At 43.7% G+C, this 60,948-nt stretch overlaps 1 protein-coding gene across 1 annotated transcript; it reads right to left on the bottom strand.

Moving 5' to 3' along the window:
* Positions 1-923: 923 nt before the first annotated feature.
* On the bottom strand, positions 924-55,880 carry LOC104057774 (inverted formin 2). The gene is given in 15 exon segments (XM_054067166.1): positions 924-974; positions 1,559-1,666; positions 1,769-1,839; positions 4,431-4,534; positions 5,406-5,488; positions 6,101-6,203; positions 25,324-25,385; positions 25,474-25,619; positions 26,843-27,126; positions 27,385-27,500; positions 28,053-28,163; positions 29,971-30,110; positions 31,500-31,631; positions 31,634-31,883; positions 55,603-55,880. Coding segments are annotated over 14 exon segments (1,746 nt in total). The 5' UTR covers positions 31,869-31,883; positions 55,603-55,880.
* Between the last annotated feature and the right edge of the window lie 5,068 nt (positions 55,881-60,948).

Below are 60,948 nucleotides of genomic sequence, written 5' to 3'. Positions count from 1 at the left end.
CAGGCAACAAAAGCATTTCCATTATCACACAACACCAAATGAAATTCATGTTTCAAAACAACATCTAACTTAAATTTTGCATAGACAACTCACGAAAGTAAAAATACTTGCTGTTGTATCACTGAATAAAAAGGCTTTTTTATATTTAATTACTTAGCAACTGCTTAACAATGTCAGTCTGTCTCCGGCTTTACATGTTATCCCCACTTCTAAAAATAAGTAAAATTAAAACACTGAAGGTTTCTATGCATTCATAACAGGATTTAAAAATATTATGTTATGCTGAATGCTATTAAATATAGAATCTTATTAGTGTAATTTAAAATATCGCCATATGTTTTTCCCATTCTGAACAAAAAAAAGCTGATGTTAGACTCGTGAGGCTTTTGTTAGGCACATAGAGGAAAATCTGCAGAAGTGGATTTCTTTCTTTCTACCCACATATATTGGAAACCTATGCTGCTACTCAGCTCAGGACTTCCGAGGTCCCCTGATTTCTAGTAAATTGCCCAGTCACTCCCTCCTTACACCAGTTCTGCAGATGTGCCTCCTGAAAGACTTGCACATGAGCATGACTGATGAAGTTCAGGGAAGGTATGTTTCTAATGCAATATATGGAAGAAGAATCTGGTCCTTGAAAATGAGCAAGTTCACTGTGTACACAGTTTTACTTCTGTGTAGCAGTGGAGAATCTGATAGTAAAAATCCCACTGAGCTCCACATAACAAGTACTAACCATATTGATTCATAAATCTTGAAATTGTTTGATGTTAGAAGAGAACGTCTCCTACAGCGGAGAAGTCTTGTGACCTTATTACACCACCATAAAATGACTCAGCTCCTTATTGGGTTTAAAGAAGTTGGTAATCTGAATGTGGCAAAACCAAATGAAAATGTCCTACCCCACCACCTTGGAAACAAAATCAAGATCTCTGGGAAGCTGCCACAGATTTGTATGGGTTTTTTTCAGCCTCCTAAAATTGAATTGAAAAACGGTTACCTTACACAGTCAGTCAAAGAGTAAGAAAGACTTTCACCTGGACAACATCAGGACTGAAAAACTAACACCTCAGTTATAAGCATAGGGGTAAATTTAGTCTTGTTTGTTGTTTCTCTCATGTTGGCACGCACAGGGAGTTAAAAAGAAAGCAAAAAGCTCTTTTAACTGCTCAGGCTTACATCCTATGTGCTGCCACAGCACATGAGCTGACCTGAGATTTCGTCTTCATAGTGCTAAAATTAATTTCATTTGACAGCTGCATGTGGGAGATATGTCAACGTCAGAGAGCAATTGGAGAAGAAGAGAAAGAAAACTGCAAGCAGACATGTTAAGTGAACTTGAGAGAGGAAGCCTAGTGTTAATTCTCTAAACACAACCATGTATGGATTTGAACCAATCTGCACAGAGAGCAGTGGAAAAATTTTCATCGTATTTTGGGTACAGAGGCTCACCGTCCTGACAGATGGAGTGGATGCTACTGAGGGTAAAGCCCCTAGATTTCTGTGGAAAGAATATTTGAGAGTAATACAAACAAGAATAATTTCAGTTGTGTTGTACCTCCAAAATATGGTGAAGCAGAGTAATGTGACTTTGGTCTGCTTTTGTTTCAGTTAGTCTGAGCAAGGCGTTAATTTTAAAACCTTCAGCATCTCCAGTGTGATGCCCCTAGAAGATACAGTAAAAAGTTTCTTCCTTCAGTTCTGAGTCTTGAATTTGTATTCTTGCTGTGTTTAGAAATACAGCAATTAAAGAAATCTGTTTACTTACATAGTTCAGAAATTTTCCCACTTTAAGACTCAATTGGCAGAAAACTGGCAGATGATGACTGTTAAGAAGTGCTGAAGAATAAAAAGAGAGACATTTTCAATAAATTACATAGTCTGAGATAGGCTTTTCCTTAGCTTTTACAGTAAAGATAACAAAATTCTCATCCAAGATTATGTCAAGCCATTGTTATGGATTTGGAAATATACCAGTACAGAAATAAATCACCTGAATGGAAGTGGAATGAGTAAGTTTCTGTTGAGGTCTCTTCTCTACAAATACAGAATCATAGAATTATTAGTTAGGGTTGGAAGGGACCTTAAAGATCATCTAGTTCCAAACACCCTGCCATGGGCAGGGACACCTCCCACTAAATCAGGCTTCCCAAGGCCCCATCCAACCTGGCCTTGAATACCTCCAGGGATAGGGCATCCGCAGCTTCCCTGGGCAACCTGTGCCACTGCCTCACCACTCTTATAGTGAAGAAATTCTTCCTAATGTCTAGTCTATATCTGCCCCTCTCCAGTTTATACCCATTCTTCTTCGTCTTATCACCACAAGCCTTTATGAATAGCCCCTCTCCAGCTTTCCTGTAGGCCCCCTTCAAGGACCGTAAGGTCACTATGAGATCTCTGACCCTTCTTTTCTCCAGGCTGAACAATGCCAACTCTCTCAGCCTGTCCTCATATAGAAGGTGCTCCAGCCCTCTGATCATCTTTGTAGCCCTCCTCTGGACCCATTCCAATGGCTCCATATCCTTATGTTGAGGGTTCCAGAACTGGACACAGTATTCCAGGTGAGGTCTCACAAGAGAGGAATAGAGGGGCAGAATCACTTCCCTCGACCTGCTGGCCATGCTGCTTTTGATGCAGCCCAGGACACAGTTGGCCTTCTGGGCTGTGAGCGCACATTGCTGGCTCATGTCAAGCTTCTCATCGACCAGCACCCCCAAGTCCTTCTCTGCAGGGCTGCTCTCAAGCATGTCATCCCCCATCATGTACTGAAAATGGGGATTGCCCCAATCCAGGTGCAGTACCTTACACTTGGCCTTGTTGAATCTCATGAGGTTCTCAGAGCCCACTTCTCCAGTCTGTCCAGGTCCATCTGGATGACATCCCGTCCTTCCAGTGCGGCAGCTACACCGCTCAGCTTGGTGTCATCCACAAACTTGCTGAGGGTGCACTCAATCTCACCGTCAGTATCATTGTTAACAATATTGAACAGCAGTGGTTCCAGTATGGACCCCTGAGGGAGACCACTCGTCACAGATCTCCATCTGGACTTTGAGCCATTGACCACTACTCTTTGAATAGGACCATCCAACTAGTTTCTTATCCACCATACCGTCCACCCATCAAATCCATATCTCTCCAATTTAGAGAGAAGGATGTTCTGTGGGACTGTGTCAAAAGCTTTACAGAACTCTAGATAGATCACATCTGCTGGTTTACCCTTGTACACTGCTGCGGTTACCTCATCATAGAAAGCCACCAAGTTGGTCAGACAGGATTTGCCCCTGGTGAAGCCATGCTGGCTGCCATTAATCACCTCCCTGTCCTCCCTGTGCTTTAGCATAACTTCTGGGAGAATCTGTTCCACGATCTTCCCAGGCACAGAGGTGAGGCTGACAATAGATATGAGGGTGACGATATATGGAAAACTAGTTTTCCTGTCAACTTTGGAGCATAGATGTCATCCCTGTAGCCGGTCATGAGGCAGAACAGCATATGAGAAAGCATATAAACTTGTGAAAGTCAACAACCCCCATTTCCCAGCACACGTTATTCTAGGTTAAGAAAAGCAAAGGGCTTTTTGCCTTTTTATCAGTGTTAGTGAGAATGATAACCAAAAGCTTTGCCTTTTTGCAGTAAAATCTAAGGTAAGATTAAAGTTCTTGGCAGAAGTAGAACAGAAACCCTGACCCATGGAATGGGGATGCAGAGGGGACAGGGATTACACAGTGGGACTGCAGAGTGCTGTTGAGTGCAACACAGTAAAGAGTAACTGTAGCATGGACATCAGACAGCCAGGTACAGGCAAGTTTTATGTGCAAACATAAACGAAAGTTTTGCAATTTGACTATTCAACAGGAGGTCAATGACTCTACAAAATGATTGAACTTAAGATCCAAGAGCAACTTCATGGAAGAGCTGACTTAAAACCAAGGCTAATTTTGTGTGGAGGGAGTTCCTGAAACACTGGTGAATATCATCAGGGACATCAGTTTTGGAAGTCAAACGATGTTTTGTAATGTCACTGTGTCCTAATCTGCCACAGAGATAGCCTAGACTGCAACCAGCACGCACTAGAGGAAAAAACGGAACTGATATGTTATTAAAATCTCTGCTGTATGGAAAAATTTAACCTATATTCTTACATAATCTGGCACAGACTTAAAGGAAATTACCTTCCCTGCAGAACCACTGATAGGAGAGACATCTGTGTTATTCGTGTTGACAGAAATTCTACTTCAGAGCAGGACAGCACAAACTGTAATTCTTCAGAACAAGTTCTAGAAGTGGGAATTTGCACAATCATTTTGATATTTTCTATAAATTCAGCAATTAAAAGGGTAATTTTGATTAAATTATAGCATACGCTACCACTGATTCTATTCAAGGAGAAAAGAGGCTTCCTGTGACTGAGCCTGTGCTGATGTACTTACTTTCGCAGGCTGTCCTGATGGCTTGTGCTTTTGGCCACAGACACTCCAGCAGAATTTTTGTTTCCTCAAAACTCAGCATACATTCAATCCACAACTGGTAGATAAAAGGGATCAGTGGAAAAAAACCCCCATCAAACACCACAAAACCAAACCCCACAGGCCTGATTAACTGGCTTGTGTTCAGTAAGAGAATCACCCATTTTAGGCAAAGTGCAGTACCATCATTGTTATGTTCTCTTTTATGCCCTGACACAACAACTGGATTGTAAATAAATCAAACACTTAGCAATTTCCAAAGATGTCCTAGAAACTATTATCATCTCCGCTTTCAGAAAGCAATGTTGTGCTGACATCTGGCAGTGACTCCCTTGCATAATGAGGCCATATTTTTTACAATTCCTGGGCAGCACTAGCCAAGACTTTTGTTCTTCCTTCTAACTTTCCAAACAGAAATTTGAAATATTTTTGCAGTTATGCCCTTTATTGCTATGAATTATGACATATCACCATGCTTTTATGAACACCATGAAGACTTCTCTGTGTGCACCTCATCTGACTTGGTAAAAATGAGAGAGATGGAGAAAGCACAGGCACTGCTGCAATTCACTTGCGAGTCTGTGGTAGACCAGAATCTCTAAACCAGGGGTGGAGTGAATCAGCAGCCTGGTGGCAGGTTCCATCTGCAACTTCATGCCTTACAGATAGTAACTGTACAATAGCCAAGAGTTTTCTCACTAACTTAATACTGAAGTTAGTTTAATAGTAGTTTGCCAAAGGTATCTGAAAGTCTGTTTGGCCTTTGGGAAGGAAAGGTTTCTGAAACCAGCTCTACAAATAGCAGTCAGATGATTTATCCTGAAGGCTGAATATCAGGAACAACCCTCTAGCACAGGAAACAGAGACCTCAATTCTTACAGACAAATCTTATAAGAACCACTCTTATGGGTAGAAGACCAAGAAAATTTTGCTTACCTAGGAACTTCCAAGAGGTGGAGATAAAAGTGATTGGCATTTGCTAGTTCTGATTTTTCTCCTTTGCAAGATTTCAAGCTGTTTATCTAACGCGGAATAAAACAGTAAAATATCCATACAAATATTTCTGGTTCACAGTCACTTTATTGACTTTTCTGAAACTGCTGTGTGCGAAGGCACTGTGACAGATGAACAATATGTTGTGTACATGAACTGGCTTGCAAGGGCAAACACTTGGGTTTCATTCTGACTGGAAGGTCACCTCCATTTGTACAGCACCTTGTATGATGAATCCCTGATCTACAGGCAGGGCATGAGCAAACTGCAATGCGTCCAAGTCTAGCAGCCCCTTTAAAAAGGTGGGTCCTTTCTCCTCGCAGAAAACTGTTCTGAAAGGTACTTTATTCACCCTAAGTTCACAAATTTTAATGTACCTCATCCATCTAATTAAAATAATGGGAATAGAGAGCAACAGTTGGTCTACAGCTGCATTGAGTCTCCCAGTATGCTGTTGCCTAATCTTTGTGTGAAGGGGCCACACTGGTGCTAGGACTGACTTCCCACCGGTCTGCCTTGGAAGGTCATTCATTGAGATGGTGTGGGAGGATGGTCATAGCTTCTTACTTCAGCAGTGTAAATGTTTCAGCTTGAGCACAAAATACTCTGAACTTCTTCAGAATAACACACTTAATAGATACCCCAGGGTCTTCAGGCAGCAGTTTAAGTAGCTGCTTCAGTAACTCAACATCCAACTTGGAGCTATCTCCTTTCTGAATCAGGACAGCAATCTCTTCATTAGAGCTGTAGGAAAGAGAGAGATGCTGTGGAGCAACAGCATAGGCAGTAGTTACATGTCAAACAGAAGAGACTCCAATCTCTCAGCCAGCACTGTAGAAGTAAATGAAGTAATTCTTACTATACTTGCCTCCCATCGTGTTTTGGATCTTAGTCCTCAGAAGTACAGTGGGGATATGAAAAGTAAAGGATTTGTTTAAGCCTAAAGCAATATTCCTCATAATTCAGATGTGCTTCCTGGGCTTTTGTTCATCTTTATACAACCAACCTGGAAGGCCTTGCTTTTACTGTGGATGTTCAGTGTCACTGAGAAGAGATTTACTTTTTAATTTCTCCACTGCTTCCAGCAAAGCCAAGGCTAAAACCAATGGCTTTTTACCTACCAAGAAGTATTTGTAAATACCCCAGAAAGTTATAACCAAAATACTTCCTTGAAACTTTAGTAGGCAACATGTCTTTAAAATGAGCCCATACTGCTCTGGTTTGGGCTTTGGAGGGTTTGGCTTCCTGTAGCCACCAATACTCATAGATCTAAGACCCAACCGCAGAGCAGCCTCATCCCTCATGAGTGCAAGTGGGGCTCAACTCTTTGATCCTACAGTCCCTAGCTGCTCTCAGGAGAGCACAGCTGCTGCCCAGAGAGTAATGCGGAAAGAGGAAACAGCAACTGGATTAGGCCACGCACAGCTCTTCCCCACCGAGAAGCAGGTTGCAATGGAAAAAGGCTAGAGTGAAAAATCCCTCTGACTGATTCTGATTCATTCTTAACACAATGGAATTTCTAGGCTGAGTTTTTTTTGAGGCCCTTGTAACATGGGGCAGTCCACAAAGCACAGGGAGAGAGCAGAAGATCAGTTTTCCTCCTTTAGGGAGTCTAAGATTAAAGCTGTTTTGCCAAAAACTAGTACAGATTCCTTTCTTTCGCTTCCCCCTGTACCCCCTACCCAGTGAAGGCTGTGACTTGGTGAATTTCCACTTGTTTAATTATAGAAACTATTCTCTATTTCTAGAAAAACTGTGAATAAAAAATATATACAATTCTGGATCTGAATTTCTGGAGATATTGCTTTAAAATTATTTAAGTTACTTGAAACTTCCAATCAAGAATCTTCACTAGTGGGCCCTGTAAGTAATTGTTATTTATGTCAATAATAATAATAATAATAGCAAAGAAAAATATGTCTACACATGAATTTACTGCTATTGATAAATATTGTCTCTTTAGGAATTAGTGGTGTTTAGTTTTAGGTTTACCAGTTTGAGATGTGGTATTAATTGCCTGGAAAGAGACTGCCACATCTCGTTAGTTAAAAATAAAAAAGTTGACTTCTTGCTAAAGAAAGCAGCTGTAAAGTTTTTCTGCTAAATTTCTTTTGTGTGATATCAAAATAAATGCATATATACATCAAATAAACAGTTCAGATGGTAGTTTTCAAATCTTACCACTTAAACTGCTTCAGAATTGTATTCAGAAGGAGGCTTTTCCTTGGACCTATAAATGTGATGTCAAAAGAAAAAGAAACAAAAGCAGTCAACTAGAAACACATTTACCTTGACTGTAACAGAAATTTTAGAGCTTTTGTTTGTTTGTTTGTTGGGCCAAATTCACCCTTCTCTAGTAATAATATTATAGAAGATTGACAGCAATAAATAGTGCTTAAGCTTTTCACTGTCAAGAATTTTGCCAAGCTCTACAAAAAGTGAGTAGTCCAAGTACCTCTTTTGATGTCTTTATTTTTGGCCCAGTTTTCTTCTTAGGTGGGACACAGAAAAGCAGCTCCAAACTTTCGTAGTCAGGCTCTACAAGCTCGTTGCTGCTGCCTGGCATCACAGCTCACATAGAGCAGCTTTCTGGAAGAGAAGAACGCTTCAAGATGGGCCGCAAAGGTAGAGGAGCACTTCAAAGGCAGTGTGATTTGTGGAAGGAAAAACACTTTAGAGGGTGAATGAAATACAGTGCTCATTAGTCAGGGACAAATGTTAATTATTTAAGGGTGGCAGCTTCCATAGACAACATCCCAGAGGTCTGGAGGCTAATTAAACCTGGAAAACTACTTCCGCGTTCGATTTACTGAACTGAAGGCAGCAAGTGAACTTAATGGGCTACTCCAAATATTTTTTGCTATTGCCAACCAAACATTGTTACAATTGTGGTTCCTAAATCACAAGGGGATGTTGCATCTAATTAGGTAAATGTCTTTCTTTGCAAAAGATAAGGACTCACAAGCCCAGCATTATTACCAGAAGCATTAGGAGTCATGGGAAAAACACACTGCAGTTCAAAATGTGAGCTTGTCTACAACACTGGAATCTTTAACAGAGGAGCTCACCTCACAAAGAAGTTGTGACAATGGCACTGAAGGCACTGGGGCTGAATCTGAATTTGTATCTCTGCCCAAGAAAGCAGGCTGTGGCTCGCACTAGATTTTACATGCATGGTTATGTATTTTAACATAGCAGCAAGTTCTTACCCTTGATATCTTCCTTTCTTGGTGATAAGCATAATGGAAAACAACTGAGATCTCTGTTTTGGGATGTGAATATTAAAGGCTGCAGTATAAATGGAAACATGTTTGCAGACTCCTTGCTGAAACTGAACAGGGCTTGCAAACCCTCTGGCAGACCACACCTTAACCACAGACCTTAGTGTTATTTTATCTGTGGAAAAGAAACCCCACAAATCACATGGCTGTGGTCAATACTAAATGAAGTTAGAGGATACATCCTACTCTGATAGTACGTGTTCCCCAGCTCTACTGGAACAAGGTTTCAGCTTTGGGTCATCGGTGATGTATCTGTGGCTGTGTAAGAAAAGAAAAAGTAAAAGCTCCACCTGAGATGACACTGACCAGTGATGTGCCAGGAGCTCATTAGGAAGAACCACAGAGCACAACTGTTCAATAAATCTTCCCACTCAACACATTCAGAGTGTTTTTTCAAATCTTATTTACTGCAGACTCATAACATCACTTTGACAAGTAACTACTAGAGCCTGAGAGGATAAGAAAAGATAGCTTTAGCCACCACAAAGTCTCAGCTCAGAGCTTTTCCCACTATTTCCTCCATTTATTGGCAAATTCCTTGCTTTCCATACTTATTTGTGATTACTATGTTTTTTTGTAGGACTGAGAGTGAGCAATGGGATCACCTTTGTTACCTGACTTATTAAGGTCTAGCCCTCCAATGTGAGCACCGTTGTTTGGTTGTGAAGTAAATGAACCGATCAGCCCACTGTTACAAACAAGCACATACATCTCACCACAACAGACGGAAGCTTCTGCCAGTGAAATACCTTCGTCTTCAGAGTTGGTGTCTCCTTAGGGTGGAACTTCTCCCCATAACCACAAGTAAGATTATTACACTCAGGATTACTGCATGGCCAGGGAGATGGAACCAATTGGGCATTTGTGCCAGGCATGGGAAGAGGCGGAGGAGGCACCTCACTCCCAGGTGGTAGAGGAGGAACAGCTGGCAGCAGTGGTAGCAGAGCTGGCATGGCAGACTGTCCTTGAGAGGATGAGGAAACACCTTGCTGGGAAGGTGACATGTTCCCTGGACATTGCTGCAGCTTGCTGGAAAGGCCAGTTATTGTAGAAAGGCTTAGGTCTGCACTAGGTTTCTCCTCTTCCAAGTCCATATCAACTTCAGTGCATTTGTTCGCTTTTTGAATAGATCTTCTGGACATTGCTTTGTGGTGATTTGGGCATTGCAGGTTCTCCGTGGCTCGGCCAGGTCCCATTTTCCTGCTCCACAAGACAACAAGGAGATGCATAGACTAGCAGAGTTCCCCACAACTCCTGGCTACTGCCAGCTCCCACAGCAAAACAGAGAAGTAACGCTGACCTTCCCATTAAAATAAAAGGCAGAAACATTTCTAAGTGCTTTATAAGTGACATTTCACAGTGGTTTCAGCTGTGCAAGTCAGGAGCAAAGCAGTACTGCTGGACATAAGGCTCTTTTTTGACTTCTCTCAATCTTTGTAATTTCTTGTTGTAATATGTAAAGAAAGTAAGAGCAAATGCTGTCAGCACAGTAAATCTCTACCTGGTTGCTTTGTTCTCCTTGTTGTTCAGCCATACTGTGGGATTTTTCTTCTAAAGGGATAAATGGATGCCTGCTATGGAAGCTTCTACAGATACTCTACAGACAGGACTTCTGAGACAATAAGAACACAGTCATTTGTTCCTGAGAAACCACAATACCACAAAGGTGGGATTTTGGGAGAAACTCTCAGAATAGCCTAATAAATTAAGTAAGCTACAGCTGAGAAGGACTTGGGCTGAGCTGCTTATAGAACTGTGACCACATAGGGAAATGATTGGTAAGCATTAAAATTAGTAATATGGTCTTTGCTGGTTAACCGAATTTTCATCTAGGACAAAACTTTACATTTGCCCTGAGACTACACAGTTTCAGTTAGAGCCTTATGCAGGAGACTATGCAGAAGCCCCCATCTTCTACCTATGCCCAATTTTAAACACGGAAGTGGACTTACTAAAGTCAGCAGAAGTACTTGCTACCTCAGGATGTGGTTTTGTTTGCTGGACTGAGCAAATCTTTCTTTTGCAAACACTTGTATCGCTTTGTGGATGAATAGTGTCCTGGGACGCTTAATCTCAGTAGCTGTGGTTGTTTTGTGATTTCACTCTTTAGCTAAATTCTATAGCAATGTTCATCAACAAGGGTAGAAATAGCACGTTAAACAAGGAGAGATGAGCAAACTATCAGTACTTCAGAAATAACAGTTGATGCAGCCTTTTTAGGGAGTGTGCGTAGACGAGAACAAAGACCCATGTCATCCCAGCCCTTACACAAGTCTGTAACTAAACGTACATTAGTAGTATCAGCAGCTTTAATGTAGAGAACTAGATTGGGTACTTCAATTTTTATGTTTAGTGCAGGATCAGAGACTTAATCGGCGCGTACACTATGTTTATTTTCCTGAAGGACTTCATTAATACATATGAATGACCATCTTCCTCCTGACACAGCAATTTTGACTAATAGCTTACACAGTCAAACTCTTTAAAGGAGCTGCATTAAAACCTACTACTGATGCATCTCCGATCTATAGTATGCCTCTAAAGTGTCTCCTATAATTTGAAAGTTTGTCTTTGAAACCTAGCGCTTTGTACTGATGATAGCATCCAGCTCTTACAACAGCCTCAGTAAAATTGTGAACCAATATATTCATGGCAAAAAAAAGGCAACAAAACTTTTGATTTGTTTTTAATCTTAATTTAGTAAGAACTACTTACATTAAAAACATTAAGTGTTAAATCAAGCAGAAAATAATGCTTGATTTACATACAAAATTGAAACTGTTAAAATAGCTAAGCCAAAGGCCTATAATAGAAGATGAGTATTAACTGTATTTGCTGTTTGCTTGAATGAATTTGTTGTTGGTTTCCATAAATATTTTTTTTTTTTGCACAAATAAGCACTAACACTTTCCCAAAGGTAAAGCAGGCTTACATTTAATTTATGTAAACCTCTTAATGTATCCCCTTTAGGACTTCACAATCTTTGTGCTAAACTTGTACAGATGTCTGTAATCACCCTATTAGGACAAGTGAGGGATTCAGGATTCTGAAAGAGCCTAATGAGAAATAAGCCTATTTCTGCCAGAAATATTGGGAGTAAAATGAGCTGATTAAAAAAGAAATCTTATTAGAAACAATCACATTAAAATTTTATTACTTGTTTATTTTAATTAAAGTATTGGGGGAATCGGTGAATGACTATTAATTAGGAAGCTCATATTTTCTTAATCAGAATGCTCTTCTAAATCACTGCAGGGTTTGTGTGAAGGAAAGTCTTGTTTTTAAAAATCCTCATAATCAAGGAATGCTACACAAGAAATTTCTAATATGCTTTGAATGATAAATAAGCTTATAATAATGTACCTCCAAAGATTATACTTCTGAGACTGTGTCAGAGAAATCCATGCTCTTAGGAAGATTAAGTCTTTGGTCTAACTTCAAGGTGGCTGTAACATACATTGCTGATATTGTTCAAATGATCTTGTGAGTGTATTTAAAAAGGAAAATATCTGCATAGAATTTCTCTTTAGGAACTGCAAAAATCCACCTCTGGGAAATATATACATATATACAGACACATCTCAATGCAAGCAGGCAAGGACTAGCATGCTGCAGAAAGCTCAGTAATTGGCCTGCCCCATCCAGGCAGAGCAGGGCAGAGAACAGAGGTTGACTGATTACAGCAGCCCAACTCTGATTATCCAGTTGAAATCAATTAACTTGCAATTAATTCCAAAGCTGTTTTCACTGCTCTCTGCCTTTTGTGTTATTGGAAAAGCTGGTGATGGTTGAGGGATGCCATAATACAGGGTTTCATGTTCATTTCCTTACTTATATGTAGACTTATTTATTAGCCCAAAAGATAAGTTTTATTTTGATGGCATAGGTTTTAAATTTTTAAGTTAGATCCAAAAAAAATTTTCTCTTCATTTTTTCATTTCTAGTGTTGCTGATGGGCTGATACGGTGTTATGTTATTTTGCAAAATGATTTTCTTTGTGGCTGGACATTCATTTATTGGTCATTATTATGCTGGAAATGGGGATTACAACAAATGCTTCAGAAAACCTCTTATTTCCCCTTGTGTGATATTTCTAGACAGGTTTTTCTTGGGTGGGGGGGGAAGTTATTTAAACAGTGCATCCCATATGCTCTCAAGGTAACCATCAGAAGTGTAAGCCCAAGATTCAATATCTGCAATACAAGATATTTTTAGTAGTAAGAAGATGTCCTGCTTCTCAAATGGCTTGGAGTGAGAGCTAGAGGAGTATAACCCTACCAGGGAGAAGGTTAGTAACTTGGATATGCAGGCAGTCTGTACTTAACTAGTACAGAGCTATTGTTCATTACCTCACAACAGGTTACACTTACTATGATCCTACTTTAATTAAGAGGCTCCCTGTGTGATGTTTTTACTAGTGACTTTTCAACAGGGGTAATTTATTCTTGATCTTTATGATTCTTGCAAGAATAAAAGTAAGAAGTTGAAGAAATTAGAGATCTTAATCCTTTCTTGTGTAAGCAATCTTGTGGTTACAAGGGTCACCCCTTTTCTTTCAAATATGTTCGTAGGGTTTTTCATGGGTTTTCTGCAATTTGGGTTCAGAGAGCTCTTAGAGGAGTGGTGTTTCTCTGAAAGTTACCCTCTTCCTTTTGTTTTGGCTTTAATAAGGTTGCAAGCTTGTTGTGATGTCAGAAAAGAAGAATGTTTTCTGTTCTTTTTCTGCTAATTACTAACAATATTTGTTTTCTGGCATTTTTCATCAACAGTTTCCAAGTGTTTCAAAAGATCTTATTGGCTCCATTTTACACATAGGGAAACTGAGGCATGGGGAATTGGCTTGCCCATAGCCACTCATGAACCCAAGTCCATGGCATTTCACTTCAGTGTACTGGCAGCCAAAAATGTTTTTAGTCTTTGCAATCTAGCAAGTTACCCACCTCTCTCTATTAAGATACAGCTACTGCTGTGCTTCCATTTTCTCGTATAAAAAAAGCTGGAAGCAATTGAAAACAAAGCAAAAGAGCTCAGTTTTCATGCTGTAACTGCCTCTGCTGCTGGCTGGAGCACGGTTGTGAAGTCTATATGCTTAATGCCCATGGGCTCAGTCCTAGTGATGGAGTTAATGCAAAAACCCTGGGAACTGGCTGCACTTTTTGGAAGCTGATGGGAATGCAGGAGCCTTGGGATCTGCTGCAGATGGGCGAGCAGCAGCAGCTGTGGGTAGCATACGTCAGGGGACACAGCTGCTAGTGCCTCTTGGCCATTCTCTGTGCCCTGTGGCACTGCAATGAGGCAGTTCAACCAAGGAGCCATGTGAAGGTGTATATAGAGTACCGGGACGGGGAATGAAGGGTAGGAGGCTGGGAGAAGGTGGGCTTTAGTACTAACTGAGGGCTTTGGAGAGAGTAGGGTTGAACTCTTCAAAATGGAAAGGAATGTTGGACTTTAATTGGGGCTTGTATAGCTGGAGATGTTAGTGAAAAGATATAATAGCTTTAATCTTTGGATGTTAGGCTTGAGATAGGTCATGGTCAAGCTCCCGTTCAGTGGACTATCACCACCGCTATAGGTCAGGTCACTTATGGTTTTGTCTAACTGAGCTGTGAAAACCTTAAAGAATGGAAATTACAACATACAGCAAAGTGTACAGGAAAAGTCTGTTGGCCTCAAAGGATCCTTCCTGGAAATTGCGTGCTAATGGGGGTTTCATTTATATTACAAAACTGAGCTGCGTTTTTCAAAGGATCAGAGGAGCAGACGTAGATCTGTTAACACTTTTTGCCTATGCTCCCTCTTCTTCTTGGGCAAAGTCTATCTCTGTAGTAGCTCTGACTTTCTCCATATATTCTGATTGATGGGTTTGGTAATTAATTGTCACCAGTTCATGACTAAACTCATTGCAGATTATGTTGTATGAAGCTGTACTAAGCAAACACATCAGGTTCTGAGTACACAGAGCAGGGCAAACCAACCATAACTGTGATGTAGGTGTCATCAGCAAAGACTGCTGATCCTAGAAAAAACCTCCTTTGATGGGCTGGGACTGTATTTAAATTGACTTGATAGGAGCTGACTGCCACAGAGTGATTCTTCATCTTCTGACTTTGAGTAACGTAAGCTGAGTCTGCTTATTGTCTCCATTAGGGAAGAACAGAGTTCCTGCTAATTCCTACCAACACATGGCTCTGTATAAACCATCACACAGAGTTCTTGCGAGTTGTTCATGCCACAGCAAAGAGAGCATTAGAGAGTCCCTAATGTGAACGAAGTGCTAGCACAGCATGGGTGAAGGAGTTAGTTACACTTACAGTGCTAAATATGCTAATTAACACCGCAGAGATTAAATTCTTCACTAGTATTTAAAGACTGGTACCTGCATTAAGGAGTTGGAAACATTTTTCTTTACTACGGATCTGCATCACTATAGCAAATCCTGCAAACAACTCAGTTGTTCTGCAAGTTATTCTGCAAGTCACTGTGCAGTAATTGCCAACACCCAACAAGGTCCCATCACTATCACTGCCCCATTTCTAACTCTCTATAGTCAAGCTTCTAGACATGGCAAAGCTGTTTTTCATATCCTGCCCATGGCTTGATTGGTCAGGTGACCAAACAAACTGTGGTTTGTGATGAAGTTGGCTCATGACTGAATTTCCTTTCAGATACATTAGGTGGATATAACCCCATGACTAACGCTCACCCATATTTCATGGCTATGGCTATTACTACATAGATAGACTGAGTGGGCTAGGATTGGGCTGACTTTTAGTATTGGGAAACTTGTATGTTGTACTCAGTTGACCACTGTGTACAGAAAGCCAGAATTACAAAGCTGTAGTACCAGGCTTTATGTTTAGACAGAATTAAGACTGGTTAATTTTGCTGAAACAAGCTTATACATTTTGCTTTTATTTCAATTTGTCCTCTCTCTTTCTAACCAGAATGGAAGGTAATTCTCAGCCCTCTCTGCTCCACTGAATGTAGGAGAGGACCGAACAGTACATTCAAACTGAAAGATACTGGCATAACTTTGGATCACAGAGATTTCACTGCTTGAGTGCAGTGCAATGCTGTGGTGGTGCTTGTGTACTAGGTCTAGCTCCATTTATTCATCACTTTTTCTTTGAAAGAAAACAACAGATAATTATTACTAAGCATATACAACAGTGATGTGCTTAGATGCTTTATGAACTATGTGGAAAATGTAGGACTTTGGTGGACAAATTCTGGTGAATCATAGGCCCTCCCCATCCCCACAAGAGAAAGGAAACTTGTCAAGTGCTTATTTTATTCTAAACTTTGCAATATTTTCAGTGTTGAAATTAAAAAAAAATTAAACCCTGAAAACCCTTTTAATTAAACATATCTGAATTCTGATGTCAAATACTTGGCAAAGACTTCTGCTGATTTCTTCCATAGCTTCACTTTATCATATAGCCAATGCTTAATTAAGGAGTACACAGTTATTTGGCACTTAGAAACTTGTTATATTTCCAAGTTGGTTTACATGATTGACTCCATGTGCAGTCTCTGTAATATACCACAAGAATTCTTTTTTTGAGGTCCAAACTCACTGTTAGCTTAAATGATCAGAGACTTGTTGAAATATCTTCAAGTGACATTGTTTTCACCAACAATTAATTTGGCCTTGCAACCACAGGAGGATCTGAATCACAAATCAGAATGGAAATCTGAATCACAAATGGAGCAGAACTACCCATCCCAGTTTAACATCTTTAACCTGCTCTGATTCTGTCCCCCTGTTCTTAAATAATCACTGTAATGTAAGCAGAGCTGCTCTGGAGTAATACACTATAAACGATGTGCTTCAGCCTGTGTATTGGGTTGTGATTGTGTAGGTAATTTAATATAGTTTTCACTGATGACTACAAAGAACAAAGAACGACCAGTGGCTCAGAATAACCCATTTCTCCATAAACTCTTGAGGTCAGTGGGAAGATAATGCCAAATGCTGTTTCTTTATAGGCCAAGGTAAGAACACAGAGTGATAAAACCTCTGGCTGTGTGAAAAGAGCTGCACTCTCTAGCTGGAAATGGGGGTATGTGAAAGACCTAGGGGAAGGAGCGGACACCTGCTGCAGCATCTGAAGAGAGCGTATCAGAGCCTGCGGGGCATCAGCAGGTAAAGTTCTCTAGGTAACACCCAGAAAGCCTGTTTGTTCCTGAGTCTTGAATCTCCAAATGATGTTGTTGCTATTGATAAAACAGCAGGGTTGGGAGGAGGAGGCTGGAAGGCTCTGGATGGAAACACAGAGGTTGCAAAGCTGCTGGGTAAACGTGTTTGGCACTCAGATTTTTCTAGCTTGGGTCTAATGTGAGAGCAGAGAAGCTCAATTAATGGGAGTGAAAAAGGACTGATGCTTTGGGTGATGTGCTCTGAGACTGGGAAAGAGGAAGAAAAAGGGGAAACCTGTAAATGTGATAGAGAGAGTCCTGTAAGTCAAACCTGGGGTGGCTTGGTGGTTTATTTGGTTCTGCCAGAAGTGGTGGGGCTCTGCCTGCTTCTGCCAGTCAGGAATGGGACTTCAGCTTCAACTTCAGCTGTGCTGCTCTACAGGGACTCCTGAACTGAAGCTGTCCATGGGTCTGTTCTCAGCTGATGTTTGCTTTTGTTAACTGATTCTCAATATGCTCGTAACAATCCTTTGGTTAAAATAAACCAGTGATTTAATTCTTGGTTTAACTTCTAAATTACTCCAGCAAAGTTTTCAGTATTACAAGTCCTATTAAAACAAATAAAAATAAGCTTTAGCCTGAACATCAGGCTACCCACAGTGAGTTACCATATAAAGGCATAGTTCTTAAATGCACCCAGCTCTTCCACTTGATTCATGTTTCAGCACAGTACCACACCACAGATTCAACAAATGTGGATAATTTTAAATGGACAGCTATTTACAGTTCTATGATACAGTGTTATTACAAAACCTCAAGATATAAAGCTCTGAATTTTGAAAACACAATACTGCACATTCCCAGTTTTAAAGCAAAAGTAGCATGAATCTACACCTTCTGCATCTCGAACACAAAGGCTTTTGAGTGGAAGCAATGGACAACAGCATTCAAACTCAGAGATTTATTGAAGGATGAGCTGAAAATGTGTCTAATAGAGCAGACTGGAAAACCCCGTTCTGTTGCTTTAGTAAGAGGAACTGAGTCCCTGTTTCTCCAAAAGTTGGTGTTCACGTCCATGCATGTGAGATGACTACTGATGTGCTTCAATTTCATTGTATGCAAGCATCATGTAGGAACCAGACACTGTTTATATGGCCATACACTTACTAAAATACAGATGTTTTTCCTTTTTTTACTTTTTTTTTTCGCTGTAACCACTTTCCCTTGCTTTATGATTGAGAGTAAAAATATATTTGTGTGATCTAGGTCTTGGACCTGCTCCAATATAAATCTTCAGTGGGCAATGAGAAGAGGGAGCATCGTGCTTCCACCTGTGATGGTACAGCCACTGCTTAATTTATACCCTTAATTTAGTTGAGGCACTGCTATTTTTAAAAATTCTCTGAGGGCTAAATGCTGCAGTCCTCTCTTGGGCCACACTCAGCTGTTGCTTCAAGAGGAACTTGGCTTAAGAGCTGGCTGGAAGACTTGGCTTCCAGGACAGTGGCCAAGAGGTCTGATCTTTTCACACTGCCACGTGCAGAACTGTCCCCGGTCCCTGTGAGCGCTTGCTGTAAGGCATGGGGCGAAGTCTCCAGGGAGGCTCTCCGGGTCTTGGTCAGGGGAATGGAAGGCTGCACGAGGAAAAGCATTGAGTCCTGGTGGGGCAGAAGGGACTGTGGTGGCGTTTTGGCAATGCAGTCTTCTGAGAAGCTAGTAGCACTCTGGAGATGTGTGAGTGGTTTGCTGGGTCTCTGTTATTTCCTCTGCCTTGCCGTGGCACCTGCAGGAGGAGGGGGAAATTCAAAGTATTTGCAACTATAAAACAACAATGTTGTGGGTTTGCATGTGTGTCTAACAGTTGGGGTGCTACCAGGGAAACCAGTTTCATATTCCTCAGATAACCTAAAACCAAGTAGAACTAAATTTTTAGGTACTTAAAAAAAAAAATCACGTTTCCAGAACCGATCCTGATATTCAAGAGTTCGGGCAACTTTCAGGACTGTCAGAAGGATGGGATGGCACACTGTCATTTTTAAGAGCCTGTCCCACACAATAACCAAAGCAAACACTATTTCTAGTAACAGACATGAAGGCCATATAAGATGAGCATTAGCTTGATTAAATTCTTGTGGTCCATTTGAAAACCGCTCACAGACAATACTGAGTCTGCTAAAGGGGAGGTGAAGCTCTGAAACCCTGCATTCTCTTTGCAGGGGGAGGCTGATGTCCCACTGTGCCATGTGCAGAACATAGCTGCTGGCAGGAAGTGCTGTGTCCCTTCTTGCTCCTTCCCTCCCTCCTCACCAGGCTGCAGTCTTTGTGCACTGACCTATGCTCCTGGTTTGGTTTGTTCTTTTATTTTCTAGGGAATAAATCAAGTAGATTTGTAAGCAAGGAAATTGCCAAAGCCTGTTTGCTTATGGACTTGTGCTTTCAAGACTTTTGTTTCCCCTAACATTTCCAAGACATGTAAAGATGGGAGAGGAAAACGGGGATTGCAGGTTTCAAAGTGCAGCTCATCTCTCCCCTCCTGGCACCGCTGCCAGGCACTGCATTTCAAGGATGCACTGAAACTCCTGCCTGACTTGGTCACTTCATATAGGTACCATTTGTCCATGTGTTCCTCTATTGCTTTCCCACATCTTCTAAGGAGAAATCAAAGCTGTCTGTGTCTCTGTTTTTTTTCTAACACAACTTCCTTTTAAGCCTGTGTACTGAAATCCCTGTGCTTACAACATACATAATCTGAATTATGCTTAAGTCATGGTTTCAGCTGGCCCCCTCCTGGTGCAACACTACCACTGGTCCTGACATATTTCTTACCTGTGTCTTGCTGCTACTATTTTCTGCTCTCACTGCAAATCTTCATTAGGATTTTTAAATCAAGAGAGCTACTTCCCCTTTCCACTTGATGTGATCCTACGGTACAGCATGGAAAGGGCCAAAAGAAGGGGAGGAGTAATTATGATAACAACTACCCAATTTATAGCTACTTTTCTCTTGCTATCAATGATGCTCCAGGTGCAGGAACAAAAGCAACCCTGTGTGGAAATCCTGCAGAGATTCCTCTCTTATACCACCCCAGGGCCCAGGAAGGGGCCAGGGCCACCGGGCTGCACAGGAGAAGGGCTCCCAGCTGGTAGTCCTGGTCACTGGGGATGCTGAAAAAATACATTCCTTTCAGGAAATGAAACAGAAAGAGATTTGACATTATTGATTCAGTTCATAGGAAATGCTCAACAGCATGGAAAGGACAATGCGTAACTATGCAATTCCAGTACAGTGGGTCTTTCGATTGTTTCTTTTTCTTGCTTTTCTTTCCAGTTGCTGTAAAACCAAGCAAAGTTTTGCAAACGAAAGTCTCATCCTAAAACTCCCTAAGTTTTCTTTTGAGGGACAATTCTACTTTGCCAGTATCAATGAAGGATGCAGGGAACTTGGTACATAGTTTCACTATAAATTGGGTTTACCTGTATTATCTTTTGAGGGAACAAAAGCCAGATTAGAGCCCTCCCCTTGGTTCCCTCTTCCCAGAAAGCTGCATGAATGCACACAAGAAGCATGCACAGCTTGTTTGCTCCGATGGACTCGTTTGTGAGCAACTCTGGAAATGAATTTGGCTTTGAGTTTGAGCTGGTATCTTGCCCCAACCAGCATTTCTTCCCAGGTTTAGTGTTTTAGTCCCTTTTCCATAAACCTATATTCAAACGGCGCTATAGGAAATGGCTACCTGCAAGCAAACCAACCATTGCTCTTCACAGGAGATAAGTACTGAAATTGCATTGTTACGGTTTTGGAGAAAATAACGGGATCAAAGCAAGGACTTTGTTTATTGCATGAAGCTGGATTCATTTGGTTAGAATAATGACTTTTAATTACCTGCAGGGAAGGTTTGGCTGCTGCTGACACAGAGGACAGATGTGTGGGCTGCGACCCTGTGTTGAGGGAAGATTAGCACTGACTCCACTCATCATAAGATCAAGACATTGGAGAGTAAAATTCAGACTAACAAATTTATTTTACCTGTGTTTGTGATTAGATACAAAGACAAAAAGCTTAGCTGATATGCTGAATATTGATTAGGTCTGTAAAGTGTTTTGATGTGGTTAATTCACATCAAAACACTTTTGTGGGTTTCCATACCTCATTGTACCACACAACCTTTTTTTGTTTTATTATCTCCAGCATCAGTTTCAACCTCTCTTTTTAAACAAAAGAGAAACACTAAATATAGCTGATCATGGCAAGGCAAATTTAACAACAGGGAGCTTTTTATGATGAGAACCTTATCTAGCAGCAGTGATTCCTAAGATGCCATCCCTGCATACCCAGGGAGCCTTTTGAGTTCCTTAAGCCAGATATACTAATTTTGGGTGTCAGGAAAGCATCACCATGGCTGGGAGTGTGGGGTGCTCCTGCTGCTGCAGCTCCTCCTGCTGCCTCTGGGAAGCAAGTTTGTGAACCACTGCTCCAGGGAAACCACTTCTTGTTTGTGGCTTGTTTTTTGACTAGGGGAAAGTGGCATGTTTAGGAATATAAATAACTACAGCCCCAGGGCATGCCAACATTACAAGGGTAAATCTGTGGAGGGTGGCTCCAGGGTTCAGGAGAAAACCTAAAGTACCCCTGGGGCAGGCTGTCAAGTTACTGCAGGCAAAGTGCCCTTGCAATGAGGCTTTAGGAGAGGAAAACCAAACAATCCCACAGCAGTGTTCATGTTGCTGGTTTTATGTGTTTATGAGTAGCTGAGAGGGGAGATCACTGATTAAGTACCCGGTATTAAATGCTCTTAATCACTGCTCTGGAGTCTAATGGAGCTCTTGTTTGCACATAACTGTGCCTTGTAGCAGTCTTTAGAACGCTTCACAGATGTGCTTATTGCCATCATAACTGTATATGTGTAATGGGCTTTTTAATTATTGATTCATCATTATATCTTCCTAAACTACTTATACATGTTAAGAGAACAAACTGTGCTTGTGTTTTTCTTTTCAAATCTCTGGTTTTAAAAAATAATTGCTTGATGAAACAGTGTGGCTCTAGGGGCATTGGACCTCCAAGTGAGCAAGAACATATATAGACAAATATATGAGGAAGCCTCCCCAGTTTAACTCAGTTCCCAATAGCTATGTATGAAATACACTACCTGAGTAGCTTTTGCTGTGCCTCTTCTTCTTCGTCCATTCTCCAGATGGCCTCTGCTTTTCCCTGTGAGTGTGAGCTTGTCCTGGTGGGAGTATTGCCGAACAAGAGGAGTCGCTGTCTGGCAACTCCAAGAAGGACTTCTCTTGAGAGTTGTCCAACAGCAAATCTGTACCGGAGTCTTCATTTTCCTTTACTATGTCTTTCAATTCTTCCTGATGAGCCTCATCACAGGGAGCAGGCTGACTGCTGCCAGGTTCAACTCTGGTCTCACTTGGCTGTGTTTCTGGCTCCTGCAAAAGCCTGTAGCTCTCTAAGCCATCAGCTGGACATTTCTTGTCCTGGCTTTCTGAGATGGACCCATTGAGTTGGTCTTGCAGAGCAATGCCTGAACTGCTGCTCACAAAACTTATCCCTGTATCTATCTTAGCAGCAGAGAAGGCAATGAAGCCACCCTTCATGCTTGGCTGGAGGCTTGCCCAGCTGTCTGCCTGCTCCATCCTGACATCTGGCGTGGGCTGACTGGCCCTGCCAGCTCCCACCAAGCTTACTGAGTCCGTCTGGGACTTTGGTGGCAAATTTCCTCCAGCAGTGGTTTTGGATAACACCTGTTTTGAAGCTGGGGCACTTGTAACATCTCCACCCATCTCCTTCAGGGCAGTGGTTGAGGGGCAAGTGCTTTCTGAGGGATGACCATTGCTGTTCTGCTTGGTCTTATCATCCGTCTGCTTTCCTACTACTTGTGGATCCATAATGCTCTTTCCTTTAAACAAAAAAAAATACAATCAGCCACAGCTGCAGAGTTGCATCCAGGATTAACCAAGGTGTTTCTGTCACTGGGGGAGGATACAAGCAAGGCTTGCCTGTGGAGGGTGAACTCACACTAAAGGAACCATGCAGAGGGAGGACCATTTTACCCTCCCTGTACTTCCCCTCCTTATACCCACCGTGGTCACGCCATTTGGATTCAAAGGCTCTACCTCAGTCAAGTCCCTGTTTTCAGCAGGTGTTCATGTGTCTTTGCTGCCAACCAGCTTATTTCCATGGAAGCCCCTCGACTTGCAAGGATGCCTGAAAGCCTGTGGCAGGAAAAGGGAATCCACCTTTTCTTAAGGACTGCTTTAGACTCCCAACTGTAGACTAAGACAGAATGTAGCAGTCTCCAAGACAGTGACAAGCTGTGCTACTGAGACTTGATAACATGAAGAGGACTCATGTGGGGATGACACCAGTGCTCCCTCAGCGTGGTACTGTGGCTGACCCGTGGGCTGTGCCTCTCAGAGGGTTTATCAGCATGGGTAGAAGGCCACGCTGTTCCAAAACGCTGCTAATTCCAGGGCAGACCTGGCTGGAACAGCTCAGGGCTCTCTGCTCCTCTTCTCCACAGCACTGTCTGCAAAGCATCCTTAAATAAAATGACCCAAATGCAAACATAGAGGATTTTTGCTTGTGTGCTTGGCTCAGGCTCAGGGGCAGATGGAAATGAATAGCTGCAGGTACAGTTGGGTCTGTGTCCTTACCAGACTGGCTCTCCTCCTGGCTCTCCGCAGGTGAAGTTTTAGGAAGTGCATCTGTCTCATGTCTGTTCTTTGTCTTTCTCAGCGTGAACCCTTTCCTTATGTCGGCCAGCAGCGCATCGATGACACACACCTCCTCCTGCTTCACAACCCCCTTCTTAACTGTGATGGAGAGACATGAGTGTTATACCTGCTCATGAGGTGGAGGAGAAGGACACCTTGCAGTGATGCTATTGCATGGGGCAGGTACTTGATACAAGCAACCACTGGGCAAAAGCAAGGCACCAATGCCAGGTCTGGAAGCAGCCATGCTCTTTGCCCCTGAAGCAATCTATCCGGCTGAGGCCAAAGGATCTACCCAAAAGCCTGTGTGCTACAGGCTGGCACCAGTGCCACTGGCTCTGCCTGTCCTTGTGCCTGGTTATAACAAGATCTTGAAAGACTTCTTGTTGGTGGGGGCCTTTTTTTGGGGGGCAATGGGCAGAGAGATGGAAGGAAAATTATCCTGATTTTTCTTTCCTCTCTGCTTCTTCCAATTGTTCTTTTCTGTTGTGCTGCCTCTCATTTTCATTCAGAGAAAGGCAAATTTAAGTTATCTGGAAGATTTTTGGGACATCAGCAATCTCTGTTAAAGAAAGACTATTGAAATGTATATGGGGATTTGGGGGAAGAAGTCAAATTTTTCTTGTTAGATTTAAAAGTTAAAACGTTATGTTTAGAAACTGAAAAAGTTAATAGAAATGTTTCATTTTTACTTTTCTTCTCTGCTGTTCAGTCAGCAAACCTAAAACTGACTTCTCTGCCCAGCTGCAACTGTGAAAAGTCAATTCTTAGTTATGGCTGTAAGACAGCTCAAAGCTTTTAGTCAGCCAGCACCTGGAAACACACAAAATAAATTACTACTACTGGTCCATTAAAGCAGGACCAGCAAAGAGCTCCTATCGACTCCATCTCTCTTTTTGAAGCCTTTTTAGATACTTACTGACTTTTCCATTTTCTCCCTTCTGTCTCTTCCCCTCTTCCTATTCCATCTGTTTCTTTCTCCTCTCTGCTTTGGCAGCTTGTTCCTTCCTGTCCTTGTTTTCCTGCAGTGATATAACAGGAGCACAAGAAGGTTGGCTAAATGTCTGCTCAAAAAACTGAAGAGGAGAAGGATGATCTGGAGATGGTTGCAAAGGAGGAAGAGAAATTCTGGCCTTATCCCATGCAACAAATACAATGGGCAAGGAGAGTAAGGGCTGTTTTGCCAAGATGGTGAGAGGCAGACCACAATCACATGCTACCGAGACACATGTCTGTGCAAGCACTCTATGCTTTCATAGAAAGTTCCAACATCTCCGCTATGGGCAGGGATACTTTCCACTAGGTCAGACTGCTCAAAGCCTCATCCAGCCTGGCCTTGAACTCTTCCACCTCACTTTCCCTAGTGAGAACCACAATAATCCAAAAGGAAAGATAGATCCCCATGATTAACTTAGAATTGGGACTTAGAATTGTCTCACAGCCTAAGTCACTGTAAGATACTGTGCCACAACTTTATCTCTGACATGGATATATACCGCCATTGCCAACATACGGGGATGCTGTATGTAAAAACAACTAAATGCTTAAACTCACTATTTTAAAGACATTGTAGGACAAACTGGGAAATTTTCACATATTTCAGTAACACAGGCCACCATAGTACATTGTTTAGAATAGACTTCATGAGGACTTTCTAGATACTATTCAAAATTCTGCTTAAAGTTTTGTCAACTGTGATGGAAATTGGCCATATCTTACCATTTAAATTGCTTCAAAAATATGTTCAAATTGAGACTTTTCTTGGAGTCCAAAAATGTGATCTTCACTAAAGAAAAAGAAGATATATCATATTAGATGAGATCTGTCTGCAGTGATCTTTATTTGGAAGAATTAGAGGGATCTTCTCACCTCCTTTGGTTCTGTCTTCACTGGTGTGGCCATTTTCTCCTTGGGGGTTGGTTGTGGAAAGGAAAACAGCTGCTCTGTGCTTGTGTAATTGAGCTCTACGGTTTCCTCACTGATGCTGCTCACTGAAGCCCACATTGAGTGACTTTCTGAGAAAAAGACCGCATGTTCAGATTGGCTACAGGGATAGCTGAAAGCTCCTTTTTAGGGCAATGTTTTTTAGGGCAATGTGAGTTGCTAGAAGCGATACTTCTCAGAAGTTGAATGAAATAAGAACAGACATATTCATCTTGGACAAATGCTAATTACCGAGGAGTGGCAAGTCCCACAGGCAGGATCCAAAGAGCCTGAAGGGTATTTAAACCTGGTGCTTTTCCCCAGGATATGCTGGTAAGGAGATGCAGCACTAGGCACACAGAGGCCATACAACCTCATCCCTCCCTATACAACTGCATTCTTCTCCAGGTAGGGAAAAGATGTCAGCATGAGAAGAGTCTCAACCATTTCCTTCCCAGTCTCATGGCTGACGTTATTTTTCCTTCCCATGGACTGGCCACAATCTGGACATTTTCTGACTTCAAACTTCCTACATTTTTCACTTTATAAGCCAGCCTTTGTATAAGGCTGGCTACTGGACTGGTTGAACTAATTTCCACTGTGCTTCCTTAAATATCTTTTTGTTTTAGAAAAACCCATCACCCAAAAGGGCCTGTAGAAATCTCTACTGAAATAAGCCCAACAATTAACTGCTCCTGTGATTGAAAACACTCCTTATTTAAGCTTCACCTATACAAACTTCCATGCAAGGATGCCTTGCTTGTCTAGGGCAAAGCTGACCTTGACTGCCCTGGATTCTTCTCACATTTCACGCTCCTATTTTGATCCACTAGGAGAGGGAAATGTGACCCAAAATTCAAAAGACAAGTCAATGATTCTCATAGCTCTCTCATTCTTTCAATGTCCTTCTTAAACTGTGATGTGATCCTTACCCGCACTCTGTACTCATGACTTTAATATACACAGATAAAAGTACAGATGAACTGGGGAATGAAAGTCTGGGGAACCCAGATCAGAACCTGTTAAGAAATCAAGCCTAAGGCACGTTACGATGGATTAGGGAAATATTTCCATCTCTCCTCCTTCTTCTAATTTCAATGGATTTTACTTAGAAACAAGCTATCCCAAATTACTGATTTAGTTGGGATGGTTATTACATTATATTACTAGTTCCAAGGTATTTTTATTTATTTAAGTTCTGCAGGTCAAATGTAATTGAAATCAGGGTAATTCTGTATCTGACAAACTCACAAAGAGAGTTTTTTCCACTGGTTCACCCTTTAAGCAGTAGTGAATTTATGCCAGAAGCACCCACCTCTTACCACATTGGTGGGCTGCTTCTGCCAGTTCAGCTTTTTCATTCTCAACGTTGGTGTCTTCACTGTCCTGTGGGGAGGCCTGCTTGAGCCAAGAGAGCAGCTGAACTGGGAAGCCACCACAGCTTCTATATGATCTCCTACTAAGCCGGGCAGGAGAGGTGGAGGGGGTGGGATGCCACCCATGCCAGGTAAAGGAGGTGGAGGGGGTGGGATACCCTCTGTGTTAGGCAATAGGGGTGGGGGTGGAGAAATACCAGGCACTAGTGGCGCTGGAGGTGTACTCATCACGGGGGGATGCAGGGGTCATGGCTGCTGTGCCAGAGGGCAGGAGTGAAGGTGGTGGGGGTGGAGGTCCTGGCACAGGAGCAGCATAGGTTAGAGGATTAGATGTCTGTCATGAAGCAGAGCAGGCTGTGATCTCAGACGACGATATCTTCTCATTGGTGGGTGGCCTTATGGGAGGTGCTGGTGCCTTGGAGGGGTTTGATGATCCTGCTGTATTCCAAGCTGCAGCACGTGCACATGGCTCTAGTTCAGCCTGGATGCCTCCATTTGCACTCCCAGACAAATGGTTTTCAGCTCGCTTTTGCTTGTTTGGATGTTTCTTGATAGACAGCAACCTCCCAATGACTTCCTCAACTGTGTTCCCTTGGACTAGAGAAACGAGTTGGAGTCAGAGAAGGGGATGGGGCCCAAACGTTGGTACATGCTATTCAACCCCTGCTAAGCAGCAGATCTGGAGCCACAAAGCCCACTCCCTGGTATCATTTTACACAGCTGCATTTTTCACTTCCAGGTAATTTCCTTCCCATGGTCCTGGTGCCTAAACACGGATTTGAGCATGCCTGCCAGTAAGACTAGCCAGCATCAGCAACAAGACACCAATAAGGACAGATTCCCACTTATTCCCATGACCCAAAGCTCAGGACTTTACCATTAAAGCAAGACTATGAATCCCAAGCCCACTGCTAAATGTGGCCAGCTCACGTTGGCATGTGCATGGCTGGGGCTGGCTACCCTGTGCAGCAGGTGTAGCTTTTTTCCAGCTTCTGTTCAGTGCTTAGCAAGTCCCATAGATCATTTGTTGGGCATTTGGGAAGGACTTTCATGGGTACCGGGTGGGATGAGGGAAAACAAAAGAAGAGTGCAAGTCTAGATGGATATGTCATTATTACTGTCATTTGCAAGTAAAAGGGTTCTGTTTACCACCGCATCCAAGGACTCCCACAGGAACAGGCTGGAGTGATGAGATGGTTCCAAGTGCAGCAGGCTCTGAAGGATGGACAGCAGCTGGACAGATACTGGAGAGCAGCTCACCTGGAAGACAAGAATCATAGAATCACAGAATAGTTAGGGTTGGAAGGGACCTTAAAGATCATCTAGTTAAAACCCCCCTGCCATGGGCAGGGACATTCCACTAAATCAGGCTGCCCAAGTCCCCATCCAGCCTAGCCTTGAACACCTACAGGGATGGGGCATCCACAACCTCCCTGGACAACCTGTTCCAGTGTCTCACCACTCTCATGGTGAAGAAATTCTTCCTAATGTCTAGTCTAAATCTGCCCCTCTCCAGTTTACACCCATTCCCCCAGTCCTATCCCCACAAGTCTTTATAAATAGCCCCTCTCCAGCTTTCCTGTAGCCCCTTCAGGTACCGGAAGGCAGCTATAGGATCTCCTCTGAGCCCTCTTTTCTCCAGGCTGAACAACCCCAACTTTCTCAGCCTATTCTCATAGGAAAGGTGCTCCAGCCCTTCGATCTTCTTTGTAGCCCTCCTCTGGACCTGTTCCAACAGCTCCATATCCTTCTTATGTTGAGGATTCCAGAACTGGACACAGTATTCCAGATGAGGCCTCACAAGAGAGGAATAGAGGGGCAGAATCACTTCCCTCGACCTGCTGGCCACGCTTCTTTTGATGCAGCCCAGATTATGGTTGGCCTTCTGGGCTGTGAGCACACATTGCCAGCTCATGTCGAGCTTCTCATTCAACTGGGGCTGTTTAGCCTAGAGAAAAGGAGGCTGATGGGAGATCTTTTTGCTCTCTACAGCTACCTAAAAGGAGGTTGTAGCGACATGGATGTTGGTCTCTTCTCCCAAGTAACAGGCGACAGGACAAGGGGAAATGGCCTCAATTTGTGCCAGGGAGGTTTAGACTGGATATTAGGAAAAATTTCTTCACCAAAAGGTTTGCCAAGCACTGGATCAGGCTGCCTACGGAAGTGAGTGGGTCACCATCCCTGGTAGATGGGTACATGTTATACTTAGGGGCATGCTTAGGTGATGAACTTGGCAGTGTTAGGTTTATGTTTGGACTCGATGATCCTAAAGGTCTTTTCCAACCTAAATGATTCTACGATTCCATGATTTCTATAATGACATTCTCATAAATCCTTTTTTGTGCATATAAAGAGTAAAAGTATCTCCAGATGGATCGTCAGAGCGGGTAGGGTCATATGGTAAATGAAGTGACCCATGGTACACGTCTCCAGCTGCATGACCCACTAAACGTCCCCCTGGAGTTACTGAAGGACAAAGGCACTTCTGGGGCATGATTCCCCTCAGTCTGAATTAGATGTCTAAAATCAGTCAGACAAAGAGAAATGGAGCCCAGACTCACCAGCTCAGATGCACACATTATGTCAGGTGTTTAGAAACATCTACCACTTTGTTGCAGGCTGTCAGATGGAATTAGAATCTTAAAACCTCTCAGTCTATCCCACAGTGCACAAGACAGAAAGATACATGTAAAAGCAGAACACCGCCACTACAGAACAGGTTGTTTGACAGAGGAACTCAGTGAAACTTTTCTTGGATCCCTTTATGTGTTCTGTTTACTGATGCACCTACCCGGCCTTGTGGCCAGTGAAACCATGGATGAGGGAACTTCTGTTTTGCTAATCTGGTAGGGCTTTTCCTGCCAGAAAGGACCTTGTGGTTGGCAGTCACCTGTCCAGACAAGTCACAGAGCAGCACCATGGACTTATGCTGACCAGGCCAAATTTCCTACAAGTTTTACCTTATCAATCCCTGCCTCTCTTACAAAAATGATGCAGAATGTCCCTCATTCCAAGCCCTTTTCTGTAGTATATGGATCTACCTGCATGAACCTGAGAAGAGCCATACCTCCTGCTGTAGCCCAACACTTGCTTTGTAATGATCCAGTGCATCCAAAGCCAAAGCATGGCCATCTGATGAGTAAACGCACAGAGCAAACAGGAGCTCAAATACTTGCTTTTTGACCATGATGTTAGTTGTGTCAAATGCTGGAGGAAAACCAAAACAATACACAAAGAGTGTATAATGGCATTAATGTTCTTAATCTCAGTGTCTTCTGCTACATGGCTTATGACCAGTGGGAGAAAAAAGACTGAAGGAGTGGAGCCTTTCCACATGAAAGATGGGAAGAGAAATATCCCAATGTATAGATTTCTCATCCCAATGGCATTATGTGATAGTAAGTTCTGATGGGAACAGTAGATGCTACAGGTATCCTATTGACATACTTGTGCTACTTGTAGTTGTTCATCTCTTCCATGTACCAGTGGCATGCTTCAACAACAGCCAAGATCTCAGCACTCTCAGTCACACATTTTAGTTCCCATTTTCACACATAGGTATTTTCTAGAACAGCAGATGAACAATTTTCCTCAATTAATGAGTTTTATTTTTAGTGCAGAAACACCCAATATGCATACCAAGCAGGCCAATTGTTCTACCCAGTCTCTATGTATTCCCTTTTTCCCCACTAATTTTTCTCTGTGAACCCTGGGAGCAGGTAGGGAGTGGATTATATCATCTTAATTTTATTTTATTAATGCACAAAGAAGATTGACTGCTGAAAATCTCAGGGTGCCCCATTTTTCACAGCACAAAAATGCCAGCTCTGTATCTCACACTGGTTAAGAAAATACAGGGTGGAGAGGAAGAAAGAGGACTTTGATACTGAAAAAGGGAGCAAGCTAGCTTTCAGACTAAATGCCTTTAAAAGAGATATTAATAAGGGTTTCTGGGCACAGCGGTGATCTCAGCACTGTTGAGCAGCACAGAAGTTATTCTACCAGCACCACGAACATTAGGTGCTGCACAAGACGTCCTAGGAGATGCCCTTACAAGTGTCATACCTAATAATGAGCAAGAAAATGAGCAGCATTAGCTACCATCTTCTAGAAGGAAGAGACTGAGCAGCACAGAAAACAGGCTCTCTTGAGTCTGAACCATGTCACCTTCCCTCCTTTTTCCAGGCTACAATTCTCCAAGTCCTTTCAGTTCTTCTCCCTCTGCCCTTAAAGCTCTGAAAGACTAAATAGCAAACGTCTACTGACAACTGAAAGGTTAAGGACTCCTCATGCCCACATATGGCTAAGGCTGGGTTTATTCCTGGCTTCTCAGTGAACTATGGAGACATTTGAGTGGAAATGAGCCCATATAAATAGTATTGAGTGGCAAAGGCAATGCTATTTCCAAGCAATATGATTTTAAAGAAGAAAATGATCTCCTTTATTAATCCGTTGTGATCAATAACTTGCAAGAAGCCTGAAGCAGGGCAGGAAGATAAGCAACAGGAAAGTGTGTGTTGTGTGTCCGTCCGTCTGTCGTCCCCCCCCCCCCGCCATGCTACATGTGATGGATGAAGCACATATACGTCTTCTCACCTTAGAAGAGTTTTCTGACGTAGCCCTCGTTGCTAACAATGTACTCAATGCCTTTGTTGGGGTTCATGACTGCTTGCACACAGTTAATGCAGGTGAGCTGAATCAAGGCATCAGAAATCCTGGCCTGTCCTCCAGGAGGAGGTCCAGCCTGCACAGTTCCAGGTACTGGACCATCCAGCCATCATCACTGTTCTCCAGCCACTTCTTCAGCCCAGAGCAGTTCACCAGCTATGGCATTTGCAAAAGATGGATGCACAGCTCTGGCTCTGTATTTTCCAGGTTAGCTTCTGACTGGTCACTGTCTTGGGGCCCTAGTTTCTCCTTCAGGGCAGCCCACTGCTTGTGGGCATCTTCTTTTTTGATTGACATTGTGAATGGTTTGTCCTGAAGGGAAAAGACAAAGTGAGACCTTTTTTTGGATTGACCAACAGCTCTCTGGCAGTCCTTGTTTTTCTCCTAGCAATCAGGATGTAAAGCTCAACTTTACAGGTCCCCAGCTCTCCAGCACGTAGGACACACACTGAAGACAGTCCTCTGCTGAAGAAACTCAATATATTGCCTCCTTAACCATATGCATTACATTCAGGCCCTGCAAACTCTGTAGAAAGACTCTTAGCACATCTGAGCCAGCAAATACAGCTTTAAAAGTAGCCAATTTGTACTAGTCAATAGCCACTACTTATTTTCATGCAGTGAAAGAATAAGTTTGAAAGAAGCATTATCAGCTCCTACCTCCTTATGCCCACTAAACCACTTTCAAATCTCACTGTGCTGGAGAGGCTGTGCACTTTTTAAACATTTGGAATATGATGGAGAAGTCATGTTGAGCATACCCGGCTCATAAGAACACCTGATTTCCCTGTTAGTTTTTGCCTCTCTTTCTTTTGACTGATGCAGAAGTTAGTTTTATAGCACTCACATAATTTCTTCCTGTGTGCTGTAATAGCAAATACGTTTGCAAAATGTGTTGCTTGTGTGTAATAATGTGACAACCCGACAGGTTGCAAGCAAAGGGACAGCAGTGTGAGGCTATGAAAACAGCGGTGCATCTTTTTGAAGACGGGGAGCATCTCTTCAAGGCCCGTTTCCCTGGAGGATGTGCCCTCTCTCAGCCATGTTGTCAGCAGCAAGGAGGTTGAGGAGCTGACCCAGCACAGAGAAACAGCAAAGCCAAGTCTAACTAACCCTTGATGCCAAATTTTATGTTTTATGCAGTATCCTAATGTTTCAGACCTCAGTGATTGTTATAACAACACAAGTACTTTTGAAAGCTGAATGCCATAATCTGAATGCCATAAGCTGAATTGTTCCCAGAAACGACAGTTGTCCAACAGAAGGTGGACGAACCTGGGGCTGGCTGCCAGATCAAAAACCAATGCTCCTCCAAACCCCTCCCCGCTGTGACATTGGGACCTCTGCTTCCCTGAGCTGGTGAGAGTGCCCAGAGCTCAAAATAACCCGAGGGCCAGTTGGCCCCCAAAACTCAGCACTTAGGAGACTGAAGGGATTATAGGGGAGTCTTGTTTTCCCTTATCAGCTCTGGCACAAGGGTTTCTAGCCCTACAACATTTATGGAAAAGACTTGAAAAATCTAAAATGAAAGTCTCTGAAAGGTTTTATTTGCCAGAGAGGAAAGATAAAGGACACACCATTTACAAGGGCTGGAAATAATCTCATTATTCTGAAGCCTGCCTTGTGATTTTTTTCAGGGGACTGCACTGTTGAGAAAGATCCTAGATGCCTTGCAGGAGCAGAACTGCATGGCTTCTGGTTTACACAAAAGTCTCATTTTGGTGGTCTATTTTGTGGTAGGCATTTAGGGCATGATATTATAGGCCTAAATGTGCCTCTTGGAAAGATGGGAAGTCCAGTGGAATATTTGTGAGAGCTCAAAATGTTTCCCTGTGGCAAGGTGTAAGGGTCAGTCAAAGGGTCGATTTCTGTCTCAACATTTCCCATCAGGTGCTAAACCACAGGGGCAGGCCTTGCAGTAGTGTCCGAAGCTGGTATGCCTTGTACCTATCAAGGTTGGTACAGGACGAATGCTTTGTACCTGTCTCTAAACCTCTACTATTGTGAAAGATCCATGAAGCAAGGCAAGACTGCAGACCTAAAGGCTCCCTGCTAATCACTATTGTGAAAGATCCATGAAGCGAAGCAGGAAAATTAACGATGGGACTTACCGCAGACCCATACCCCAACGCGGCATGCGCAAGGACAAGTTCATCCAAAGTGTAAGGTGATGATGACTACTAGCCTTCATCGGGGACCCCAAGTCGACCACCGCCGCCAGGAGCGCATGCACAAGGGGAAGAGACCTGCCTGCAAAGCCGACCGCGCCTCAGACACTCCTCTCTTGGCACGTGTGGCCTGCCAGGTGGAGTTTGGCATATCTCCGCAGGACTGAGGTGGAGCAAAGGTGGGTCGCAAGGAGGAACCAGGTGTATGGACTGGCATAAAAGACAGCTCTGGAGCAGCTGAATTTTGAAGATCTTCCCCACGTGAGATCACATCGATCGAAGACAGAGACAGAGGAATGTCTTCTGGATCGGGACCCCCAGAGACGCTGGATGTCTGTGGACCCGTGGTGGTAGCTATAAACCCTTTTTCCTTCCCTTCTCTCCCCATCCTTTCCCTTATTCTCTCTCTCTTTCTATCGCAAGCGGCTTTACGGGCGTGATTAATAAAGTTCCTGTTTGGATTGAAATTTAACTCCCTTGACTTGTTGAATTATTGCTTTGCTTTCTTTTTGCACTCTGAGATCATAGCTGAAAAGAGCCATCACGCGTCTGCTTATGAGTGGACCATGACATAAATTGGCATCACGGACAGGATCCTGATAGAGTCAGAGGGGTAAAAAGCCCTCCAAACTCATTTTTAGAGGACTCTGTTGGGATTCCGGCTGTCAGAACTTAGAGTGCAAAAAAGGGGAGTGAATTTTTATTTTAGTGACACTTGGGAAAGGGTAAGAGTGGCCGTTGGCAGCTATCTAACTTTCTCAAGTGGATTTGAGGGTTTTTTTGCTGTTGTTTCTGAGATTGTTATGAGATTGCTTTGTTTCTGAGTCAGGATAGGAAAAATGATGACTTAAAAACAATGAGAATGGGGACTCTCAGTTGGTTAATGATAGAGATTTGGTTTTTGCATTTTTGGCTAAATATGGTGCTCGACCTTCTCCTATTGGGGAAGATTAGGCTCGAGAGCATTGGAAAAATTTGCAGAGTATAATGGACCAAATTTCTCTACTGCAGAATGAGGCTAAGGTTAAGTTTTTAGTACCCGGAAAAATCAGGGCAATAGTCTGCTCTGGTTTGGGTGCCAGCTTGGTCGCAGCCATTAGAGACCTTCTTAGGCAGCGTAGTGATGAAGAGAAAATCATAGAATCCTTAGAAAACTTGGTGCACTGTCACCAAGTAACAGTTTCCAATCTGGAAAAGGAATTGGAGCACAAGGAAGAAGAAATCCGCTCCTTAAGGGTTGCTCTTGAAGTAAATCGTGTTGTCCGTACCACTAATTGACAGAACGCTAGTTCACAGGATATAGTATCATTGGGATCTGAGGAAAAGGTTACTGTCAAATTAACCCGATGTATCCGCAGAAGGAATTGGAAGAGATGTGAAAACTTGATAAAAATCCCCCTCCCTTAAGACCCTTAATCAAGACTGAATTTTCTTATCTTAATGATGAAGATACAGACCCCCACGTGACCACCAGGGAAATGCCCTATTCTGCCACTGAACTGGCAAAGTTGAAAAAGGAATACGGGCATCTTATCAAAGACTCCGAAGGAGACTGTGTGTGGCGTGTGTCTTTAACTGGGGGTGACCAAATTCAATTGAGCGAAAAGGAGGCCGAGGGTTATTGGGGCCACGGAGTTTTCTTAACAACAGGCAATTGCCAGGCTCCGTGGTCCTTAACTCAGCGTGCTGCTTACTGGGCTGGAGGGTTAAACCCTCTGGATAGGGGAGACTCCTTGGCAATAACAGGCACAGCTGACCAATTACTAGAAAGCGTACACAAAGCTGCTTGCCTACAAATGATACATGAGAGAAAATTAATCCCCGGATGTGAATCACCAATGATGTTGCCCGTTAACCCTGAAGTTATGACTCCCTTGATAAGGGGACTCCCCAAGTCACTTAAAGCCACGGGGATAAGTCTCCAGAGAACCATAGCGTCAATGGGTCCTGTGGAGAGGTTAGAGGGGTTTATGCGCAGAGGTGATAATAGCAGAAATACAGGCAGTACTGTTACAGAGTCTTATGCAAGTTCCTCTGACTTTTCAACACCAGCCCCGCTAGGTAACAGACCTTACCCTAGACCTAAAGTCTGGACATGGGGGGAGGTCGCACAAGAATTAATTGATTACAGTAGAAAACACTGTCTTGTGAAGCCTTTGGAAGAAAGATCAAGGGGCATCCAACATGTAGGAGTTAAAAAAGCACTTCCCCATCCCAGCAAAACTGCAGATGTTGCCAAAGAACAGTCACAACCTAAATTCGTTTCAGTCCGACTTCATTGGTGGCGTTTAGGGCTTAAAAAGGGAATTCCTAAGGATTTAATGGATGGTTTACCTTCACATAAATTGGGCAAACTAGTAACCCACTGGCCTGTGCTAAAACCACATTCCTTTTCTTCTGTGAAAGAAAGTGCACCCATCACGACTTCAGCCCCCTCTTTCGTTGATGGTGCAGACAAGACATCAAAGCAAACTTTTTCCCCAGAGCAGGGAAACTAGAATCTCCATTTCCTAGTGGTGGGCGGGGAAACGGAGAATGGATTTATATTTGGCAGCTCACTAAAACAGAAAAAGGAGACGTGTTAATCACAGCTATTGTGGGACCTAACCATGCACCAGTGAACTTTTCAATTGATACAGGTGCACAGATTTCTGCCCTGACGGAGGAGGATGCCAAGAGGTGTGGCATTTCTCCCTTAAGGCAAAATCTATCTGTGCTAAATGCCTTGGGATCAACAGAGATCATGAATGTCACTCTGGTAAAATTAATCCTGGCAGGGGAAGAGAGCTCGATTACTATTGTAACGGTGATTGGTAATATTCCTTTTAACTTCTTAGGGATAGATGTCCTTAAGGGAAAACAGTGGGAGGATACAGAAGGACTACTCTGGTCTTTCAGCATACCCCAACTGCACATCAGATTGTTGCAAGAAGCTCCACCACGACCGTTTAGCAAGATCACTAATGTCAAGCAGTACCCCCTTCCCTTGGGAACTAAGGAGGGTATCAAACTCGTTATGCAGGAGATGAAAGAACAGGGAGTTGTGATAAATACTCATTCTCCTTTCAACTCCCCTGTATGGCTAGTGAAAAAGCCTAACGGAAAGTGGCACCTTACAGTTGATTTTCGAAGGCTAAATGCTAATACCAACCCTCTGACTGCTGCAGTCCCAAATTTAGCAGAACTGATAACATCTATTCAAGAAAAGGCTCATCTGACTATGGCAACAATAGACGTCAAGGGCATGTTTTTTATTATCTTATTTCTCAAGACGGCCAGTTCCGGTGGAACTCCCTTCTGTGGGAAGTGTAAATATGCATGGATAGCCACCAATACCCTGGGAAAGGAACATAGGATTAATACCCGCTGGATTGTTCCATCATTTTAATTCCTTTTTGCCTGAAAAGGGCAAGTTTTTTATTTTTTGTTTTGCAGGAGAACCCCGTGGGACATTAAGGATTTCTATAAAAGAAACACGAATAAAAATTGAAGACTTAAATCTGAAAATGGCCTACAAAATTTTGATTAGGTTGTTCATACTTTTCTTCATTACACCTCCTACCTGTAACCAAAATAATATTGAATGGCCTTGGTCTCAAGCCATCATAGATAACCGTCCAAATTTGGCTGTAGTCGTACCATTCGTCTGAGTGGGTCTGGGATAAGAATGAGTGGGTTAGAACCCTACCCGGCATCATTGATGAAAAAATTCAGGTGGGATGCAGAAAAGTGGAATTTGGTTTTCAATATGAAAAGGCCTCTTTATTACAGTTTTTGGCAATTTTTAAAATTTCAATATGACATCCAAAATTCACCTTGTCATTGCAAAAGAAGTATGTCCTACTGAGGACTGTAAATGTATCAGACAAGATACTTTCATCTTGTGTTGCCGCCAGAAATTTACTGGCAACAATACTTTCGGGAACCTGAGTGACATTAATGTAGAGGTTACCAAATCCTGTAAGAAAGAACAAGTCGATTGCTGGCTCAATTTTACTATGGTTAATACTCTCTCTGTGGTGTGCAATTGGAGAGCTGACCCAGAAATTCGACCAACATTATTAGGTTTAACTCAGAAATTCAAGATGAATGTTGCAACTAAACCAAAACTTGTTGCAATACTCACACACCAAGGCAGAGATATTTCCCTTGTTCTAAACAATAAAGAAAGTTTCTCTTTTTGTCATTACTCAAGGTGATGACATTTATATAAGATGCCAATTAATGACTGAATCCCTCGCTGAGCCAGCAAACAGCTATGGTATTGGACCACATGACCTTATTCTACTCTGCAGAACCCAAAATTTGGACTGTTGGTTAAATTTCACCACAGTAAAATTTTCTCATAAGGTCATGTGTGGAAAAAATAACACCAGATATTCGGGGGAATTAATAGAAGTTTTAATACCTATGATTCCTCCTAAATTAACACTTCAACCAAGGATTTATGAGGTTGGAACATTTGTAATTGGAAACGCTAGCCAACAACAAATGTTATTTAAACCAGAATAGTCTCTCAAATGGGTTGAACTGCTGATGCAAAATAATGTCTTGGAAATTCAACCTGCCTGTTCTCCCTTTTTATGCACCTCTTATGAGGGATGGACTACTTGGTTGCATAGGTCTTCCCGGAGACGAATATCGAGAGACCTGACTGGTGTTTTGGGAACCGGACTGGGGGTTCTGAATAGCATTGATTCAGAAGTATTGTTAAATAAATTGGCTGCCACAACTTATGATTTGGCAAAAATGCAACAGGCTTTACAATCTTCCCTTTTGGCTTTGGGAACGCATCAGTGGCTGTTGTCCAACATATTACCAAAATGGAAAAAGACGAATGTAAAAGATCATGAACTAATTCTAGACACACTCAGTGTGGCCCACAGCGATATCTCTTTGGCTCTCAACTGCATCCAGGCTCAATTGTGGATGCAAACAGTGGCAGCGTCAATCATTAGAGAAAGAGAAGAAGGCATTTTTCCTACTTTATTTTCCTATTTTATCCGGAAAATAATTTGGGATAATGCCAACAATTTTGAAAAGAACCTCCAATCTTGGTGGAAGTTGGTAAATTTACCCTATGATCCTGTTAACAATGCTGTCACGGCTTATGTGCTAACCATTCACAATGCTTCTGTATCTTTGATTTATGCTGTTTATGCATTAGGCTTGAACCACAATGGGACTATACTCTATCCTTTCAAGCATAAAGCATGGGCCCAAAGGGTGAATGACAAATGGCAAATGGTAGACCTGGATTCCTGCATTGTGTGGGAACAACTAGGAGTTATCTGCGAAAATAATTCCATTAGAACACAAGATTTTTGCTTAGACACTGACCGAAAGGTTTGCCAAGTTCGTCCTGAGGTTAACCCTAGAGCTGTAATAATCTATATTGGCAATAGTTGTGTATGCTTGAGAACTATTTGCAATAATATCACAGTAGGAAATGTAATACCTTATACCAGTAATCACACAAATTTTTGTGTTTGTAACTTTACTGAAATCACAGGATGTGACTTTTCTTACTTAGCTCCAGTCACTTCCCACCAAATTTTGAAATCTAAACTCACATTGATTCATGAGATAATGCCCGTATCTATTGGAATGAACATAACTCATACGAAGGAATTAGTACAGCATCAAGATTATATTCAAATATTAGAGGAAATCAAGAAAAACGGACAGAAAACTCTGATAATCGTTCACCATAGTGTGGACAAATTACAACAAATCACGAAAAGGGTGAAGAGTGATGGAGAACATAATTGGTGGAATACACTTTTTGGGTGGCTGCCTACCACTACAGGCATCCTGAACAAGCTCTGTCACCCTATTGTCATTCTCCTAATCCTTTCCCTGGTCAGTATCACTCTGTCTGTACATTTTTGATTGGCAAATGATCAGTATCTATCAGTATCTGTATATTTTTAATTGGTGAATGATAAAGTGAATGAGAATATTGTCATCAGCATTCAATACACGCAAGTCCTTGAATGTCATATCCAGCATTGACATCTCAAAATCTATTGATATTGAGCAGGCTGCATGGCAAAAAGTAATGTAAAAAAAAAATCTCTCCTTCCCTGTTCCCTCTCTTCTCTCTCACTTTCCCTCTTTTCTCTTTCTCTCTGAGTGCTACCGTCCTGCAGTCCCAAAAACAACTGATCCTGAAGACAAATGTTGAGCTACTGCGTGGTGTAAGGGTCAGTCAAAGGGTCGATTTCTGTCTCAACATTTCCCATCAGGTGCTAAACCACAGGGGCAGGCCTTGCAGTAGTGTCCGAAGCTGGTATGCCTTGTACCTATCAAGGTTGGTACAGGACGAATGCTTTGTACCCGTCTCTAAACCTCTACTATTGTGAAAGATCCATGAAGCAAGGCAAGACTGCAGACCCAAAGGCTCCCTGCTAACCACTATTGTGAAAGATCCATGAAGCGAAGCAGGAAAATTAACGATGGGACTTACCGCAGACCCATACCCCAAAGCGGCATGCGCAAGGACAAGTTCATCCAAAGTGTAAGGTGATGATGACTACTAGCCTTCATCGGGGACCCCAAAATCGACCACTGATGCCAGGAGGAGCGCATGCGCAAGGGGAGAATACCTGCCCCCAAAGCCGACCATGCCTCAGACACTCCTCTCTTGGCATGTGTGACCTGCCAGGTGGAGTTTGGCATGCCTCCACAGGACTGAGGTGGGACAAAGGCAGGTTGCAAGGAGGAATCAGGTCTACGAACTAGCATAAAAGACAGCTCCGGAGCAGCTGAACTTTGAAGATCTTCCCAACCCTGAGATCACATTGATCAAAGACAGAGGGAGAGGAACGCCTTCTGGAGTGGGACCCCCAGAGATGCAGGACGTCTGTGGACCTGTGGTGTTAGCTATAAACGCCTTTTTCCTTCCCTTTTCTCCCCATCCTTTTCCTTATTCTCTCTCTCTTTCTGTTGCAAGCCACTTTAAGGGCACAATTAATAAAGTTCCTGTTTGGATTGAAATTTAACTCCCTTGACTTGTTGAATTATTGCTTTGCTTTCTTTTTGCACTCCGAGATCATAGCTGAAAAGAACCATCACGCGTCCATTTATGAGTGGACCGTGACAGAAGGTGATGGTGGGACCATCACCACCATGAGGGGCACTCAGTTCACAATGTCCAAACTGTGCTGATTAAGGGTCAGGGGGTGGTGGAGTTAGAGGGATATGGTCATAGAAAATCCTTTTAGAGAGCCTTGGTGAAACCCTCTTGCAGCATCTCCCTGTTTCAACTAGGAAAGAACTGGCCGAGTGCTCAGTTGTTTACTGTTCTCTTACCTGAAAAAAGGATGGTTACAATTGAAAAATGTGAGGTTGTGAATATACCACCTGAGAACACAATGTACAGCTGAAAAGTAACAAATATGACCATATCTAAAATTCCAAAACCCAAATAACAAACTTTCCTGCCAAAGTACAAGCTTGAATTTCTAAGATTTGTCATCACTGTATGCAGCCCAGCGCCCTTACTCACTCCGGGTAAAATTCTTGTTGCAGTTAGTCACCTCTAGTCACTCCTCTGTACACAAGCCCAGGAATTTGGGTTAGGCTTCATGCAAAGGAGAAGGGAAATCCTCCCTCCCCTGAGGGGAGAAGTGAAAATGTCCTGCTCCAGGGTCCACAGCCCTGGCGCTGGAGCAGCGTCCCACATCTCTAATCGCAGTGAGTTTACAGCCACAGGCTGGAGAGGTTCTCCTAAGGAGTTAAAGAGAAATCCTGCCCTGTGTTGTGCATTCATCCTGCTAGTCCTCTTCTAGTGCCTGTAGGTGATGAACTTCAGCACCGGGCAGTGCAGAGGACCATCTGACCAGGGTGCAGCACAGCTCATCCTGCCCAGCCTCCTTCTTTGGTGGCTCCCTCAGAGGCCCAAGATACTTCAGCTTCCTGCTTGGGAGAGGAAATCTGCTGCCCTGGAGTTTTAACTTCTGTGCAGGGGAAGGGCACAAATCCAAGGGCTGGCAGCAGGGCTGGCTCACTGGGTGGGACTCATCCTTCCTCTTGACTCTGCTGTAGCCTAGATCCTTTCCTCTCACCAAAATAAGCACCCGTCAAGCAGAGGATCTGGGTTTGGGCCCTGTGTGTGCACAGAAGAGCTTTGGGGTCCCATCAGGTGAGAAAGCCTTCAGGAGCGGCCACTGGAGGAGGACAGTACTCCTGGCTCACGCTCAGGGGCTGCAGAAGTGGCTGCTGACTGTAAGCTGCCTCTCTCTCAGAGTGACTTCTTTTTATACTCAGCAAATCACTTTTTTTATTTGTTTATGACTAAATGTTTCTTATCAACCAGATAACAAAGCAGGCTGGCTTTTTGCTTCCAGTTGTACAAATACTTTATTATACGTCATATCAGCTACAGAAAAGTCAGAGAGATTATAAAAGCATTATTGACCTTAGGCTTAGCTGATTTCTGAAAATTTAGCTCAACCAATGCAACAGGAGAAAGGAAATACCAACAGAGTATCCTGTTTACCAGCAGATTTGCTCTGAATTATCCTTTCCTCCCCACCTGCTCCCCACATCTCACAGATGTGAAGAGATGAAAAGGAAGAAGCCCGTTCTACCTGGCTGACTGCTAATGATAGGTTTTGCTTCTGGCTAGTTCCAGTTTTCACTCTGCTGCTGGGAATATGCCAAGCCTTTGTATTTTGTAACATGTCAGACTACTCAGACACTCAAAAGAAAAAACATTCTGGCTTTGTGCTTTCCAAAACCACTTCAAGAAGCATGATGGGTTTCTTCCTCCTCTCTTGCTTTCATTTGTACTATTGTGTTTTCCTGTGCAGTATCTGAACAGCTCACTTATGTACAGGCTAAAGAAATCATCCTCCCATGCACTGAAAGAAGTGGAGGGAGACCACAAATCTCTATTTTAGAAACCAACCTGACTGTAGTGTGGGTCCATCAGCATTGGTAGAAACTGACAGTGTACTCAGTCTCCCAGGGGAGCCGATGGTATGGGTATGGTGGGAAACTGATGAGTGCAAATGAAAGACATGATACGCCCCTACAATAAAGTTAGCTGCAACCCAGCTCAGCATGCAAATCAACTGCTGCTCCCTTCTTTTTCTACCATACTCAGTATCTTCAGTCACCTCTGAATTTAGTTATTCTTGATCCTCAGCTGTATCACAGAACAAACTCCTAGAAAAGGACTTCAGTGCGTAGACAAAAAGGACAATAGCTGTACTGATATAAATGTATATATAGCATGCCACAATAGCTAATTCTTTTTACAAAAAAGGAAAAACTTGTTGTTCTGATTCAGTCCCATCTACCATTATTAGGATGTTGTGTGACAGCACAGCTTTCCTCTCCTGGGCATATATAAGCTATGATATTGAGTGATGTCTTACACAAGTGGTAGATGTGCCTGCTTGATACATATTGGTAGTGATGGGTGTACACCAGAATTAACTACACCAGTAAAAATAATCACCGGTGCCGCCTTCTTCTCCAGTAAACAAACAAGTGAATAAATCATCAGGCTGCTACAGGTACCACATACAAATCAAGCTCAAGTGAGATGCTCAAGGGTGTTTATGTTTGGATTTTCAGTGGCACCTACAGCCTTATTTATATTGAAAGGCTGCACTAGCTTAGCTTTGAATGGATTTAAACCCACTCTTTGTTACGATAGTAACACCATCTGAAGATGTTCAATAACCAATTTACCATAACCCAGCAAGCAAGCTTTAAATCAAGCTGGTGCAGCTGTCAGACTTTTGTTCTGGGAACAGACATTGCCACTGGAGAGACTGAGTCAGAAGCAATGTGTGAGCCTTCCCTATCTGACTGCCAAGTCAATGAAACCAACTTAAAAAGCTTTCCACGATGGATATGAGACCTGCGGCATCCTCACCTGCTACCACAGGCCTTGAGAGGCATAGTGGATTTCAGGTTGGAGAGGTGTCAGCTGGAAGCAAGCCCCAACTCCATGCAGGCTGGGGGTGCTGGCTCCCAACTGTGCTGCTGCAAGGAGCTGCTGCCAGTAAATGGGGCTGCAAATGCTTTGCTTTGGTCTCACTGAGGCTTCCTCTTTGCTGTCGAAAGCAGACCGATGGGAATCAGCAAAGTGCCCCGACCCCAGCTGGAAAGGAAAGGGACTTGAGTCTGGATCCCATGGAAATTCTGGCAGTGTGTAAGGTGTCCTGCTGATCCTACCTGGCTCCAGTGTCCGCACACTCAGGCAGAGACAGCTCTTCCATCCACCCCACATCAGTGATTCCAGCATCCGTTGGCATTTTGGGATGCAATTTTTATTATGATTTGGGAGTCATGTGAGAAGCAGAAACTGTTACCCAGCAACACAGACAGTGCGGTGCTAACTTTCTGAGACTTTCCCAGTTCCCTCTCAGTGGGAAGCTGTCATACAAACAGATATGATGAGAGCCAAAAACCTTTTATTGCTTTTCTTTCATTTGTTTTTAAACACCTCCACAGGATGCCACGAGGACAAAGAAAATGAGCAGAGGAAAGAATTCCTACCTCAGATCTGAAGCCAAATTATTCTCCTGTCTCTCTGGAGAAGAAGAGATGGAAGGATCCTCCTTCTTGACTGGCTGTGTGAGCCTTCACTTCCCCAGCCAGCTCATTTTCTCCTTCCCTGCCAAGCAACCTTCAGGCAGAAAGCCTAAACCTCTGAAAGAGCAGATCTGCAAATTGCATGTTCTAAGAAAGTTCAACAGGGTGTCGGTGTCTAATAGTATGTAAATACCAGTCTTCGGAAAGGTGCAACCAAGTTGACTATTCCGTAGCCTCCAGGAAAGGCATTTGCATGTCACTTGTCTCCCCCCTCATTCACTCTGCACAGGCCTCTAGGAGGGTGATGCTTCCCCATGGGCTGGGAAGGAGAGAGGCATGCATCACAGCACACATCTGCATGGCAGAAGGAGAAAGAAGTCCTGGCACAAGGAAGCGATCAAAGCATGGAAATGATCTGGCAAAGGAAAGGGGGGAAAAAAAAGAAGAAAAGTAAAAAGAGGAAGAAGGCTGGATGGGGTGGGTGAGATGGAGAGTGTGGCGGTGGCAGGTGGTAGGGACAGCCCCTTATACCATTCCCACAGGGATTTCTGGCTTTGTGGTACCGGAGCTTTAAACGCTGCAAGATCTCAGTGGTCTCTGAAATGCCTGGCCCTGAGGCTGCGTAGGGGGATTGGTAGGTGAGAGTGGGGTGGCACAGCAAAGGTTGGAGGCTCAGGTAGTGTCCCCTTGGGCAGGAGTGGGATTACAGAATCCTGCTCTGACCAGGGCATCCCTAAGGTTCCACTGAGCTTTGGTCCAGCCTGGCTTTTATGGACTGAGCAGGTTCTGAAGATTTAAAAGCTCTTTATAGAAAATGTCTCTGTGCCTTTCTGGTTGAGATTTCACATCAAAACTAGTTTGTAAGCCACAGCTGTAAAACGCATCCATTCAGTCTCTCGGGAGGTGTTAACTGAAAGCCAGTTATTATTAAATTGTGAATATTTCAACATGGCCCATTTTAAGAGGCCTCCTGCCTGGCTCAGGGTAGCAGTTAAGACTTAAAACACTGTTTTTTTCTTACTCAGTGAGGTCTCTACCCTGAATTGAACCCCACAGATCAAAAGTTAGAGCCCACAGCAAGAGTTTTCCTGCCTTATGGTGGGGAAACTCAACCCTTCTGTACACAATCACAGTTCCACCAATATTAGAAATACAGTGATCTGTCTGCCCTTTGGTCCAAATCCAGCTAGCATTTAAGAGACAAACTTGCCCACGTGCTTTCTAATTAAGGCATCTTCACCATAACAATTCAACGTCCAGAGAAATGACTCTGTGCATTTCCCCACCCTGCTGCAGGAAGAACTCTGAGAGCATGTTTATGCAAACCAAGACAAACATTAATTCATGATGAGTTTTAAACCAGCAAGTGAATTTCACTTTACATTACATGTTCTCCTGAAGCGTAAACCTGAAGTTCTCAGAAGATTAGTTGCTAATCTGGTTCTTGAGAGCAGGGTGGGGCTCCCAGCAGGTTTTGGGGAAAAACTAAAAAGTTAAGAAAAAAAAAATCCTGCAAAGAAAGGATTGTTGATGCTCTAAATTCCTGTTCTCGCAGCTATGGACGAAATTTATGGGGCTATCAGCTCCCATCAGGTTTCATCTGAAGCCTGGACCTGTGGGATACGCCAGAAATGTTTGTGTTCTTAAAAAGGCTACACCATCTCCCATGTGAAAAATGATAGAGAGGCTGAAAAATTGGGCTAAAACGCAGAAAAAAAACAGTTCTAGAGTTGCAGAATTCCTCTGTGAGCTCCATGGCACATGAACAGTGGTGGCAATAGCCAATAGCTGAGAAAAATGAAAGGGTTTGGATCCTACTTTCTGCTCCCAGCATGTGTATCACTTCTGTGACTTCCACGTGTTTGCAGCCTGCACCCTCACTGTGCTCTAATGCCAGGCTGTGTGGAAGAAGCTCCCGGACAGATAGATGCTTCTGTACCTTGCCACGCTTAGGCCCCAGCTGAGGTCCATTGGTCAGACTCTTCATAACTTGGTGTAGCAATGGCATTTGCTTTCCATGGCACGACCAGAAAGAGTTCGCACATGGGGGTTTGTCTCTGCCTGAAGGTTTTGGCATCACCTGGGGAGTGAGGGTTTCCTCGGCATCCCTGGCCTCCTCTTCTTCTGGAGGAAGCAGCAGCAGCAGCAGGGGTCTGGAGGTTTACCTCCAAGAGAGCTAAATGCAGCCCTGGGAAGCAAAGCTTCGCCCCAAAACCGGGGGCAAAGGTTACTAAGTTTACTAAGGTCATAAATAATTTCATGGATCCATCCCCTCATGTCTGAGCTTCTGTTCCAGCAACTTTGCTCTTAGATTGCTCAGAGAGAGGACTCATGGTTTTCCCCCAGCAAATCAGCCAACTTTTACCCCAATTTTATAGCATATGATTTGGTGGTCTACAGTAATTAGGTCAAAATCAGACAGATTAAATCAAGAACTAAGAGGTTAGCTCCATGTTATGTAAAGAAGTCCTGAGATCCTCTACAGCTCCAGGATTGCTCCGCTGCCTCCAGATCAGTGTGGTACCTCCCCTGCCCACATGCCAGGTCCATGAAATGCAGGAATCAATTAAACAGAAATAAATACACTCCATTGGCCCACAGGAATTAGATCATTCTGTCATCTTGCTGCTCCATGTTTATGTGACAAATCAGCTCCTATGCCAGTGGCTCTTCTTGTAAGTTGTGTCAAGGATTTTGGAAAGGAGATAGCCAGCTCATTTCTGGCTGACAAAGTGAGGTGCCAGCCAGAGGTCTGCTGCGATGATCCTGCCTAAAATGCCTAGTATCACCTGCTATCAAATTACTAGAGATCAGCACAGCATTATTCAAGAATTACAGGTGTACTATTCTCTGCATCTCTGTGACCGGCTTGTTGGGTAATGCTGCTTTGGTGGAGCCAGTGAAGACAACCACATGTTTATAGGGGAAAAAAATAAGGCACTGGGAAGAAACCTGTGTAATTTAACAACACTCCTTCATTCACCTGAGATCTGAACTTTGTGTTAAGCAACCAGAAGGACCAGTGTCAAAGAAAGTGCTGAAGGGGCACCATAAGGAAGTTTGGCCAAGTGAAGACATAAAAATTTAGGGGGAGAGCCCAATCTTGCCCCTGCCCACAAGGAAGGGAAGGCGCCTGGCCTTTGCAGCATGACCTTGTGCTGCAGGGATGGCAGAAGATGCCAGAATAACTGCTGGGGAGCGGATGGGGTGGGCAGTGGTGACCTTCCCAGGCAGTGTAAGAACACAGTGAACGCAGCTGGTTTGCTCTCTCCTTGGAAAGCAGACATCTGAGGATCCTCAGCAAGTTGTGGGAGCAAGACAGGAAGCTGCAAAGCTGACTGCTTGCTTTTCTGTTAACTGAATTTCTCTACCCTCCTTGGAGATAGATGCCCTCCAGCCTTTCTGTCACAGACCAGCTCTCTGACTGCCTTCTAAAGTAGTCTTTATCTCATGGATGCTTCAGATAATGAATATGAAGGGCTCCGCTACTGCCAGCACACACATATTTCCAGGAACTATGTATTTAATGGGCTCAATCTGCTTTAAACACCCAAAACATTCGCTCTGCAGGTCTTTTGGTAGGAAGTTTCTGCAACAAAAAAACATCCTGTTTGGGGGAGGATGCTTCCAGCTGAGAAGACTACTCCATTAACCACGAGGAGCTCAGTGCCTTCTTTGGACAGGCAACAACAAAATTTTCTGCCCCAAAGCCCAAAATGCACCAGCAGTTCTACCCAGAGCAGAGGGTGCAGACCCATGCATGTTCTTCTAAAGGATGCATGCGCTCCCAAGCACAGGCCAAGTAATAAGTATGATATTTATTTAGTTTATTTATCCTGCACTACCATGCTAAGGTTGCAGGGGAACCGCTTGGGAATTGCTAGGATGAAGGCAGCTGAACTCCGCTCTCTTGCACACACAGTGGTACTGCAGAAGTGAGACAACTTTTTGAGCCCTGCCCAGAGACAGAGAGGCAGGCAGGTCCTGTGCAGGCTCTTAGATGTACTTCTCTGGCAAGGCATGAACCCTCTTTGCTTGCACAAGGATGAAGATCTTCAGGCAAGGAATAGCTCTTCCCTGAAAGCCAATATGATGCTGGAGGTCTGAGAGGGAAAGGCTTGTAGGCACAACTAAGCCAAAGAGCTGCTCAGATCCATACCAACATTTACAGATGTCCCTGCTGAAAAAAGCTTCGGAGACACCAGAATGGTGCACAGGGAAGCAGCTTTTTCACAGTTGTTCTCCAAACGGGCTGTAAATGCAACTCCCTCCTATTCAGATCAGCTTTTCCACTCAATCGCTGATGAATCATGACGGCTGCTATCTCACCTGCTGAACAGCCTAAAGCAAACATCCTGAACATTTTTGTTGAGATAAGGCCTGCCATACCCAGGATTCCTAATGGCACAGGCAAAGTACACATTGCATACATTAAGGAGAACAGCCCCAGATACTGCTAGGTACTTTCCTGCAAACTTGTCTGAATATGAACATAAAGAGTAACCAGAGAACATGCTCAGCTGTTAATTCAAGAAGTTAAGCATTTGAGACATTTAAAATAAATTCTTGCCCAGAGCAGAAGAGTGGCTTAACATTATTTCATAACAAATCCATCCCAAAGATGCCTTCTGACTCTTTTCTCTACTGCTGGGTGAAAAAGTTTGAAGTTCCTATTTTATAATGCAATAATACTAGACCATTAACTGGCTTAACCCTTCATTTTGCTACTGTACTTAGTCCAGCTGTTTCAAGAGGACCTAAAGTTGTCCTCCCAGATATTACCTTTCCAGTTCTAACTCAGTCTTTGAATTAATGTGAAGAGATTTTAATATGGCTCAACCAGCTTGAGGTTTATAATGGTAAATTCTCATGTTGGTGCAAAATGACCCTGTGATACATAGGTGTAACTTATATGCAGGGTATCACATACCAATACTTAGATCTCTACCAGTTTTTCCCGTGCAATAATTTAAATCACTGGAAACAAGCAGTCAATACTGATTTTTTTCATTTGCAAAGAAATCAGTTGTTCAGTCATATCCTAAACAACTTTGCATAGTCCAAAGAGCTGCAGTGCCTTATGGCAGCTGAGCATTTGGCTGTAATTGATCTTCAAGAAGGAAATCACTTTTTTTATCTGGTAAATAAATATACAGCTAATATTAGGATATCATTTTATAAGCGATTCATCTCTACGCGTATGGCTTGCTCTAACACTTGCTTACAAATGTTACCAGAACAGGGGTTTTGGAATTGCAAGCTTGTAAATCAATTTAGCTTTGTGATAGTTCTTCCCTTTACATTTCTTCTAGATAAAGGAAGGCCATATTTAGGGCTTGGTAATGGTTGTGTAGGTTCAGTGCATTTTCAGTAATGGAAATCACAAAACCCAGAATTTATCCCTAGGCTTATAAGAAGGCTCAGAACTGGATAAATACAAAATAACCCATGAATATTGGACAGCTTGTACTGAAATGTGGAACTACAGCCCATCAGTGTATAAACAAGTGAGCAGAGCCAAGCAGGCTGGAAAGCAGCCTTTCGAGGAAGAAATGGAGCAGCTTAGCCAGGCTTTGGATACAAGCTACTTAGAGAGCCGAGTACCACATCAGCATGATGTATACCAGAAGGAAGACAAGTCATAAAACATATTAAGGAATAAAAATATTTGTTCCTCAGTTCACCTTCATGGTGGGCTCAAATTTATACCACTTGCCATATAAGTCAAGAACAAGACATGTTCATTAATAGTTCCTAAATTGCAGAGCTCAATGCCAAACTGTCAGGTAAATATTGCGACCCATAGCTTTTTTTCCATGCAAACTTCTTTTCTCCAGTTTGGAATGCACTTGCTTTAATGCATTGTACATGCTGCTGAAAGTTAAGCCAACCAACTCTAAAGGATTTCTGTTGGCTTTTTTTTTTTTTTTCTTTTTTAAACAGGAGAAGTAATTAATCCGCTTCAGAGAACGAATCAGCCTTTTCTGAGCTAGAAATGCACAATGAAGAAGACTGTGGCTGTTTCTGGGGTGGGAGGGAGGCATACTCACACAACCAACACGGCAGAGGCAACTGCCCAGGGTCCACAGCTGAGGGCAGCAGAGGGGGCAGACCACGAAAGCTGATGGAAAGAGCAGATTTGCCACTGTTTTCTTTCCTGGCAGCCTGTAGGATGAAAACCATCACCCCTAGAAAGCTCCTACCTTGTACTATGGGAACTTCTGTTTCCACCTGGGGCCTCTGATAGGAAATAACGCTAACGTTTCACTCCTTCCCTTCAGCAAAGGCTGTACAATGACTTAACAGGAAAGCAGAACGTAGTAGACAGCTTCCAGATAAGGGAAACCAGCACAACAGAAACAGCACAGAGATAGCAGCCTTATTTAAAATAATGCAATTTAACTGACAGAGCAAAGGGTAACAAAACTATTCCTTAGCTACACCAACACAAACAGAGCCACTCATCAAAGTTATAAATAAGAGAAATGATGCCATTCTCATTCATCCGCTCAGAGAGAGGAAAGGGGGTGTGTTGCAGCATGGGGCTGCAACTGCTTTCCTCCCTTCATCCGCCTGCCAGGGCCAGCTGGAGCGGCGCTGTGTTTCCAGCAAGGGCCACGCTAGTTGCACAACAGGGATGAGGCTGGCACATCCGCCCCAGCATGGCATTGGCCCTACCAGGGGGCAAGGGGAAGCAGATGACCCCGACTACCCATGGAGAGGCTTGCTGCAGGGCAGACAGGAGCAGAGCAGACCCACAGATCTCCAAATTCATCTCATCTCTACAAGGGCAAAATCGCCAACATTTTCCATTCTAATCCACAACTAAATTTAGATTTTTATGGTTGCAGAGACCCTCCTTTCCCACACTTTTCTGGGGTGATCTCCAAATTCCTCTACTATCCTCACTTGTTAAAACATGACTCGGCCCTCCCAGCTGGAAAAGTGGAGACCAACGCAGTCCCAATGTGGTCTGCTGCCATTGGGACAGCAGACACATCAGGACATTGTGGTGTCCTGATATAGGAGCATGAGCAAAGGCTGAAGGAGGACTGAGAGCCAGAAGATGAAGTCTTCATCCCAGCACTGCCATTGGTGGTGTTCACCTGCCACACTGTACAACTGCTTACTTTTAACTGCTGCCACTGGTGGTGTCCTGCATCGGCATTAACCATCAGCTTGAAGGCAACAGAGGAAACAGAAGGCTTTGCATGTTGGATCTGGGGAGAAATCAGTGCTACTGAACCTGTGGGTACTCTGTGAGCAGCTATGTAGCCTATCAACTAGAGTTCTTTACTGCCACTTTTGTAAAATTGCAAGGAGTTGGACTTCAGGACCAAGAATTGACCAAGGACATCTGCAAAACAGACTTTATTGGAGCACCACAGCAAAGAACAAATTCTTCCTCCGTGCTTAGACATTCCCCCAAATTAATACCACACACAACTCGGTCAAAGCAAAATAATGGTCATGGAAACAAAACCAAATGAGAGGTCAATGCAAAATAGCACCACCTGGTGACACCTACCATAATGATGCCAAGTTGAACAGTGTGCCCTACCAACTACAAAATTCAGCAGCTCTTCATTTCCTTTTACTTTTCTTTATTGGTCATAGTGCTGCAGGACTGTCCCTTCTGAAGTGAGTTGTTACTTTTAGGATATTTAAACATTTTGGAACCAGCTGAATGACTCTAGTGCTGGGATGAAGACTTCATCTTCTGGCTCTCAGTCTTCCTTCAGCCTTTGCTCATCCTCCTATATCAGATCAGTAGGTTTCCCAGAGCACCTCAAAGTACACGATGAAATGCTACGGAGCTTTTTGCAAACATTATTGCTTAAGATTTACATTGATCTGTGGCTTCAGCATTCCCAGCATTTTAAAATGTCAGCTCAGTTGTTAAATGAGTAGAAATAGTTGAATCCGTGCACAATACCTGTTCATTACATCAAACACAAAACCCATCATGCTGTTAGATGCTCTCTTGAAGCTTTCTACAGATGTGAAAGGCTAGCGTGACAAAACAGCAATAGAAGTTCACCTGCCACACTGTACAACTGCTTACTTTTAACTGCCGCTACTCTTGTAGATGCCAGGCTATGACTCGGGGGCTCATGAGCCTCACACACCCTCTCTCTATTTGTTTCCACATTCAGTTCCATATAATCAGCTCTCATCTACCACTGACATCATCTGGTAGCAATCATAAGGCTTGGCTTTTGTTCACTAGTTATTTTTTCCTAGGAAAAAAGGAACAAGCACTGACGAGTTGCACAAATGTAGGGACCCCACTTTTGAAGCATTCCTGTCTTGTGCTTCACTCCAATTCCTACAGTACCCATGCCAACCTGGAACAACTGGAGTGCTGTGACAACCCCACATCAGACCTACCAGAACAATACCACTCCTGTTACAAGGAGAAAACCAAGGCTCAAAATTCCAACTTTTTTCCTTCTCTCAGTTTGGTCTTAGCATCTCGCTTGACAGCATGGGACCCAAGAGCTCCCTGTATAATTGAAATACAGATTGCTTGCCTGCCCTGTGGCAGCACTCAGTGCGTTCAGTGCTTTTTCTGGCATTTAGTAGATGAAGGCAGCCTCTGCAGCACAAGGCTCACAAGCACTGAACGATAAACTGCTGCACATACAATGCTAAGAAACACTGGAATAAACTCGGGTTTGGTAGATCTTAGTAAAGGGATTACAGTATATTAGGTCAGAAGCACGTAGGCATTCTCGAGCCAGAACACCAGGGGTATCACGCTGCAGGGCTGTACGTAGCTTCTGCAAAATATTTAGCAATTTTTCACCTAGTTAGATAAAAAGCAATGTACAATGTGAACAAAAGAACAGCAATAACTCGTTGTGATGTGTTCGTTTGCATCTACCAACTGTAGTATTTTGCACTGAGCAGAGCTGGATTTGTGCAGCGCCACTGTGTGATCCTGTGAGTTGACCGTTGATTCAGTGCATGGTATTTCCTCTGAATCATTATTGATAGACCTTATTACAAATATTAACAGCAAGGATATTCAAATGGGAGTTAAATTTGAGCTCAGATATAAGCAGATGTCCTCTGAAGCTCCCTCAGCTGTCTCAGCTCTACATTTGCTGCCTAATCTATGGCATTATGTTACTACCCACTGCTGAATTACTCCAGTCTTCTACTCATGGCTGGTTATGGTACAATGGTGGGATTAAAAATCCCTCATCAGCAGAATAATCATTGCAGAATAAAAAAAATAAATTGATGACATGGAAGTAAATGAGGCAAGAAGAGGGACAAAACGGAACTTGGTTTGCTTTGATAAGAACAATTTTCTACTCAGTTGCTCTGGGAAACCTATCTGGCATAACTGGAACACAAGAAAGGGGTAGAGTCCAGCTTCCATCACATTTGAAGCACAGTCACTTGCTATCCTGCTCAGTGAAACTGTGAGTTAAGACACAAAATTTATAATAAAGAGGGTACAAACCTAAAAGGTTCAGACAGCCAGTCCCATGGAAAGGGTCAGCCTGAGTTTGGCAGGGGTCAGTACTGAAAGCGAGGGAGACCCCATCTTACTTAACGTCTCCTTTCTGGACAGAGTGAGTGGGAGAAGACTCCAGCAGCACAGAGCATGGGGATACACAATAAAAATGGGATTGGCAAGAGGGCTGGAATAAGATCAGATCTGACAGCAGAAAACAAGAAGTCACACAGACACTTAGCAATAAAATCCCAGTTGCCCATCACAGGACAGGAGGAGCCGGAGGAGGAGGTTAACTGCAATACCTACAGGTGAGGTATTTATTTCTAGGTGAGGTGTCAAAGTACGAGAGGCACCAGACAAACCTCTGAGCCTCGCAGCTCTGACCATCCACAGGGAAGTCAGAGAGCAAGAAGCCCAGCACAGGACTGCCAGAGATCAGCAGAAACCGGAGGCTGCTTCACTAAGGTAGACAGCAAGTTCTAGCTTGTTTGGCAGTGCACAGCGAAGAGAAAAGCATACAGCTGCTATTTCTATACTGATAAGAGAAAAAAGGTTACAATAACAGTTCAGTAAAATTCTGAAACTTCCCCTTCTTGGGGGTCCAGGAATAAATGAATTACAGTGGTGTGCAATAAGACAATATCATTCGGTGCTTAGATTTGCTGATCTGCAAGGTCCCTTCTGCTCCCACATTTATATTATCTTTTATATAATGTGTCTTGTACACTGCTTGCATTTTTTGAAGCAAAATTCTTGGACAACAGCCTAGAATGGGATTATTAACTTATAACAGGACAAAAAAAATCACATATGCTCATAGGTTCCTGCAATTCCCCCCACTCACAAGTCTGGCAGACACTGCTCCTCCATGTAGTGGAAAAAGAAGCTTAAGTGGATGGAAGAGAAATTAGATGAGTGGCTGGACAGCCCAAATTCTAAGCAAGTTCAGCAGGACGAATCCAACCTTACTGTAACTCTGCTGATTCCAACTTTTCTTGTTGACTGACTTAAGCCAGAAGTTTCCTCACAGTCTACCAGGGAACCTGATGTGTTTTGCAGCCAGCAGCTCATTTCTCAGAGAAATTCCCCAGTCTTTGGAATCAGATAAAAAGCATGTACAGTTCACAATGCCAATCTGGTATGTGTAGGGAGGACCATAAACACTATTTTGGGGTATTTCTCCTAAGATCAGTGTATCCAAGCACACCTTCCCCACCCCCAAACTCTAGAATTCAGCTCTGGGCGCTGAAGTTGCAAGAAGCCACTTCATCTTGCAGAGCTATTGAGCAAAAGGGAGGATGAGACATGAGGGAAGTAAACCCAGGCAGGACTTGGGACACCTTGTCCAAAACCCACCGAATAACCGAATCTTTCCAAACAAAAGCCTAGAACTGGCCGAGCCCCGGGAACAGACAAGGGACAGACACAGCCACCGTCAGCTACCTCCTAAGAGATGCTCTGTCACACCCAGCCCCAGGAGAACCACATCCCGCCTGCACATCCTCCTGTCACACCTGCAATCCCCACCACGCTGCACCTACACCTGCAACCAGGATCCTGCTGCGCCCACAGGCTGCGCAGCTGCCCCTGCGATCCGACCCCCATCCAGCCCGTGCATGGATGCTCTCCGGACCCTCTGCCATCCGGATCTACTCCCACCTCTACGTTACCGCACTTGCAATCTGGACCTCGTCCCACCTATACGCTACACTACTGCATCTGCACTCCAAATCGACTCCAGCCCATCCCGGGCAGCATCAAACCGGCAGCCGAGACCACGTCCCAGCGATGAGCTGCGCTGTTCCCCTGCAGCCCAGCCCTGTCCTCCCCATCGCACCTGCAATCCGCTCAGCCAGCGCCTCTCTGCAGCCCCGGCATCCCCAGCAGGGTCTTTCCTCCCTCGGTGCCCACCCCAGCTCACCGGCAGGGACCGGGGCGAGGATGCTCAGCCGAGCTGCAATCCCGGTAAGCGGGAGGGATGCACTTCAACTCCTCCCGAGCGAGAAAACCCCGCGGGGCTCAGCGGTTCCGGGGCGGAGCGCGGGGGTCCGGGACGGCCCCGCGGGGAGGGTGTGCCTGCCCGGAGAGGGGCTCCAGGGGGAGACCCAGAGCCCTCCCCTAGGCTCACCCCGAAGGAACCTCCTCGGGGCGAGAGCCCTCCTGGAGCCACCGTGCTGCATCCCGACCCTCTTCCTGGGAGGGATTCCCTCTCCTGGAGCCACCGTGCTGCATCCCCCTCGCCGCAGAAGGGTCCAGACACCCTTTCCGGGAGGCGTTCCCTTTTCCTCCTGGAGCCACCGTGCTGTGTGCCGACCCCCCTTGGCGGGAGAGATTCCCCCTTCCTCCTGCCGCCCGTGGGTATCCTGGAGGCAACGGCTGCCTCCCGCCCAGCAAGAGGCTTCCCAAAGCCCGAGCTGTCATTGCCTCGGCGTGTGCACCCCAAGCCCGGCACGGGGTCCCTCTCTGTCCAGCCACGGGGCTTGAATCCACGGCCCGAGGCTGGGAAGCGAGTAGGGAACCACGGAAGGTGGGGAGAGACTTCCCAGGCAGCCGGAGCTGCGAGGGACCCCCTGTGCCCTGAGCTCTGCCGCTGAGGTGCTTCACTTTCAACACCTGTGAAAAGAGAGGAGGGATGGATGCCTTTTTACCTTTAGCAAAATGCATCAGCAAAATGCCTTACAGATGAGTAGTGAAAGGGTAGAATTAAGCCCAGATATTATCAGCCAAGCGGGGAGAGCTTTGTGGAAAAGTCAGGAGTGCTCTTTCCTTTGGGCCAGACTTGGTTCTGGTGTCAGACAGAGCCATTCAGCTTCACCATCTGGAGAGAAAATCTGGCAGGGAAAATCATGGCAGGGAGAGAGGGGAACAGCTGACATACAACTCATGATGAAGTGTTTTGGAAACGGTTCCTGTGAGCCGGGGAGAGCCGAGCTTTGCCCACCAAGTGTGATTGTTGGAAAACTCTAGTTTGTCTTACTAAAATGTAGTCGAATAACTAATAGTTCTAACAATTCTATTTAATATAGTTAAAAACTAACTACTCCGTTGAAATTTCGCTTGCTCCAGGGTATAGTCTCAGGTATCCTTATTTGTGAAGGAATGCTGAAAACTCTTACTGAGCCAGAAGAAATCTTATCTATGTTAACAGAAGGTAGAGTTGGTATCTTTATCTAATGCAAGCAGTAAACTTGCAAAGAAATAACAGTTTGCATAAAAATGTAAAGAATGCTGAAAATGTTGCAAGACCTGATGTGACAATCACCGAAATGAATATGTAGGTTGCATCCCTTTTGAATATGTAACAGATTGAGCAACACTTTAAGGATAAATGGCGAACGCGATGTGACGGTCTTTGAACCAGATTTGGGTGCGTACCCCTGGTTCCCGGGGCCTCGAAATAAAGCACCGCATATAACCTTCTTCGTATGGTTATGTGTTTGTCTCTACGCTAACAGTTTTGGCGACCCAGGTGGGACCTCGCGGGCATTGCTGAGGCGGCTCGCATCGATCCCGCTCCGGCCGGCACCGAGTGATTCTCGGGGAGCCATCGACCGCAACCGACCTCTGCTGCCCCCGACGGACCGAGGATTATATTGGTAAGACACGGTGCTTTATCAGGAATGGTACCATAGTTGTGGTTTGGTAAAAACCTGCCTGTTAGACGCGGCGAAAGCTACGCTTGGTTGGGTTAAGGAGCTCCAGTGGGAAGCCTAGGCGCCGTCCATAAGACAGTAGCGAAAGCTCTGCAGGTTCGGCAACAGTGGCCTGGTTTTGTATTTTCGGTACCGCAGGTTCGGCAACCGTGGTCTGGTTTTGTATTTTCGGTAATCTGTATTATTCGCTATGTGGAACTTTGTTTGGTTTTTGTTGTTTGGTGCTGGTCTGGACTGTTATAGAATGTCACCGATACCTAAGTCATCACCGTTAGGGTGTATTCTGATGCATTGGAAAGAGGGGCAGTTTGGGCAAGAAATGCAAAAAGGAAATTGGTTGAGTATTGTAATGTATGGTGGACACAGTGTGATTTGGAGGATCAGGTTCGTTGGCCAGAAAGTGGAACTTTAGACTATAATATCATCCTACAGTTGATGCAATTTTGTAGGCGCGAGGGTAAATGGGATGAGATACCATATGTAGAACTGTTCTTTATTTTAAGAATTGTTCTTTATATTTAAAGAGGAATGGAAGAAGGCGTGTGGAATAATGGTCGTTAATACAAAATCGGATGAGCAGTGTAAGGGATGTGTGACTGAGAAGAAATGTATGAAATGTCTGGCAGTGGAAAATGCTTTGCAGCATAAGGAGGATGATGATTTTGATTTATTAGTGGCTCCGTCAGCCCCACCAGCCCCAGAGATACTGGAGTAGAAGGTGATGGGGAGGATGAGGTAGAAATAGAGGATCGGGAAAAGATGAACCCCTAGTGAAAGTGAGGTTAGGGGGAAAAGAAGTGCAATTTTTAGTAGATACTGGTGCAACACACTCAGTTTTAAATGATTTATGTGGACAGATAGGGAAAGACTGCTACAATAGTGGGAGCCACAGGGAAAGAGGAAACCCGGCCATTCATGCAACCCCTGGAATTATGATTTGGAGGAAAGGAAATATGGCATGAATTCTTGTATATGCCTGATTGTCCAATCTCCCTGCTGGGATGGGATTTTTTTTTTTTCTTTCTTTTTTTTTCTAAATTAAATGCAAGAATTGTCTTTGAGGATGGAGAATTGATTATGCAAGTTCCAGAATCAAAGTCAGGACAGATACTAGTGTTGAAGGAAAATCCAAAAGTTCAAGTACCCAGAGAGGTAGAAAGAGGCAGTGATCCCTACAGTATGGGAAACTGATATACCAGGGAAACAAAAATGGCCCAACCAGTAGTAGTAGAATCGAAGGAAGGAACGAAACCAGTCCGAATAAAACAATATCCCATAAAATTAGAGGCCCGATATGGAATAGTGAAAATTATTGAAAAGTTCTTAAAGTCTGGAATATTAGAAGAATGCGAATCAGAATATAATGCCCCAATTTTTCCAGTAAAGAAACCAAATGGAGAATATACATTGGTACAGGACTTAAGGGCTATTAATGAAATCACGAAAGATATACATCCCGTAGTAGCTAACCCATACACATTGTTAACATCTGTGAAGGAGAAATACAAATGGTTTACAGTAATTGATTTAAAAGATGCCTTTTTCTGTATTACCCTCGACAAAGATAGTAGGAAATTCTTCGCTTTTGAATGGGAGAACACGCACAATGGACGAAAAATGCAGTTGACATGGACAAGGCTTCCACAAGGATTCAAGAACAGTCCAACACTTTTTGGGAACCAGCTGGCAAAAGAATTGGAATCATGGACAATGCAGGAGAAAGTTCAGCAGCCTTCTTAGGAGCACCTGTGGAAGATGGCCCTTTGGAACATGATTGTGTGGAAGTTATCGAACACACTCATGCAACAAGGGCTGACCTGAAGGACACCCCACTTGAACAGCCTGTTCAAGAACTTTTTACAGATGGAAGTAGTTATGTAGAAAACGGGACACGATATGCCGGGTATGCGGTAACCACACAAAATAGGGTAATAAAAACAGAGGCTCTTCCTGTAGGAACTTCAGCACAGTGAGCAGAAATAATAGCTCTCACAAGAGCCTTGGAATTGAGCAGGGATCAACGAGTAAATATATGGACGGACTCAAAATATGCATTTGGAGTGGTTTATATACATGGAGCACTATGGAAAGAACGAGGACTCCTATCTTTGCAAGGTACGAATATAAAATACCAAAAAGAAATTCTGGATTTGATAACTGCTGTACAGTTACCCAAACAGGTGGCAATCATGCACTGTAAAGCACATCAGGGAGGGGACTCTAAGGTCACGGAAGGAAACTCCCTAGCGGATCGGACAGCCCGGCAAGCTGCACGGCAGGTACAAAATGTGATGGCCTTAATACCTACGAAGGTAAGCCCTTTCCAAAATTACTTAACACAAAAACCAAAGTATTCAGAAGAAGACGAGAAACTAGCCGGACTAACAAAAGCCCAGTTAAATTCGGATGGGTGGTACTTAACAACAACCGGGCAAGTAATCGTACCATCTAACGTTATGCGAACAATCCTACAAACAGAACATCAAAAATGTCATTGGGGAGCAGAAGCCTTGGTTACTTATCTCCAACGCAGCATAATCTCAACACAGATGTTAACAATGGCAAGATCTATAAATGCAAAATGCGAAATCTGTCTGAAGAATAATCCAATAGTTAGGAAAAGGATAGAAATGGGACATATTAGAGTAGGTATGGAACCAGGTGACTACTGGCAGGTTGATTTTATGGAATTACCTAAGGCCCAGGGGTATCGGTATTTATTGGTTGGGGTTGACACCTTCTCTGGATGGCCGGAAGCCTTTCCCTGTCGTACAAACCAAGCTAAAGAAACGGTTAAGTGGTTATTGCGAGAAATTATACCAAGATTTGGAGTTCCTCTGGGAATATCATCAGATAGGGGGCCACATTTTGTGGCTACTATTGTTCAGGGAATAAGTAAAATGCTGGGAATTTCTTGGAATCTCCATACGCCATGGAGACCACAGTCGAGCGGACAGGTGGAAAAGATGAATCAGACAATTAAGAGGCAGATTAGTAAGATATGTCAGGAAGCCAAGATACAGTGGCCACAAGCATTACCCATAGCGCTCCTGAGAATAAGAATAAAACCTAGAAGTGGGATAGGGGTGAGCCCTTATGAAATTCTTTTCGGAAAACCCTACGAGGCGCCACAACCTAACCTCAATATGCATATAAAAGGTGGGCAAGATGTATATAACTATGTGTTATCCCTTGCTAGAACTTTGACGCAGCTGCAGAGTACTCTGGTTTGGAATCGACCCTTGTCATTGGAACACCCAGTGCACAATATCAATCCAGGAGACCAGGTTTACGTCCGTGATTGGGTTGAGGAGCCACTGAGAGAACAGTGGAACGGACCGTACCTGGTGCTGCTAACTACCTTTACCGCGGTTAAAGTGAAGGGAATTGATTCCTGGATTCACTACACACGGGTAAAGAAGGTTCCCGGAGAGTGGCAAGCAGAAGTAACTGGACCTACAAAGCTGAAACTTACATACCAGAAGGATGTCTAATTACGTCTATGGGACAATCATAATAATATGGTTTCT

The sequence above is a fragment of the Cuculus canorus genome, chromosome 5, assembly GCF_017976375.1.
Source record: "Cuculus canorus isolate bCucCan1 chromosome 5, bCucCan1.pri, whole genome shotgun sequence".
NCBI lineage: Eukaryota > Metazoa > Chordata > Aves > Cuculiformes > Cuculidae > Cuculus > Cuculus canorus.
Note: the sequence above shows the minus strand (reverse complement) of the source record. Positions and strands in the feature narration are given on the sequence as shown.